General features: G+C 46.4%; 2 protein-coding genes, 1 long non-coding RNA gene and 1 other non-coding gene across 7 annotated transcripts; 2 read left to right on the top strand and 2 right to left on the bottom strand.

The window, feature by feature from the left end:
• The first annotated feature begins 25,498 nt into the window (after window positions 1-25,498).
• On the top strand, window positions 25,499-28,601 carry LOC109768921 (uncharacterized). Its single transcript, XM_020327653.4, has 3 exons — window positions 25,499-25,929; window positions 26,005-26,279; window positions 27,030-28,601. Exons 1-3 carry the CDS (start codon window positions 25,656-25,658, stop codon window positions 27,648-27,650), a joined length of 1,170 nt encoding a protein of 389 aa, XP_020183242.1. The 5' UTR covers window positions 25,499-25,655; the 3' UTR covers window positions 27,651-28,601.
• Window positions 28,602-41,973: 13,372 nt separating this feature from the next.
• LOC120962939 (uncharacterized) lies at window positions 41,974-49,243 on the bottom strand. Of its 4 annotated transcripts, none has more exons than XR_012183362.1 (11): window positions 48,847-49,243; window positions 48,375-48,778; window positions 47,254-47,993; window positions 47,085-47,145; window positions 46,152-46,295; window positions 45,796-45,851; window positions 44,895-44,995; window positions 44,084-44,429; window positions 43,864-43,985; window positions 43,414-43,690; window positions 41,974-42,271 (listed from the first exon to the last, which is right to left on the bottom strand). It is a non-coding gene; the product is annotated as an uncharacterized lncRNA (long non-coding RNA). The 4 variants fall into 4 exon arrangements; XR_006662411.2 differs by having other exon boundaries at window positions 43,440-43,690; XR_006662409.2 differs by lacking the exon at window positions 41,974-42,271 and having other exon boundaries at window positions 43,226-43,690; window positions 48,375-48,451; window positions 48,606-48,778.
• A 5,460-nt stretch (window positions 49,244-54,703) lies between these two features.
• Window positions 54,704-56,198, bottom strand: LOC109783438 (anthocyanin 3'-O-beta-glucosyltransferase-like). Its single transcript, XM_073506132.1, has 2 exons — window positions 55,517-56,198; window positions 54,704-55,411 (listed from the first exon to the last, which is right to left on the bottom strand). The coding sequence occupies exons 1-2, from the start codon at window positions 56,189-56,191 to the stop codon at window positions 54,704-54,706; spliced, it is 1,383 nt and encodes a 460-aa protein (XP_073362233.1). The 5' UTR covers window positions 56,192-56,198.
• A 2,629-nt stretch (window positions 56,199-58,827) lies between these two features.
• On the top strand, window positions 58,828-60,678 carry LOC109783439 (uncharacterized). Its single transcript, XR_012183358.1, has 4 exons — window positions 58,828-59,332; window positions 59,410-59,607; window positions 59,850-59,936; window positions 60,123-60,678. It is a non-coding gene; the product is annotated as an uncharacterized protein (transcript).
• Window positions 60,679-72,089: the final 11,411 nt, after the last annotated feature.

Genomic DNA, 72,089 nt, shown 5'->3' with positions numbered 1-72,089 from the left:
AGGAAGGTCGCCGTCTGGAGTGCTGCCCTGGAGGAAGCCGCCAGCAGGGCGCAGCAGCGGGCGTTGAGCCCGCTCCCGGTCCTGCTGCTGGCTTCTCCAGTAGCAGCAATGACTCCTGGGAGTCCAGCGACTCTCCCAAGCCTAGCGAGTCCCCGCAGTCAAGTGACAACAGCTATGTGCCTCCAAGCTCTCGCCGTGCCCGGAGCGCGGCTGCGGCATCCGCTCGGCGTCGTCGATGACCTAGATGGGGTTGGCGTCGGCCTCTCGCGGCCCACTGTTGATGATGGTGTTGATGGCGATGCCCATAGTCAGGGCTCCTTGACGATTTTCTTCTTTTGTTCCCTGCAAGGAATCGAGACAAGACCCCGTGGGGGTATGTAAAGAACATGTAATGTTGTTGCTTCAATATTTATTATTCCTGTTATAACGTTGCGGCTGCATGTCTTTCTTCGGCATTGTCCCCCTTATCGTCCTCACGGTAGATTAGCGCTCTACACCGGCAGGTCCCAGTCCCCAGGCAAGCTTCGGCCGTCGCTGGTATGCCAGGTCACGATGCCGTGGTCAAGGCCAGGAGGCGAGCGGCCCAAGGTCCGATAAGAGCTTGCTACCTCTTGAGCATGCGTTGGTTTTCCCTTCAAGAGGACAGGGTGATGCAGCAAAGTAGCGTAAGTATTTCCCTCAGTTTTTGAGAACCAAGGTATCAATCCAGTAGGACACTACACGCAAATCGCCTAGTACATGCACAAACAATCAAGAACCTTGCAACCAGCGCGATAAAGGGGTTGTCAATCCCTTCACGGCCACTTGCAAAAGTGAGATCTGATAAAGATAATAAGATAAATATTTTTGGTATTTTTGTTGTATAGATTGGAAAATAAAGATTGCAAAATAAATAGTAAACTAGAATTGTAGATTGGAAACTTATATGATGTAAAGCAGACCCGGAGGCCATAGGTTTCACTAGTGGTTCTCTCATGATAGCAAGTATTACGGTGGGTGAACAAATTACTACCGAGCAATTGATAGAAAAGTGCATAGTTATGATGATATCTAAGGCAATGATCATGAATATAGGCATCACGTCCATGTCAAGTAGACTGAAACGATTCTGCATCTACTTCTATTACTCCACACATCGACCGCTATCCAGCATGCATCTAGATTATTAAGTTCATAAGAACGGAGTAACGCATTAGGCAAGATGACATGATGTAGAGGGATAAACTCAAGCAATATGATATTAACCCCACCTTTTTATCCTCGATGGCAACAATACAATACGTGTCGGTTCCCTTTCTGTCACTGGGATCGAGCACCGCAAGATTGAACCCAAAGCTAAGCACTTCTCCCATTGCAAGAAAGATCAATCTAGTAGGCCAAACTAAACCGATAATTCAAAGAGACTTGCAAAGATATCAAATCATGCATATAAGAATTCAGAGAAGAACCAAATAATATTCATAGATAATCAAGTTCATAAACCCATGATTCATCAGATCTCGGCAAACACACCGCAAAAGAGTATTACATCGGATAGATCTCCAAGAACATCGAGGAGAACTTTGTATTGAGAACCAAAGAGAGAGAAGGAGCCATCTAGCTAATAACTATGGACCCGAAGGTCTGTGGTGAACTACTCACACATCATCGGAGAGGCTATGGTGTTGATGTAGAAGCCCTCCGTGATCGAATCCCCCTCCGGCAGATCGCCGGAAAAGGCCCCAAGATGGGGTCTCACGGGTACAGAAGATTGTGGCGGTGGAAAAGTGGTTTCGTGGCTCCCCTGGATGTTTTCAGGGTATAAGAGTATATATAGGCGAAAGAAGTAGGTTGGTGGCGCTACGAGGGGCCCATGAGGGTGGGGGGCGCGCCTACCCCCTGGGCGTGCCCTCCTGCCTTGTGGCCGCCTCGTTGCATCTCTGACTTCCACTCCAAGTCTCCTGGATTGTGTTTGTTCTAGAAAGATCCTCACGAAGGTTTCGTTCCTTTTGGATTCAATTTGATATTCCTTTTCTGTGAAACACTGAAATAGGCAAAAAAAACAACCATTTGCACTGGGCCTTTGGTTAATAGGTTAGTCCCAAAAAATATATAAAAGAGCATATTAAAGCCCATTAAACATCCAAAACAGATAATATAATAGCATGGAACAATAAAAAATTATAGATACGTTGGAGACGTATCAAGCATCCCCAAGCTTAATTCTTGCTCGTCCTCGAGTAGGTAAATGATAAAACAGAATTTTTGATGTGGAATGCTACCTAACATAATTTTAAATGTAATTCTCTTTATTGTGGCATGAATGTTTAGATCCAAAAGATTCTAGACAAAGGTTTAATATCGACATAAAAATAGTAATACTTCAAGCATGCTAACCAAGCAATTATGTCTTATCAAAATAACATAGCCAAAAAAGCTTATCCCTACAAAATCATATAGTTTGGCCATGCTTCATTTTCGTCACACAAAATGCTCCCATCATGCACAACCCCGATGACAAGCCAAGCAATTGTTTCATACTTAGCCTTTTCAAACCTTTTCAACTTTCACTCAATTTATGAGCGCGAGCCATGGACATAGCACTATGGGTGGAATAGCATATGATGATGGAGGTTGTGTGAGAAGACAAAAAAGGAGAAAGTCTCACATTGACGCGGCTAATCAATGGGCTATGGAGATGCCCATCAATTGATGTCAATGTGAGGAGTAGGGATTGCCATGCAACGGATGCACTAGCGCTATAAATATATGAAAGTTCATCAAAAGAAACTAGGTGGGTGTGCATCCAACTTGCTTGCTCACGAAGACCTAGGGCATTTTGAGGAAGCCCATCATTGGAATATACAAGCTAAGTTCTATAATGAAAAATTCCCAATAGTATATGAAAGTGACAAAATAAGAGACTCTCTATCATGAAGATCATGGTGCTACTTTGAAGCACAAGTGTGGAAAAGGATAGTAACATTGCCCCTTCTCTCTTTTTCTCTCATTTTTTTGTTTGGGCTTCTTTGTCCTCTCTTTTTTATTTGGGCTTCTTTGGCATTTTTTTATTTGGGCTTCTTTGGCCTCTTTTTTTATTTGGGCTTCTTTGGCCTTTTTTTTTATTTGGGCTTCTTTGGCCTCTTTTTTTATTTGGGCTTCTTTGGCCTCTTTTTTTTCGTCCAGAGTCTCATCCCGACTTGTGGGGGAATCATAGTCTCCATCATCCTTTCCTCACATGGGACAATGCTCTAATAATGAAGATCGTCACACTTTTATTTACTTACAACTCAAGAATTACAACTCGATACTTAGAACAAAATATGATTCTATGTGAATGCCTCCGGCGGTGTACCGGGATGTGCAATGAATCAAGAGTGACATGTATGAAAGAATTATGAAGGTGGCTTTGCCACAAATACGATGCCAACTACATGATCATGCAAAGCAATATGACAATGATGGAGCGTGTCATAATAAACGGAACGGTGGAAAGTTGCATGGCAATATATCTCGGGATGGCTATGGAAATGCCATAATAGGTAGGTATGGTGGCTGTTTTGAGGAAGATATAAGGAGGCTTATGTGCGATAGAGTGTATCATATCACGGGGTTTGGATGCACCGGCGAAGTTTGCACCAACTCTCAAGGTGAGAAAGGGCAATGCACGGTACCGAAGAGGCTAGCAGTGATGGAAGGGTGAGAGTGCGTATAATCCATGGACTCAACATTAGTCATAAAGAACTCACATACTTACTGAAAAAATCTACAAGTCATCAAAACCAAGCACTACGTGCATGCTCCTAGAGGGATAGATTGGTAGGAAAAGACCATCGCTCGTCCCCGACCGCCACTCATAAGGAAAGCAATCAAAGAACACCCCATGCTTCAAATTTGTCACACAACATTTACCATACGTGCATGCTACGGGACTTGCAATCATCAACACAAGTATTTCTCAATTCCACAATTACCCAACTAGCATTACTCTAACATTACCACCTTTATATCTGAAAACAACTATCAAGTATCAAACTTATCATAGTATTTAATGCACTCTATATGAAAGTTTTTATTATACCTATCTTGGATGCCTATCATATTAGGACTAATTTTATAGCCAAAGCAAATTACCATGCTGTTCTAAAAGACTCTCAAAATAATATAAGTGAAGCATGAGAGATCAATAATTTCTATAAAATAAAACCACCACCGTGCTCTAAAAAGGTATAAGTGAAGCACTAGAGCAAAATTTATCTAGCTCAAAAGATATAAGTGAAGCACATAGAGTATTCTAATAAATTCCGATTCATGTGTGTCTCTCCCAAAAGGTGTGTACAGCAAGGATGATTGTGGTAAACTAAAGAGCAAAGACCCAAATCATACAAGACGCTCCAAGCAAAACACATATCATGTGGTGAATAAAAATATAGACTCAAGTAAAGTTACTGATAGACGAAGACGAAAGAGGGGATGTCTTCTGGGGCATCCCCAAGCTTAGGCTTTTGGTTGTCCTTGAATTTTACCTTGGGGTGCCTTGGGAATACCCAATCTTAGGCTCTTGCCACTCCTTATTCCAAAATCCATCAAAGTTTACCCAAAAACTTGAAAACTTCACAACACAAAACTTAAACAGAAAATCTCATGACCTCCATTAGTATAAGAAAACAAATCACCACTTTAAGGTACTTAATGAACTCATTATTTATTTATATTGGTGTTAAACCTACTGTATTCCAACTTCTCTATGGTTCATACCCCCCGATACTAGCCATAAATTCATCAAAATAAGCAAACAACACACGAGAAACAGAATCTGTCAAAAGCAGAACAGTCTGTAGAAATCTGTATCAAATGTATACTTCTGCAACTCCAAAAATTCTGAAATAACTTTGTGGACGTGAGTAATTTGTCTATTAATAATCTGCAAAAAGAATCAACCTAAAAGGACTCTTCAGTAAAAAATGGCATCTAATCTCGTGAGCGCAAACGTTTCTGTTTTTTACAGCAAGATCGCAAAGACTTCACCCAAGTCTTCCCAAAGGTTCTACTTGGCACAAACACTAATTAAAACATAAAACCACATCTAAAAAGAAGCTATATGAATTATTTATTACTAAAAAATAACAAAAGCAAAGAACAAAAATAAAATTGGGTTGCCTCCCAACAAGCGCTATCGTTTAACGCCCCTAGCTAGGCATTGACAATTTCGATGATGCTCACATGAAAGACAAGAATTGAAGCACAAAGAGAGCATCATATAGCATGTGAAAAACACATCTAAGTGTAACATACTTCCTATGCATCGGCATATCATAGGCAAAAAAATTATCATATCAAGCAAAAACTAGCATATGCAAGGAAGAGGAAAGAAACAATAGCAATCTCAACATAACGAGAGGTAATTTAGCAACATGAAAATATCTACAACCATATTTCCCTCTCTCATAATAATTACATGTGGGATCATAATCAAATTCAACAATATAGCTATCATATAAAATATTCTCAACATGATCCACAAGCATGCAAAGTTGACACTCTTCCAAAATAGTGGGATTAACATTAACTAAAGTCATGACCTCTCGAGACCCACTTTTATCAAAAACTTCATAAGATTGAACATTCTCCAAATATGTGGGATCTAAAGTTGACACTCTTTCAAATCCACTTTCAATATTATTGCAAACATTATTATCAATCTCATATTCATCATGGGGCTTAAATAAATTTTCAAGATCATAAGAAGAATCACCCCAATCATGATCATTGCAACAAGTAGTGGACATAGCAAAACTAGCATCCCCAAGCTTAGGGTTTTGCATATTATTAGCACAATTGACATTCATAGAATTTATAATAACATCATTGCAATCATGCTTTTTATTCAAAGATCTATCGTGAATCACTTCACAAAGTATTTCATCACAATTTTCAGATTCACGAATTTCAAGCAAAACTTCATAAAGATAATCTAGTGCACAAAACTCACTAGCAATTGGTTCATCATAATTGGATCTCTTAAAAAGATTGGCAAGCGGATGAGGATCCATAAACTTTTAGCAAGCAAAGATGCAAGCAAAAAGAAGGCACATGGTAACACAAGATCGAACAGAAGAAGGGCGAATAAAACGGCAAATCTTGTGAAGTGGGGGAGAGGAAAACGAGAAGCGAATGGAAAATAATGTACTGCGATGGAGAAGAGTTTATGATGGGTACTTGGTATGTCTTGACTTGGCGTAGATCTCCCTGGCAACGGCGCCAGAAATCCTTCTTGCTACCTCTTGAGCATGCGTTGGTTTTCCCTTGAAGAGGAAAGGGTGATGCAGCAAAGTAGCATAAGTATTTCCCTCTGTTTTTGAGAACCAAGGTATCCATCCAGTAGGAGACTACACGCAAATCGCCTAGTACCTGCACAAACAATCAAGAACCTTGTAACCAACGCGATAAAGGGGTTGTCAATCCCTTCACGGCCACTTGCAAAAGTGAGATCTGATAAAGATAATAAGATAAATATTTCTGGTATTTTTGTTGTATAGATTGCAAAATAAATAGTAAACTAGAATTGTAGATTGGAAACTTATATGATGTAAAGTAGACCCGGGGGCCATAGGTTTCACTAGTGGCTTCTCTCATGATAGTAAGTATTACGGTGGGTGACCAAATTACTGCCGAGCAATTGATAGATAAGTGCATAGTTATGATGATATCTAAGGCAATGATCATGAATATAGGCATCACGTCTGTGTCAAGTAGACCGAAACGATTCTGCATCTACTTCTATTACTCCACACATCGACCGCTATCCAGCATGCATCTAGAGTATTAAGTTCATAAGAATGGAGTAACGCATTAGGCAAGATGACATGATGTAGAGGGAGAAACTCAAGCAATATAATATAAACCCCATCTTTTTATCCTCGATGGCAACAATACAATATGTGTTGGTTCCCTTTCTGTCACTGGGATCGAGCACCGTAAGATTGAACCCAAAGCTAAGCACTTCTCCCATTGCAAGAAAGATCAATCTAGTAGGCCAAACTAAACCGATAATTCAAAGAGACTTGCGAAGATATCAAATCATGCATATAAGAATTCAGAGAAGAACCAAATAATATTCATAGATAATCAAGTTCATAAACCCACAATTCATCGGATCTCGACAAACACACCGCAAAAGAGTATTACATCGGATAGATCTCCAAGAACATCGAGGAGAACTTTGTATTGAGAACCAAAGAGAGAGAAGAAGCCATCTAGCTAATAACTATGGACCCGAAGGTCTGTGGTAAACTACTCACACATCATCGGAGAGGCTATGGTGTTGATGTAGAAGCCCTTCGTGATCGAATCCCCCTCCGGCAGATAGCCGGAAAAGGCCCCAAGATGGGATCTCACGGGTACAGAAGGTTGCGGCGGTGGATAAGTGGTTTCATGGCTCCCCTGGATGTTTTCAGGGTATAAGAGTATATATAGGCAAAAGAAGTAGGTCGATGGAGCTACGAGGGGCCCAAGAGGGTGGGGCGCGCCCTCCTGCCTCGTGGCTGCCTTGTTGCGTCTCTGACTTCCACTCCAAGTCTCCTGGATTGCGTTTGTTCCAAGAAAGATCCTCGAGAAGGTTTCATTCCGTTTGGATTCCGTTTGATATTCCTTCTCTGCCAAGCACTGAAATAGGCAAAAAAAACTGCAATTTGCACTAGGCCTTCGGTTAATAGGTTAGTCTCAAAAATAATATAAAAGAGCATATTAAATCCCATTAAACATCCAAAACAAATAATATAATAGCATGGAAGAATAAAAAATTATAGATACGTTGGAGACGTATCAGAGCTCCTGAGGCGCGATGCTCAAGAGGTCCCCTTTGGCATGCAAGCAACTTCCTGAATGCTGGAAAGGAAGGCGTCATTGCCGGAGCAAGGCTGCGGTAGTCGGACTCCAGGCAGTGGCGTCGCGTTAACATGAATAGGTGACTTATCTTAACGAGCGAGAGGCGATTACTTGCGCAGTGCCCGATTTGCGTTTCAGCGGTGGTGCCACAAGGTAGGCTTACGCCAACCTCCCCTTTCCTCGCTCATCTAAGTGCTCTATGTCCTCGAGTCCCGACCCTCGAGCGAAGCTCTGCCGCCGTTGGTATGCCAGGTCGCGATGCCGTGGTCAAGGCCAGGGGCGAGGGCTGGAGAGTCTGTAAGAGTTCCTGAGGCGCGATGCTCGGGAGCCCCCTTTAACGTGCAAGCGAATCGCGTGAAAAAGGGGTAGCTGGAGGGGCCACCCATAGCTAAGCTCTAGAGATTCCCGTGGATTAGTCCGAGGGGAGATCATAACTTAAAATAGCATTTGCTGTCCTGCCTCTGATCTTTCCGCAAGAAGATGAAGGCATTGAGGATCTGGTGAGGTGACATGCGCGGGACGGGCCGCGAGCCAGAGCTCGATCTCTCAGGTTTATCAGCGTTGCAGGGACGGACCCGAGCACAAGCGTCGTGCCAGCATATGTAGCCCCCGTTGCGGGATGAGCATGAGGCCGGCCGCAACGCGGGAGGCCGCGAAGGGCGACAGGCGAGTAGGTGACAACATAAATCAGCTTATGGGAGGAGGTAAAGCTAGTTCAGATTGATGCAAGAACGATACACGCGCGCAGGGATAGGCCCACATGGCCTGGGGATGATGCAACCCCGGGGGGCTCCCCCAGCAGAGCGACTGAAAAATGCAAGGAAGATACATGCCACAGGGACAAGCCCATGCGGTCTGGGGATAATGCAGCCCGACGGGCGCCCCCAACAGAGTAAACCGGAAAATGTCACCTGGCACCATTGCTGAAGAGATGTTGAAGTAGCTGAAGATGCGTGCTGAAGAGGTTGCTCCTCACGAGCCGCCTGGGTCCTGAACCTCGGGAGGCTCGGGAAGCTCGCGAAGAACCGTCTCCATCTCCACCAGGACCGTGTGGTGCCTGGCCTCCTGAGCCGCCATGATGCTTCGCAGGCGGCGCTGGAAGGTAATAGCCGCGCTCGGCAGGCCGAAGGGCATGCGAACGTAGCTGTGAGGTGGACCCTCACACTGACTAACGCGCTGTGACGACCGGGTAATTAAGCTACAGTAATCCCCTCCTAATGTTGCCATGTCATCGCAGTTAATTTGCTAAACCTCACTTTGATCAAAACCCGATTCAAATTCAAGGTTAAAATAAAGTTAAATTATTATTTCTTCAAACGGTAAGACAAAAATGTTCAGTCGGTTGCAAATATTCACTAGGTAATTAACATGTAGGAACCAACATTACATGTATTTTTAAGATTCCCATATAAATAATTAAAGTGGTCAAGCAGCACCTATTATGCCCTTTAAAATATGGACTTACTTTCAAACAATTCCAAATAACCCCAAACTTTTTGGAAAACACCAAAAATATCAGTAGGTAATTATGTCAGGAGTTCCAACATTAACTAAAATCGTTTAGTACCTAAACTAGGTACAAAACAGTAGCTACATAAATAAAACAGTATAGTAAATGGAAAAGTACTAGTAAAAGGAAATAAACCTAATTTACTAGGCCCCTTGGCCCATCTAGCAAAACGGCCCAGGCTAACCCCCACTTGCCTCCCACCTCTCGCTACAGGAGGCGGGGGTGCCGTGGCGGCCATCCACCGGCGATGGCCGTGCGTGGCGACCATCCGTCCCCTGCCCCCGCTTATATAGTCGTCGCCGGATATCTCCCGAACCCTAGATCGCCTCCCTGATCTCGCCCCCTCTCCCACGCTCGTTTCTTCTTTCCCCACGTATGCCCGACACCGTCGTCACCATGGCCCTGCCATAGCCGTGGCCACTGACCTCCCCGGCGCTCGGGAGTTCGCCTAGGAGATGCGTCGTCGTCGTCGTCGTCTGCATCGACTACGGGGACCCATTCGGCCGGAGCCTCGCTCCATAGTCTCCATCGTCACCTCCTCCCTCCTCTGTCGTCATCGCCGTGGCCTTCGATTCACGCCACCTCGTCCACCCGGCCACGTACGAGCTCACCATCGACCATCCCCCGGTGAGCAGCGTCGATTTCCCCCTTTCCCGATCGTTTTAGTCGCCGTAGGCCACCATCAGCCACCTACTGTGGCCGCGCCTGAACTTGCTATGTACGCGCGCTCGCCATGCTCACCGCGGCCGCCGTCTCGCTCGAGGTTGCCTGCCGCTGCTGCTGCGCTATGACGGTTGCTCTCGGCCGCTCCGGGCCACGCCCGGCTCGCCCGTGCACCACCCCGCGCCCCACTTGCTTCCTGCTGTTGTCTGCGCGCTGCTGCTTCCGCTAAAACTGCAGTTGTTGCTTCTGCTGAAACTGCCGCCTGCGCCCGTCGCGCCCCGCCTCGTTCCTGGCCGCAACCGCCACTCGCCGCAGAAAACCCGCGACTCGGGCTCCCCTGCATCGTGGCCATGGCCGCCCGAGTCCCCCTACTTCGCCCGGCCGTCCTTTGTCGCGGGCCGTGTCACGTACGTGCGACCGCGCCCCTGAACCCCCACTCGCGCCTGCTACCGCCTGGGGCCGTACCCTGCTCTCCTCGCTCGCAAGCACCCGCACGCCTCCTCCCTGCTGCTGCCGTAGCTGCGCTGCCGATGCTGCCGTGCATCTGCTCTGTTGATGTTGCGCTACGCTGCTACCAGCGTCGCCGCCCCTGGTCCACCCCTCCCCACAGCTTCGGCCCGCCGCGCCTCGCGCCCCCGAGCCCCGCTGCAGCTCCGCCTGCACCTGCCGCCGAGCCCGCCACCGCTACTGCTGCTCCACCAACGCCCCGCGCGCCCGCGGCTCCGGTCCCCTCCGCCCGCCTTGGCCGCTCGCCTCCGCCCTCCTGCTCCCCGCGCCCCGCCTCGCCTCCTATGCCGCCCGCCGGTGCCACGACACCGCCGGCGACCGCCCTCGCCAGCCACCTCGCCGCGCGGCTCCGGCCCGTAGCCGTGGCCGTCGCCCTCCCGACGGCCTTGGGCGCACATGCGGGCGCCCGTGCCCGTTCGCCCCGTTAACCGCCCCGGTCGGCCTGGGCCACCGACCAGTGGGGCCTGCCCATAAAAAAATGTTAAAAAAAATAAAAACATCAATAATTAACTTAATTAATTTGGTTTAATTTAACCTAAGTAACTTAATTACCTAATTAACTAGATGATTAACTAATGAGTGTATGACAGGCGGGCCCCACCCCTATTGACCAGTCAAACATTGACTGGTCAACTGGGCCCCCCTGGCCCACATCTCATCCTCTATGTACACTTCTGTGTACACAGAGCTGGTTACACATAGCAATTTGTTATTTAATTTCGAATTAAAATAATTTCGAAATATTGCTAAAACTTTTGAAATTCATATAAATTAATCCGTAACTCGGATGAAAAAGTGTTATACATGAAAGTTGCTCAGAACGACGAGACGAATCCGGATACGTAGCCCGTTCATCCGCAACACATCCCTAGCGTAGCGAACACACAACTTTCCCCCTCCGGTTCATCTGTCCGAAAACGCGAAACACCGGGGATACTTTCCCGGATGTTTTCCCCCTTCGCCAGTATCGCCTAGTACTGCGTTAGGTCACACCTAGCACCGCGTATTGCCATGTTATGCTTTGATTGCTCTGTTATTTATTATGTTCCCCCTCCGTTACTTCTTTCCGATAGACCCCGAGACCGCTGCCGGTACCCCTGTGATCGACTACATCGACGACGAACCTTTCTCTTGCCAGAGCAACCAGGCAAGCCCCCCCTTGATCACCAGATATCGCCTATTCCTTCTCTCTACTGCTTGCATTAGAGTATTGTAGCATGTTACTGCTTTCGGTAAATCCTATTCTGCTGCATAGCCTGTCATTGTTGCTACAGTTGTTACCCTTACCTGCTATCCTAATGCTTAGTATAGGATGCTAGTGTTCCATCAGTGGCCCTACACTCTTGTCCGTCTGCCATGCTATACTACTGGGCCGTGATCACTTCGGGAGGTGATCACGGGCATATGCTATATACTTTATACTACTACATTACTTATGATACTGTTCGGAGATGGGGGCTGAAGGGGAGGTGGCTCCATCTCGGCAGAGGTGGGCCTGGGTTCCCGACGGCCCCCGACTGTTACTTTGTGGCGGAGCCACAGGGCAGGTTGAGACCACCTAGGAGAGAGGTGGGTCTGGCCCTGGTCGGCGTTCGCGGATACTTCAATTAACACGCTTAACGAGATCTTGGTATTTGATCTGAGTTGGGTCGTTGACCTTATACACACTAACCGCCACGTGGGACAAGATATGGGCAACCGGCGTCGTGGTATCAGCCGAAGCTCTTTTTGACGTCAGCGACTGAGCGGCGCGCGCCGCATTGGACCGTAAGCCCGCTCTTGTATTAAGGGGGCTAGGTCTGCTTCCGGCCGCGTTCGCAACGTGCAGGTGAGCAACGGGCGATGGTCCCAGACCCTTGCGTGCATAGGATTTAGACCGGCGTGCTGACCTCTCTGTTGAGCCTAGGTAGGGCTGCGATGTGTTGATCTCCCGAGGCCGGACATGACCCAGGAAAGTGTGCTCGGCCAGAGGGATCGAGCGTGTCGGGTAATGTGGTGCACCCCTGCAAGGAAGTTTATCTATTCGAATAGTTGTGATCTTCGGTAACAGGACGACTTGGAGTTGTACCTTGACCTTATGACAACCAGAACTGGATACTTAATAAAACACACCCTTCCAAGTGCTAGATATAACCCGGTGATCGCTCTCTAACAGGGCAATGAGGAGAGGATCGCCGGGTAGGTTTATGCTATGCGATGCTACTTGGTGAACTTACCATCTACTCTCTTCTACATGCTGCAAGATGGAGGCTGCCAGAAGAATAGTCTTCGACAGGACTAGCTATCCCCCTCTTATTCTGGCATTCTGCAGTTCAGTCCATCGATATTGCCCCTTTACACAGATACCCCTGCATATGTAGTGTAGATCCTTGCTTCCGAGTACTTTGGATGAGTACTCACGGTTGCTTTTCTCCCTCTTTTCCCCCTTTCAATTCTACCTGGTTGTCGCAACCAGATGCTGGAGCCCAGGAGCCAGATGCCACCGTCGACGACGACTCCTACTACACCGGAGGTGCCTACTACTACGTGCAGGCCGCTGACGAGAGCCAGGAGTAGTTTAGGAGGATCCCAGGCAGGAGGCCTACGCCTCTTTCGATCTGTATCCCAGTTTGTGCTAGCCTTCTTAAGGCAAACTTGTTTAACTTATGTCTGTTCTCAGATTTTGTTGCTTCCGCTGACTCGTCTATGATCGAGCACTTGTATTCGAGCCCTCGAGGCCCTTGGCTTGTATTATGATGCTTGTATGACTTATTTCTGTTTTTAGAGTTGTGTTGCGATATCTTCCCGTGAGTCCCTGATCTTGATCGTACACGTTTGCGTGCATGATTAGTGTACGATTGAATTGGGGGCGTCACAAGTTGGTATCAGAGCCGACTGCCTGTAGGAATCCCCCTTCCACACTCCTTGGCCGAAGTCTGAGTCTAGACATTACAAAACTTTTACTAACATGGTTGTGTGTCTTACGGGCCCACGTTGCCATTGGGTGGTATTAGAATCTTTTGTTCCTCGACCTATACTCTAGGACTCTGATCTCTCTTCTATTAGGGTTATTTTACTAACACCGACTCTACGTTCACGTAACTACCTCCTGGAGAGCCCCTCACTCCAGATGATTACTCGGTGCACCAGAAGACCCTGAAGATACTCTTCGCTGTTAACCCGAGAACTTGTGTTCATCGCGTTTGCAATTCCCCTCCCACAGTCAACCCTTATGGATAACTACATGCAGTTGTCATTCTTACATTTATCCCCAGTTGGTCTTGTTATTACAAGATACCCCGAAATACTCGTCGTTATTCCGAGAATCCTTTGTGCCTACTGCCTTGCAGTTCCTTGTCGTCTGAATACACCTACAAATTAATCCTCACACTTACTGAGGATTTGTTTCTCCCCAGTTGTTCAGGTGTTTCACAAAATTCTTTGAAATGTTATCCGATCTTTCGAGAATCCTCTGCAGCCTATGGCTCTTGAAATTCTTGTCTGCCTGCATTATGGTTAATTCCAAATGCCTAGCATTATTTATTGACATCCTTTGTCACTATCATTTTGAGATCATCGATTCAATATGATGCGGATGCTCGCAATCATTAGTCGCAATTAGAATTCCTCCTTCCGGCTCAGACATCATTTTTGAACATGAGCTGGTTCTCGACCAATCAACTGCCGTCGGTTGTACCCCTAAGTCTATTCAGCTTATCCATCCTTAATCAGAGCATTTGCTTTTGATCCCTTGATTTGGAAAATCTTAATTCCTTTACATTTGAGCTCTGAATTAGTCAATTGTTTTTATAATCCGATCTCCTTGCATTCTCTCTTCTTTTGGTTGAGTACCGATGCTCACCTCAGATCCCTTGTGGACCATCAGGTCCTTTGTTGGATTTTATCCGACAACGTCCTTCATATTCAATAACTTTGCGAGTCCTTCCCCTGATACATAATGCCTTTGGTAAATTGTATCCTCTGCTTTATCGACCATGGTCTACTTTCGAGCTTGAGTTATTTACCCCTGAAGTTGATGGTATACGTTCCTAAGATGCCTTGATGGGTTGAACCTATGCCTTCCCTAATCAGTGTGAACCCGAAAGTTTCCAAGGTTCATACTCCTCTGGTAATTCACCAGGTAGATCTTCGCACTCAAATCATTTTAGTAGAGCAGTGAATGGAAGGTTATGCATTGAGGAAGTGGGAGTCGACCTTGAACCTTTGTGTTCATGCCCATGGACATGATGTAGATCCTATCATGGAAGCTTCTTGTAATAATAACTATTTCCTTGATATAATAGTGTAGATCCTGCATATGTAGTGTAGATCCTTGCTTGCGAGTACTTTGGATGAGTACTCACGGTTGCTTTTCTCCCTCTTTTCCCCCTTTCCATTCTACCTGGTTGTCGCAACCAGATGCTGGAGCCCAGGAGCCGGACGCCACTGTCGACGACGACTCCTACTACACCGGAGGTGCCTACTACTACGTGCAGGCCGCTGACGACAGCCAGGAGTAGTTTAGGAGGATCCCAGGCAGGAGGCCTACGCCTCTTTCGATCTGTATCCCAGTTTGTGCTAGCCTTCTTAAGGCAAACTTGTTTAACTTATGTCTGTTCTCAGATTTTGTTGCTTCTGCTGACTCGTCTATGATCGAGCACTTGTATTCGAGCCCTCGAGGCCCCTGGCTTGTATTATGATGCTTGTATGACTTATTTCTGTTTTTATAGTTGTGTTGTGATATCTTCCCGTGAGTCCCTGATCTTGATCGTACACGTTTGCGTGCATGATTAGTGTACGATTGAATTGGGGGTGTCACACGCGCGAAGGCCAGAAGCGCTCCTGGGATGCAGCTCTATTGAGCCCTGGAATATTGACGCAGACACGCAGCTAATTGTCCTCGCCAGGACAAGGAGCCGTGCCAGGCGGTGGGCGGCGGTCACCGCGCATGGCTCTCGCCTCTTGAAGCTCCTCGGTCGTCTTGGTGATGAACTCCTGAGCACCTGGCACCCCGTACCTTGTGCCCTCATGAGGGAAGCGTGCGATGAAGCATGCCTCCATGTGGTGCCAGGGTGCCTCCCTCGTGGCGTTGGCTAAGTCAGAGGTCCTCCAGAAGAGAGCCCCCGAGCCCAGCCTGAGGAGGGCGCCGGGCAGGCCTTCCATTGCGAGGGAGGGAGGCGCCCCATCCATGGGCGCAGGTCCTGAGGTGGTGCGGCTGGAGACACCGCTCTCCTGAGGCTCTTGGCAGAGCAGCTTCTTCTCTTCTTGGGGACAACCTCAGGAGGGTAGATGGCGCCTTCGTTGTCTGGGTCTTCGATCGCCGCAGCCTGGTAGGCGCGCTCGAGGGAGCACACCGCGTCCTTCTCCTCGCAGGCGATCGTGGTGATGTAGCGGTTCCCTGGCATCTTGAGGACGTTGTAGCCATGGTGGGTCACCGCCATGAAATTGGCCAGGGCCGGATATCCAAGGATGGCATTGTACGGAAGGCGGATGTGGGCGACGTCAAAGTCGATGAGCTCGGTGCGGTAGTTGTCGCGCTGGCCGAAGGTGACAGGGAGGTGGGTCTGCCCTATCGGAGTGGTGGAGCCGTCGGTCACTCCTGAGAAGGGCTTAGTGGGCTGCAGCTGATCATATGGCACTTGGAGGCGGTCGAACATCTCGATGGAAAGAACATTGTGCCCCGCACCGCCATCGATGAAGGTCTTGGTGACAAGGACATTGCTGATGACGGGCGAGCAAAGCATCGGGAGAGCGCCGACAGTTGCCGCGCACTTAAGCTGGTCAGACGAGTTGAAGGTGATGGTGCACTTGGACCACCTGAGCGGACGTGTGGCTTCGAGCCTGGGGGGGGCGTTCACCTCACGAGTGAACTGCTTGAAGATGTGCTGGGAGACTGGGGCCTAAGCACCACCCAAGATGCAGGCGATGGCGCGAGGCTCCTGGAAGCCCCTAGCCCCTCGTCCTGGTGGTGGTCGTCATTCCTTCTTGATGGTGGCGGCAGCGGAGGGAGGCCGCATTGCCCCGAGGACGGTCCTCACGAGGCTGGTCTCTCCAGGCGCCCTCGCGAGGCTGGCCTTGCCAGCGGTCCTCTCGAGGTTGGTCGCGCCACTCCTGGCGGGGACCGCGGTCGTCCCAACGTCCTCCACTTCTGCCTCCTCCGCGGCCGTAGTCTCGGTCGTTGCGCTCGAGGCGTCGACTGAGGCGCCCATCCCGAATGGCCCTGAGCTCCTGACAGTCATTGGTGTTGCGGCTGTGTACGTTGTGGAAGACGCAGAATGGACGGCTGCCCTTGGACGATTCTGGGTGGTCGTAGCCGTGCTTCATTTCTGGTTCAGCCGTGAGCACGGCAGCCCCCTTGCGCTTCACGTCCTTGGCCTTGGCCTTCTTGTCTTCTGGATCGACCGCTGGGAGTTCGAGGAGGGAGAGGTGCCCCTCCTCAGCTCTCGCGCACTTGGTTGCCATGTTGAACATCTCCAGAGCCATGCACAGGTCCTCATGGATGGCGAGCTCCTCCTTCATCTTGACATCGCAGACGCCATCGGAGAACGCCGAGATGATGGCTTCGTCCGAAACCTTGGGGATCTTGAGGCGAACGTTGTTGAAGCGTTGGATGTACTTCTACAGGGTCTCCCCTGGCTGCTGCTTGATGCGCCGCAGGTCACCCACGGCAGGCGGGCGGTCGCGAGTGCCCTGGAAGTTGGCGACGAAACGCTCGCGCACTCGCCCCAGGAGGATATCGATCCCGCGGGCAGATTCAGGAGCCACAAGCGCGCGCCATCCTTGAGGGCCATGGGAAACTAGTTCGCCTTGACCTTTTTGTCGCCGCTGGCCGCCTCGATGCTTAGCTCGTAGAGCTGCACGAACTCCGCAGGGTCGGGGGTGCCATCGTAGCGTGGAGGCAGGTCGGGCTTGAACTTGCCCGGCTAGACGACGTTGCGTAGCTCAGGGGTGAAGGTGCGGTAGCTAGCTGTGGTCACCGGAGCCCGTCGTGGAGGTGGAGCCTGACCTTGGTGCTCGCGCACCACCACTGCAGGCGGCGCGCGGTCTTTACGTGGTGGTGGAGGGAGCGCTGGAGCACCTTCTTGCGGCCGCTGGACCTCCCGGCAACTTTCCTGTTCGCACGCGGGCATCCTGCGTGGTAGGTCACGCCGTGGGGCCGCGCGTCTTGGACCGAGGGCGACGTCCTGATGGGTAGGTGGCGGAGGCGCTCCATGGGCTACGTCGCCCTTAGCAGGCAGCGGGCGAGGTAATGAGAGGGACGGTGCAGGCGAGCCCCCAGCCGCGCTGACTAGCTCAGCGATGCGGTCTAGCCAGTCTTCGTAGAGGTCGTCGACTGGGCGGTAGCGCAGTAGCTCACGCACCATGAGCAATGCAGCCTGCGCGTTCGCCGGGCCATGATGAGCGTGGGACGACGAGCCGGCGGAGTCAGGACAGGGTGGCGGTGCATTCGTCCCACCGCACGGAGGGGTGCATCGACGAAGCTTGCTGCTCGTGCCCCGCCGGGCCGGTGGTGGCGTTGGCGGCAGGTGATGGAGAATGATGGGGAGGCCCGCCGACGGGCGCCGTCTGGGCAACGCGAGGCGCGAGAGCGGCTCGACGCTCAGCACGGGCTCGACGAGCATCAGCCATGGAGACAGTGGAGCAGCGACGAGTCGATCGACGGAAGAGAGGCTTCGACGCACCCCTACCTGGCGCGCCGAATGTCGGATTCGGGGTTCCGCAGACCCTTGAGAGGTTCGAACTCTGGGGTGCGTGCGAAGGACTCCCTCTTCCCAGCCTGGCGGCTCAACGATTCCACAGCCTATCTCGACGAACCCAAGGGACAAGGGACAAAGCAGTTTATCCTGGTTCGGGCCACCTTGCGGTGTAATACCCTATTCCAGCTTTGTGGTGGATTGCCTCGAGGGGCTGAGGATGAACTAGTACAGTGGATGAACAGCCTCAAGAGGTGAGGTGTTCTTCAGCTCGATGAGCTGGTGAGGTGATTTTGGTGGAATTGATCCGTTCCCCCTTATGGTGGTGGCTAAGTCCTATATATAGTGGCCTTGGTCCTCTTCCCAAATGTAGGTGGGAAGGGATCCCACAACGGCCAAATTCAAAGGGAGACAACTAGTACAAGATATCCTGACAAAAGTAGTCTCCGCCTGCAAAAGGCTCTGGTGGTGATGCTGAGTGGGCTCCACGATGACCTCCGTCCTGTCGTCCTGGCGGTCTTGATCTCGTTGCACCGATATGGAAACCTTTAGTTGATTCCTCGGGACCCTGCACCTGCGCTTGCCTCCTTAGAACCAAAAAGGAAGCTGGTACACTGCGCCCGCTGATGCCCGTCTGGCCTTGGTTGTCATGGCTCACGTCATGTGAACCTCGCGAGGTGCACCTTGCATTGATATCTCCGCTCCTCGGGAGCCAGCCTAGTGAGGCCACCCCTCAGGGAGGTCTTGGTGTCGTCCGCCTCGCGAGGCTTGTCCCCTCGCGAGGGTCTTGGGTCGTTGTTGCTGAAGCTGGGCCGTACAGGGCCGTCGACGGAGCCACACCATGGGCCTCAGGCAGGCAAGTCTGGGCACCCCCGTTCCCAGGACGTCGACATATGGGGCCTTAGCATGACGACTTTCCGACTATCTACTACAACATGTTTTGACCAGCTCCGACGAGGGAGGGGCGATGACGGTGGCGTGCCTTCGGTTCACTTCAGTGCTTGTAGTCGTTGCTAGGTGGTCTATGGATTTGGATGTAATTTTTATTATTTTTTGTGTTCGTTATACTGCCATGATTGAAAATGAATAGATCGGAAGTTTTCTCGCATTTTTTTCTGATCTTTCTGAACATATTGAGCAGGGCTTAGCGCATCTATAGCCGGGTACCTCAAACCCGCCTCATACGCCCGGGCGGGCCGCCCGGTCACTGTCCGGTCACGTTTTTTCGACCCGGACGGACGCCTCAAACGGGCCTCAAATGACCGGGATGACCGGCACCCCTCATATCTAGCCCAAATGGGTGAATATGGGGGTGCCTGGGTGCGTCTGGGCACGGCGGTCACGTCGGTTTGACGGCAGGGTCCCACGCGGAAACGCCCGGAAACCCGGCGGTTCGACGGACGCCGCGTGGCGCCGCTTCGGCTCGTCGCCCAAGACCAAATCCGGCTATTTAAGCGCCGGTGTCCCGCAACCATAACCCATCCACCTCCACCCTCTTAGTGCCGCCAGTCCGAGCCCATCCACCTCCTCCCTCTCCTGCTCCAGCGCTCTGCCCACGGTCCGACGCTCCGCCCACGCTCTCGCACTCCGCCATGGTCTAGAGCAAGATCACCTACTACGCCATGCTGACACGCCGGAGCGCCTCTACGAGATCCAGCAGGATTTTCGGGTGAGGCAAGCCGCACGCGCCGCCCGCATCGCTGTCGGGGTTCCTCCGGACTCGCCGGAGCCGGAGGAGGAGGAGGAGATGGCTCTGATGGAGGTGGAGGAGGCGGAGCAGCGGGAGCCGGAGCTGCCGGAGCATCAGCTGCCTGGCTTCAACATGGAGTAGGCGGAGGCGGATTTCGTCGTCACTCAATCCGACAAGATGGCGGAGCAGCAGGCCATCCTGGAGTCCACTGAAGGCCAACTGGGCGTTTCTCCGGCAGGAGCAGACGGAGTCCGATGCACTCTTCGCCGAACTCGATGCAGAGGAAGCCGGAGCGGAGCAGTCGGAGGAGCCGGAGCCGCAGCTGCCGCCCATGCTGCCGGAGCCGGGCACGTAGATCATTGACATCTCCGACGACGAGTAGGTAAGTGATTGACATAGTACATAAGTTTATTTTAGTTTGCATGTTTTTTATGGATTTGAGAATCCAGCATGAGATGTCTGGATGCAACTATTGAAATTTAAGGAATACCCGGTCATTGGCCGCGCGTCGGCGGGTGTTTGAGAGGCCGGATTTTCCAAGTCCGGCTGTAGATGCTTTTACAGGCTCCTCCCTAGTCCACCAGGGCGCCGCTGTCTTCCTCCTCTGGATCTGGCCGTCCATCGCCCCGTCGACGCAGAAAATTCGGCTGTGAGCCAACAGCCAAAGCGTCCCTCTGACTCCTAGCAAATCCAGAAAGATGGCCCTCTAATTTGTCACCATTGCTTCGCTAATTCGATCGCATCTCTGGACCACCCGCGATGGGTTTCCCACGCGCAATGAGACAGTTCATCAGGGGCCATGAGTAGAAGTCAACCTACCTTCCAGCTAAAATTCGATGGAAACTCTAGCTAGCTACATGATGCACAGCCCATGCACGCACGGGCGCACGACTGCTCTTGGAGCGAAGAGCCGGGCGCATGCATCCATGCATACATACGATGCGTTGACCCGCCTGCAGGAAAACGTACGGGGCAAACGACATCGCATATTCCCTGGTTTCGATCATGTACACTAGACAACACATGCATACTGGAGTAGTATCTCTTCTCAACCCCCCTCCGTAATGGTAACCAATAATTGTATAGTACAAGAACTACAAGAGTGGTAGCATTAGAATAGCTAGCGCATGCACTGTGAAAAACCCTGCCTTCTCTTCGATGGTTCTGTGAAAAAACCTCGAACCAACGTACTACACCATTGACAGTTCTTTTACATAGTTATTAGTACCCATGGAAAAAATTACCATCGACGTCGGGAAAATTGAGCGGCCGGGCCGGCCGACGGGGGATTTCTTCCGCAGTGCCGACGCTCGTACCGTTCGTTTCCACACTGATCACCCTGGACCGTACGTGACATGCTCACAGCCTGGATCGATCACACCACCTACTCCACTACAACCATGAACCTAACGTCTCTCGTGCCGTACGTAAGTACGTATACTATTGTCAGTGTCAGTGGATTCTTTACTTGGTTTGTCCATACATTCTTGACTTGCTTGGTTGTGCATCTATGCATAGTTAGTCAAGCAGCTCTATAGTGTAGGCACTCGAGAGATGAGAGTGGGATGGACATTCTTTTCTTGTCTTCTAGTAACTAGTTACTCCGACCTGTGCATGGCTAGCAGCATTTCCCGCTTTCACGTGGAAATGGACCTCGCGAAGCATGCATGGAAACGGTCCCCGGACCCCGGTCGATCATATATACATACATACAAGCAGGGTACCAGACGTTGTCAGAGACTCGACGACAGTCGAATTTGTTCCTATCGTACCTCTACGTGCTGTACGTGATGGGCTTTCGATTTGTAGAAGGAAAGTCCCATCATTTTTGCATCAATACTGCATATATTGGCGGCATGCATGCATGTTAGTTGCTCGGTTGACTTGTATCCGGTCGCCAAGTTACCTACCCATTCTGTGATTAATTTGGTCCACATATTTGCGAGGCCACCAACCTCTATGATCTTCCATCCATCTTACACCAGCAGTGCAAGTAGCTTCATGCTAATCTTATTTTGTCTAACTAATTTTTGTTTTTTAGTCTTAACCAATACTTTCTACTTATGTGAATAAGTTCAGCAGTAACATAGTTTCAAAACTCCAAACTGACCAAAAAACTAATTAAATATACTCCAATCCCTATGGTATATACTTCCAATCAGTGCCCGGGGCTACCCCTTTTCGAAAAGAAAAAAACCTTCCAATTACTACGTACTGCCCCCTTGTTCAGAGTGCATATGAGTACAAGAACAAGGTAGCTATTATAAATCTTTGATGCATGTGTGAGTTACTCAAGGTCACGGACTTCACTTGACTTGCTACAGTCCATATTGTACGTGCTGACATGCTTGTATGCACATGATCAAAGCAACCCTAGCTACCAGCTACTCTTGAGAATTCTTCTCTGAATTTATGTTTTTCTTTTGCGTTCTCTGCAATTGGGGCTAATGAAATATTCTAAAACACGATACTGATCACTGTGATGAGCAATGATCGAGATGGATGTGACACTAACCCTACCTATTGCTATTACTACCTAGGCGCCTAAATCAAATCGTGTCATATGACTTGACACAAGGAATGTTTATCTCAATCAATATTTCCAAGAGTGAATTAATTAACAAAATTAAAAGATCGTGTATGATTTTAAATTCTGTAACCAACGGCACTAGTACAAATATTAGCTTAATTTCAAGTCGGTAGCTAGAGTCGATTTTCACCAAAAACAAATTCAGCGGACACCACAAAGCTAACTCACTCGTTAGAAAAAATGACAAATTCTGGAAAACGCCTATTTTTTTGCTAGAGATGTTCTTAGTCTAATTGATAGTCAAGATAAATCTCAAAATGCGCACAAGCCTTTTAAACCCGAAAGGAGGTAATGGTTCAGAGTCGATGTTGTCTTAGAATAAAAAGAGAAAGAAAATCCTAAAGTACAATAAATATGATCCCTGGTCGATGAGACATAAGGTCTTGGGCCGCCTGGCAAGCTACTTCATCGATTCACAACACGACTTTGTCTGCTATGGCATTTCTTCCGTCGTGGGCATGTTGATGTCTCCCTCTGTTCAACGAAGCTCCAGCGGCAACGTGTGGCAGTTTTGCCTTTTCCCCCTGAAGGGCTTCATTGCTTTTCTTGCAGGGTCTTTTTGCAAAGTGTTGTATTATGGGTACCTCTGAATTTTGGCTACGTGTGGTTTTGTAACTATGCTCATGAATGAATGCACATGGTTTACCTAAAAAAAGTACCATAAATAAACCAGAAAAGAAAAATCTTTTTTGCCAGAAAACTTTTGACCTATTCATCTTCAATCATAGCAGTATAACAAACACCGGAAATAATAAAAATTACATCCAAATCTGTAGACCACCTAGCGACGACTACAAGCATCGAAGCGAGCCGAAGGTGCGCCATCGTTATCGCCCTTATGGGAGTCTGACAAAACTTTTTGTAGTAAACAGTTGGGAAGTCATCGTGCAAAGCCCCATATATAGGACCAGCGCACCAGAACAACAACAACCACTGATGAAGAGTAGCGTAGATCGGAATGATCGAAACTAAAGACACACGAACGTAGATGAACAAATTTGAGCAAATCCACCAAAGATAATCTGTCGGAGACACGTCTCCACACACCCACCGGCGATGCTAGATGCATCACCGGGACGAGGGCTGGGCGAGGAGAATCTTATTCCATCTTCAGAGAGCTACCGCCATCTTGTCTTTCTGAGCAGAATACAAATCCTAACAAAACTCGAAGAAACACGTAAAAACGGACGCTCCCGCCGGCAAGGGCTGGGATCCACGGGCCACAATGGTCCTCAAAAATCTTTTTTTATGGAAGAAACCATTTTTTTAACACAGCACAATCAGAAAACGAAAATCTTAAAACTACAGGAATAGTTTTTTTTTTTAGGTTTTTACGTAGGTGTAACATTTTTGGTAGTTGGAATGGGGTTAGACCTTGCGCTAGGCCTGGATCCGCGCGACACCATCCCACAGGGAGGCCGATCGACGCCGGGACGACCCGTGCATGGTGCATGCGTCGCTCCGTGCATGGATCAACGCACTGCAAAAGGCAAAGAACGGAATAGAAAAGGCAGAGTAGACCTCTCTACCAGCTAGCTCATGATACGAAGAATTTATTTCACATCCATCGATCACCAATCGCACCGCTAAAGCATAAACCCTGGCCGCGCTCGCACCCCATGCATGCATGGACCACCCAGCTGCAGTGCCCACACATGAGCTGCCTCTCCACACCTGCCTGCATGCATGCTTGCGTGTGGAGGAATCACAGTGCGTTGGAATATAATGTCACCGCCAGCAAGAGAGTGAGAGAGTCACAGTGCTGCCTTAATTTCTCAGAACCACCAAAAACATAATTTCAGGGATTAATCCCCTCAAACTTCATGGCAAAAAGATATTTTCTTAATTTGCAATACGGAAGGAAAACATTTCCCTTTTTCTTGACGAAAAAGCGAAAGATACGTTGCGAAAAAGACCGGATCAAGGAACCCAGGGTGACGAGCCGGCCAGGATGCACAATCCACAAACGAGAGATGCAAGCACCCATCTCAGTCACAGGAGCGGTAGCCGCCCAAAGTTGTTCTCATCCTGGCTGGTCATTTTCGCCTCTTTAACTCCCTTTGTTGGTGACCACTTCTTCCCAAAAGGTCACTGGTGCCGTTTCTCGATCGAGTGCTGCCCAAGTGTCCATCCACGAAAATCGTGTAGCACAGTTTGGTTTTATCCCAACCCGGCCGGCCTATCATATACTCCACTATGAATTTTGCCTTGTTTGGCAAAATTCATCCGAAAATCCTTCAACTCAAAGGACCCGGCTAGTTAATTGGATTAATAAATACTAACATAACAGGTGGTAGGAACCAAGTTGTTTTCTTCAAGTTCAACCGTGATGCGTGACGGCTCTAGCTACTAGTAGTAGTTTATAATCATCAAATGTATTGTCTTGGATCTTGCAAGGAATTCCAGCTCAAGACCAACAAGTCTGTCGACCTAGCTAAAGCACCAAAGGCACACATCACATCAGTAGGAACACTACGTGCACCTAGTCCCTTGTATTCTCCTTTTATTTTATTTTCTACCATGCACCTTCGGTAATTCAATTACCACGTTGATACAATTTTTATACAAGCTATAAAGTAGAACTTTCCACATTCCTTCTAAAAGCTACAGTTAATGTGTGTGCGTTCATAGGGGTAAATGTATGCGCGTGTATATGAGCGCTTGCGTTTGTACTATGTTTAAAAGAAGCTACAGTTAATTTATTTTAGATCATATACTACAGTATGCCATGATATTCCATGTACAAATATACCGGCATGATTTAAGCAATTATACATGCTGTAGGGAATCATATATCACAAAAAGGTTTCATCATGTCAAATCAATACATGTACATAGTTGTACCACTGTATTATTAAGGCTAGCCAGTGCTTAGTAGCCACTACAGTAGCTACTAGCCATTAATTATTACCAAGTTAATCATCGGTTCAATCAAAACTAACCAGGATGATTAAGCAAAGCCTCCACTCCAGTATATATCGATGGTGCAAACTCCACTCTTATCCTCTCTCCCTCCCACCTACTTGCGCACCCCCAAATTGCTTGCCTTTCCTCAGCCATCTGGTTGCCCTAGCTAGCTGGCTCGCCGGCCTGCTGCTACCGTGCGCACACGCGCGCTATGCGGGCAATAGGCACGGCGAGGGAGAGCCGGCAGCCATGAGCAGAGACGTCGACGAAGGAAGCGTTTCGGCGGCGACAGCAGGAGCAGGAGGAGGAGGGGAAGTGGGTGGCGAGGCGGCGGCCGGCGTCAGCGACGAGGCGGCAGTCGACTCGCATGAGAACGACCTGGTGATGCCGGGATTCCGGTTCCACCCGACGGAGGAGGAGCTGATCGAGTTCTACCTCCGGCGCAAGGTGGAGGGCCGGCGCTTCAACGTCGAGCTCATCACCTTCCTCGACCTCTACCGCTTCGACCCATGGGAGCTCCCCGGTACATAGTCATACACACACATACAGCACCGCTTAACTCAAATTGGGGTCTTGATTAATTTCTTGGTGTTGGCAGCAATGGCGGTGATTGGGGAGAAGGAGTGGTTCTTCTACGTGCCCCGGGACCGCAAGTACCGGAACGGCGACCGGCCGAACCGGGTGACGGCGTCGGGGTACTGGAAGGCGACGGGGGCCGACAGGATGATCCGCGGCGAGAACAGCCGGCCCATCGGCCTCAAGAAGACGCTCGTCTTCTACTCCGGCAAGGCCCCCAAGGGCGTCCGCAGCAGCTGGATCATGAACGAGTACCGCCTCCCGCCGCCCACCACCGACGCCGATCTCTTCTACAAGGTAATTGCTCCGATCGAGCGAGCGAAATTCGACTAGGGTTTTGGAATTTGGAGGCCAGACTTAAGACCCCGGAAATTCCTCATCTCTTGATTGGTTTTTGTTTTGCAAATTCTTGGGAAGCTAGCTATATATCAGCCGTTGTTCATGCTGTTAATCATTGATTTGATCTGCTTTTTGTTCACTGCTAGCTTTTTTGTTGGTTGGCATGATTTACATGAACATGTGACATGCCTTTCCTCTCTTTCTTTTCAGATCTAAGAGCTTAGGGTTCGCTTTTTGCTCGTTCTTTTTGGCATACATATGGACATGTACAAATGCTACCATGTTGAATTCAGAATTCCTCTTATAGCCAGCTAGATACCACTTGCATGTCCTCCAGATTCTTCAAATTAACTATTTGCATGTCCAAGCTAAACAGTCGATTCAGTTCCCCTTTGCTCAAATATTCAGATCCGAACTTAATTGAAGCATTTAATTCCATCTCACAGCTAGCACTCACTTCATATGAAAAGCATGCACCCTGTTCCTCAGTCCTCACTCAATTTACTGCAACCTATGCCACCTAGCTAGTATCATGTACGTACTCGTGTAAGATCTTTGGTATTGGCAGTAATTTCTTTAGCTTTGACATGTTGCAGTAAATTTTGAATTCCTAATTTGATCGTTCTTGGTTTTTCGACAAAGGGTGGATTTGATCGTGCTTGCTTATGTAGTTTATCCGAAGTTTCACAAAATGTCTCATGCATGCAGTCCGAGATCTCGCTCTGCCGCGTGTACAAGCGCTCCGGCATCGACGACGGCCACGGGCGGCCCTCCTCCAGCAACGTCCAAGCGTCGTCCTCGGCGAGGCCGGGCACCTCACGCACCATTATTCCGCCGGCTGGCCAGCAGGTGTCATCACCGTTGTCCACGCCGATGTCACCGACGCAGCAGCCCAGCTTCCACGGCATACTCGGCCAGGGCGAGTGCTCGCCGGCGCCGCTGCCAGCCATCATGGACCAGGCCACCGCGCAGCTGCATCAGCCTCCGCCTCCTCCTCCTCCGAGGCCGAGCGCCTTTGCGTCGGCGATGAGCTCAACGATGTCGGTTGCGCCGGCCGCGAGGAGCTGCACGTACTCGCTCATGGCCCTGGCAGACGCACCCATGATGGGCAGCAGTTCCACGCCGGGGGACGAGCTGAGCCGGCTGGTGGGCCACAGCCAGGCCTACCCTAACCACCCGGCCGTCGGCAGCCACTTCCTCCCCTCACCATCGTCGTCGCAAATTCCGCCCCACGGAGAGATGCCGGTGTCGCCGGCCGACAAGCTTTGGGATTGGATCCACCCTGACACCACAGGCAGCAGGGACTACGGCAGTTCTAGTTTTAAATGACTCCAAAACCAAGTAAATGCAGTCTTGTTGACAGGAGGTTGCATTGCATATGCCAGTGGGCAGTGGCACTGGGCATAATTCGTAGGTTTTCACAGCCACGGTTAACTCTGAAAACCATCAACCTAGACTTTACATTATAGCCTTTCACCACTCCACAGCAAGTGGTATATATGATTCAGAACTAAATTAAGATACGTATAGCACTGATGTTGTAAGCACAAGTTGGTGTTCAGTCAGTCTAAATGTTCAGCTTCATGTCTTAGTTAACTCCACAGCAAATGAGGCTAGTTTATTTCGGTGAATGGTGATCACCCAAAATCTAAGCCTCTGGCAGGCAGTTGTTTCTAGCATTTAATCTGCATGGCACATGAAATAATGTGTGCATGATTGGCGGGAGACCGTTGCAGCAGGGGTTGTTTCTTTCTGCATGAGTGGGGGGAAGACTTGCAGGCGCGGTAGGTACGTGTCAGATAAGGCGAGGATTAACCGGCGTGTGCATGGAATAATCCATGTGATTATTGCTCTTGCTCTTTTGCGTAGTGTTTTGCTCATTGCTGTGAGCCACTGGCTGCAAAAGGTAAGGATACATATGCCGCATGCATGTTTTGCATGCATGGTTAGAGTTCGTCTGTGCTGAAGTGCATGTGCCGGCCGGCCGGCCAGGCAAGAATGACTGGGCGAGATGCCTGTCGATTTGTATGTATCTGCTATTTGATTGATGGAGAAGACAATCTACTGGCAAATGGCGTAAAGACTAGTTCGTAATTTTGTTGTTATATACATGCATGCTGGATGCAATAGCTAGGTTTTGGCCGGTTTCGCTCTCTGCACTCTAGGATGTTTGTTACATCAATTTAGGTTGTATGATGATGGCAGCCGACTCTGCTATTCATTAATTGTAATACCCAACTACAATTCTCCAATTTGCCTTGTTGCATATTTAGAGATAAATCTACCGGAGCCATTAGAAAACAATTGGCCGCATGCATCTCTCCGATGCAGAGGCCGGGGGAAATCCTCATTTTCAAAAAAGTAAAATAGAAAACAATTCAGTACACTTATACACATATTATGCATATAAAGTATGAAGCGAAGTTTGTTTTAAAGCATACACTTTCACCTATCCAAAATTAAGTCTTTTTGGACTTTGACATGATAGTCTTGAAGATGGTATTTTGACTATCAATTTTTCTTTTGTGCAAACAGCCTTCCATAAAAATACAAGTAAATTCTAGTTTTTAATTCATCTTTTGACATTTTTCTTAAAGGATTTACCCCCATTTAAGGGATTTCATCTGTTTTGCCCCATTTAACCAAACTCATGCCACATTTATACAAAAAAATGCCGTCGAGAATGTTATGTCAAGTCGGTCCCACCTGTTAAGGCCACGCGTTCACCTGCCAGCTCAGTTCATCCTTCTGTTCAGCTCCACACCCGTCTGGTCCCACGTTACACGCCTCTTCAATGGTACATGGTCGAACCGTGTGCTTGCAGCTTCAACACATGTCCCTGTCACCTACAAAAACCTATCCCTAGACGTGTGCGAGAGTGAGGGGAGGATACAAAAATGGTGTGCCTCGAGTTTGGTCATGGCGTGACTTAGCCAACTGGATGACCGTGAAGTGAGAGGGCGAGCGCGTGAAGAAACCGATTGCGGAGGAAAACCCTTCTATGTGGCATGCATGTATACTCTAAAAGATTAGACCGTGCTCAAAATAAATAAAGGTAAAGTGTGGCATAATTTTCGTTAAATGACGTAAAATGGATGAGAATCCTTTAAAATGGGGGTAATTCCTATCAAAAAAATTCAAAAAAGGAGGTATACACAAGAATTTACTCCAAAAATAATTATGCATTGTAAAAGCACATGTGATTAAATTTTGTAGTACCAGTTTGATAGTTTGAGTATTTCTAATTTGTTTTTAGGTCAAAAAGTGTGTTTTTGTTCTTACAAGTGTGGACTAAATTAGGATTTGAATGTTAAGAAATGTTTCTAAATAGACAAATTTTAGCATGGTCCCTCTTACCGTTTCCTTTGTTCCACATATAAGATTTATTTGAAGTCAAACTATGCAAAGTTTGATTAGATTTACATTTAAAATATCAACATCCATAATACTAAAGTTATATAGTATGAAAATTAATTTCTTGATGCATCTAATGATATTGATTTTATATTGTTAATATTGATATTTTTCCAATAAATTTGATCAAACTTTATAAAGTTTAACTTCAGTCAAATTTTATATGCAAATTGAAAAGAAACAGGGGGAGTACTTAATTCGTTCCGCTAGCTAGCCAGCATGCATTGCAACATTATGAGCATGATTATGACAACCAGGGACGGGACTACATGATATGTGTACTCGTTTCTACATATGTAGGAGAAGCAAATCTCGATGGGAAAAGAACCCTGTATATCGGGTTGGAGGTGTATATAATCACGCGCCTTGATTAACGATTCAGAAAAGCTCTAGTCACACAAGACAGAAGTTTCAGAGAAAGGCATATATTGCTTCGAACAATGATGATCTAGCAATTAAGCTGGTCCAGCTTCGAGCCGGTCTATGGCACGCATTTTGCCAGATGTTAGTGTTACTATGATGACGAGCACCACGCCGCATTTGCATTTCCTTTAGGCCGGCCCACTGCGTCCATGATCACACGCTCCTTCACTTATATGCACACATGCATATACCCCATGGCAAAGATGATAGCCGCAATCAGATGCGCAACATCAGCAAATTAATTTGCGACTTTGGAGGGGGTTCAGGCATACGTGCATATTATGCCGGAAACAGCTGGAGTTGGACGACAAGGACAAAATTGTTCACAAAAAAAAGAGTGAAAATTGTGGGGAGATGAACCACTGTTGGTTAGACTAGCATGTGGGTCCATGGGGGTAGTCGACTATCTGAACTGTAGTCCATGACTTGGATGGTGCCAGAATGATTTCCCCTGGAGACAGGATTTTCAGCACCCGGATGCCCCTACACCCTCTATGAACAGTAAATTCAAAACAAATTTAAAAATTTAAAAAAATCTGAAACTTTGCGACATCAAACATCATCAAACTTTTGATAATCTTGCAAAGTTTTAGCTAAAAAAAATTTGAGGAGCCCTCACCTAAAAAAATGTCATTGTTCAAAGTTTATGTACATTTTTAGCAGTGATTTAGTTTTTTTTGTGAGGGCTCCACGTAGGTTATTTTTTGCTGAAACTTTGCAAGAACATCAAATCTTTGACCTTTCTCTTTCCTTGTGCTGTTTCTGGTTTGTGAGGGGTGACCGTCGACAGGGAAGTGCCAGCAGCCGGAAAGCCATGACGTGCGAGTTGCGGCTTGCGAGAGCTTCAGTTTATAGGAAGAAACAAAGCCGACTCTTCGATTCATCAATTAATCTCAAGTCCTTCAGGGAGAAGCACGCCTTTCAGTGGTGAATGCAATGACAACCATTCAGTTTGCTACAACTATGATAGCCCAAACCATTCAGTGGAGTTTTTCTTTTTCTTTTTTTGAGGGAACCATTCAGTGGAGTAGAGTACATGACAAATGGCATATCTGGGCTGAGAAAAAGGCTGGACCCAGATCAGGCCCAGTTAGGTGATGGCGGGGGAGGTGGGGCATCATTGTATCTCTTACTTCAACAAAGATGCACATACATTCTAAATAAAATATACCCATGCATTCTTAAAAAAAAAGAGTCCATACACTTGAAAGAAATATATGTATATCCCCCCAAAATGTCACCTTACTCAGATAGACATAATGGATTTACTAATGATGATCATTTTTATCATTATTAATAACAATTGTGAGAACAGAAGGTATATCTTCTAGAATATATCTAGTGATGATTAACAGAGCACATAGAAAATAATTTTTTATTATTGAAAACCAAAATACAAGAAGAAAGTAAATAAATAAATAGGTGAAACCAAAAAATAACCTTTCTAAGAACAAAAATTGAAAAAAGAACTAAAATAGAAAAATAAAAGAAGACAAAAGCAGAAAAAAATATCGGCCCAAAGCATTGTTGGACTAGCTAGAGTGCCATGGCCCTCAAACCCTATTCAGCGCCTTAAGCGCCAACGATACTCCCTCCGTCCACGGATAAGTGTACATATAGAAATTTTAGGACAGATTATGAAGTGAAGTAAAAATGCGTTGGAAATGTGCAAGCCACCCTCTCTCTCTCCTATTTACTTACCCCACCATCAATGGATTAAGTGCATGTAGAAAATGAGAAGACCATGTGTTGAATATTATTGTTCATGATTACAGCTTGATGAGAGAAAAACATTTTTTCTACTTTAAAACTAGTAGAATGCCCGTGCGTTGCCACGGGCTTTTGAAGTATTTTGCTGAAGTTATATAAACATAATGCATGTTAAATTTCACATTTAGAGAAAAGATAGCTGGGCATAATTGGGTAATAATTGAAGTCCACTTCACTGGCAATGTAAATTGATTCAAATAGCAATTTGACGATGTATACATATAGAGCAATTATCTAACTAAAAATACGTTACAAATTAAAATTTACTTGATGCACTTAAGAAATTATCTCATAATCAGGAATGTTGTCTATCCAGTTTTTTTAGCTTACTTGCCCAGCCTTATTCTGACCTCAGCAGCTCAGCTACTCTCTCACCACAACCAGCCCTCTCACTCTCTCATCCCATGCACCCCTCACTCTGAAGGAAATATGCCCTAGAGGCAATAATAAAGTATTATATATTTCCTTATGATAAATGTTTATTATTCATGCTAGAATTGTATTAACCGGAAACATAATACATGTGTGAATACATAGACAAACAGAGTGTCACTAGTATGCCTCTGCTTGACTAGCTCGTTAATCAAAGATGGTTATGTTTCCTAGCCATAGACATGAGTTGTCATTTGATTAACGGGATCACCTCATTAGGAGAATGACGTGATTGACATGACCCATTACGTTAGCTTAGCACCCGATCGTTTAGTATGTTGCTATTGCTTTCTTCATGACTTATACATGTTCCTATGACTATGAGATTATGCAACTCCCATTTACCGGAGGAACACTTTGTGTGCTACCAAACGTCACAACGTAACTGGGTGATTATAAAGGTGCTCTACAGGTGTCTCCAAAGGTACTTGTTGGGTTGGCGTATTTCGAGATTAGGATTTGTCACTCCGATTGTCGGAGAGGTATCTCTGGGCCCACTCGGTAATGCACATCACTATAAGCCTTGCAAGCATTGTGACTAATGAGTTAGTTGCGGGATGATGTATTACGGAACGAGTAAAGAGACTTGCCGGTAACGAGATTGAACTAGGTATCGAGATACCGACGATCGAATCTCGGGCAAGTAACATACCGATGACAAAGGGAACAACGTATGTTGTTATGCGGTCTGACCGATAAAAATCTTCGTAGAATATGTGAGAGCCAATATGGGCATCCAGGTCCCGCTATTGGTTATTGACCGGAGAGGTGTCTCGGTCATGTCTACATAGTTCTCGAACCCAAAGGGTCCGCACGCTTAAAGTTACGATGACAGTTATATTATGAGTTTATGTGATTTGATGTACCGAAGGTTGTTCGGAGTCCCGGATGTGATCACGGACATGACGAGGAGTCTCGAAATGGTCGAGACGTAAAGATTGATATATTGGACGACTATATTCGGACACCGGAAGTGTTCCGGAGAAGTTTCAGATTAAAACGGAGTGCCGGAGGGTTACCGGAACCCCTCGGGGAAGTATTGGGCCTTGGTGGGCCTTGAGGGGAGAGAGAGGGCAGCAGCCAGGAGGTGGCGCGCCCCCTCCCAAGGGGAGTCCTAGTTGGACTAGGAGATGGGGGCGCAGCCCCCTTTCCCTCTCCCTCTCCCTCTCTTTCCTTCCCCCTTCTTTCCTAGTAGGACTAGGAAAGGGGAGTCCTACTCCTACTAGGAGGAGGACTCCCCCTCTCTCCTTGGCGCGCCTAGGGCAGCCGGCCTCCCCCTTGCTCCTTTATATACGGGGGCAGGGGGGCACCTAAGAACACACTTGATATATGATATTGTAGCCGTGTGCGGTGCCCCCCTCCACCAGATTACACCTCGATAATACCGTCGCGGAGCTTAGGCGAAGCCCTGCGTCAGTGGAACATCATCATCGTCGCCACGCCGTTGTGCTGACGAAACTCTCCCTCAACACTCGGCTGGATCGGAGTTCGAGGGACGTCATCGAGCTGAACGTGTGTAGAACTTGGAGGTGCCGTACGTTCGGTACTTGATCGGTCGGATCGTGAAGACGTACGACTACATCAACCGCGTTGTGATAACGCTTCCGCTGTCGGTCTACGAGGGTACGTGGACAACACTCTCCCCTCTCGTTGCTTTGCATCACCATGATCTTGCATCTGCGTAGGAATTTTTTTGAAATTACTACGTTCCCCAACTGTGGCATCCGAGCCTGGTTTTATGCGTTGATGCTATGCACGAGTAGAACACAAGTGAGTTGTGGGCGATATAAGTCATACTGCTTACCAGCATGTCATACTTTGGTTCAGCGGTATTGTGAGATGAAGCGGCCCGGACCGACATTACGCGTACGCTTACGCGAGACTGGTTTCACCGTTCGGAGCACTCGTTGCTTAAAGGTGACTGGCGGGTGTCTGTCTCTCTCACTTTAGTTGAACCGAGTGTGGCTACGCCCGGTCCTTGCGAAGGTTAAAACAGCACCAACTTGACAAACTATCGTTGTGGTTTTGATGCGTAGGTAAGAACGGTTCTTGCTAAGCCCGTAGCAGCCACGTAAAACATGCAACAACAAAGTAGAGGACGTCTAATTTGTTTTTGCAGGGCATGTTGTGATGTGATATGGTCAAGACATGATGTGATATAATGTGTTGTATGAGATGATCATGTTTTGTAACCGAGTTATCGGCAACTGGCAGGAGCCATATGGTTGTCGCTTTATTGTATGAGATGCAATCGCCATGTAATAGTTTTACTTTATCACTAAGCGGTAGCGATAGTCGTAAAAGCAATAAGTTGGTGAGACGACAACGTTACTACGATGGAGATCAAGGTGTCGAGCCGGTGACGATGGTGATCATGACGGTGCTTCGAAGATGGAGATCACGAGCACGGTGCTTCGGAGATGGAGATCACAAGCACAAGATGATGATGGCCATATCATATCACTTATATTGATTGCATGTGATGTTAATCCTTTATGCATCTTATCTTGCTTTGATTGACGGTAGCATTATAAGATGATCTCTCACTAAAATTTCAAGACAAAAGTGTTCTCCCTGAGTATGCACCGTTGCGAAAGTTCTTCGTGCTGAGACACCACGTGTTAATCGGGTGTGATAGGCTCTACGTTCAAATACAACGGGTGCAAAACAGTTGCACACGCGGAATACTCAGGTTAAACTTGACGAGCCTAGCATATGTACAGATATGGCCTCGGAACACAGAGACCGAAAGGTCGAGCGTGAATTATATAGTAGATATGATCAACATAGTGATGTTCACCATTGAAACTACTCCATCTCACGTGTTAATCGGACATGGTTTAGTTGCTTTGGATCACGTAATCACTTAGATGATTAGAGAGATGTCTATCTAAGTGGGAGTTCTTAAGTAATATGATTAATTGAACTTAAATTTATCATGAACTTAGTACCTGATAGTATCTTGCTTGTCTATGTTAATTGTAGATAAATGGCCCGTGCTGTTGTTCCGTTGAATTTTAATGCGTTCCTTGAGAAAGCTAAGTTGAAAGATGATGGTAGCAATTACACGGACTGGGTCCGTAACTTGAGGATTATCCTCATTGCTGCACAGAAGAATTACGTCCTGGAAGCACCGCTGGGTGCCAGGAGTTACGCCAGAAGTTATGAACGTCTGGCAAAGCAAAGCTGATGACTACTCAATAGTTCAGTGTGCCATGCTTTACGGCTTAGAACCGGGACTTCAACGACGTTTTGAACGTCATGGAGCATATTAGATGTTCCAGGAGTTGAAGTTAATATTTCAAGCAAATGCCCGGATTGAGAGATTGAAGTCTCCAATAAGTTCTATACCTTCAAGATGGAAGAGAATAGTTCTGTCAGTGAGCATATACTCAGAATGTCTGGGTATAATAATCACTTGATTCAACTGGGAGTTCAACTTCCGGATGATTGCGTCATTGACAGAATTCTTCAATCACTGCCACCAAGCTACAAGAGCTTCGTGATGAACTATAACATGCAAGGGATGGATAAGACGATTCCTGAGCTCTTCGCAATGCTAAAGGCAGCAGAGGTAGAAATCAAAAAGGAGCATCAAGTGTTGATGGTCAGTAAAACCACTAGTTTCAAGAAAATGGGCAAAGGGAAGAAGAAAGGGAACTTCAAGAAGAACAGCAAGCAAGTTGCTGTTCAGGAGAAGAAATCCAAGTCTGGACCTAAGCCTGAAACTGAGTGCTTCTACTGTAAGAAGACTGGCCACTGGAAGCGGAACTGCCCCAAGTATTTGGCGGATAAGAAGGATGGCAAGGTTAACGAAGGTATATGTGATATACATGTTATTGATGTGTACCTTACTAATACTCGCAGTAGCACCTGGGTATTTGATACTGGTTCTGTTGCTAATATTTGCAACTCGAAACAGGGGCTACGGATTAAGCGAAGTTTGGCTAAGGATGAGGTGACGATGCGCGTGGGAAATGGTTCCAAAGTCGATGTGATCGCCGTCGGCACGCTACTTCTACATCTACCTTCGGGATTAGTTTTAGACCTAAATAATTGTTATTTGGTGCCAGTGTTGAGCATGAACATTATATCTGGATCTTGTTTAATGCGAGACAGTTATTCATTTAAATCAGAGAATAATGGTTGTTCTATTTATATGAATAATATCTTTTATGGTCATGCACCCTTGAAGAGTGGTCTATTTTTAATGAATCTCGATAGTAGTGATACACATATTCATAATGTTGAAGACAAAAGATGCAGAGTTAATAATGACATTGCAACTTATTTGTGGCACCGCCGTTTGGGTCATATCGGTGTAAAGCGCATGAAGAAACTCCATACTGATGGAATTTTGGAATCACTTGATTTTGAATGACTTGGTACTTGCGAACCGTGCCTTATGGGCAAGATGACCAAAACACCGTTCTCCGGAACTATGGAGAGAGCAACAGATTTGTTGGAAATCATACATACGGATGTATGTGGTCCGATGAATATTGAGGCTCGTGGCGGATATCGTTATTTTCTCACCTTCACAGATGATTTGAGCAGATACGGGTATATCTACTTAATGAAACATAAGTCTGAAACATTTGAAAAGTTCAAAGAATTTCAGAGTGAAGTTGAAAATCATTGTAACTAGAAAATAAAATTCCTACGATCTGATCGTGGAGGAGAATATTTGAGTTACAAGTTTGGTCTACATTTGAAACAATGCGGAATAGTTTCGCAACTCAGGCCACCCGGAACACCACAGCGTAATGGTGTGACCGAACGTCGTAATCGTACTTTATTAGATATGGTGCGAACTATGATGTCTCTTACTGATTTACCGCTATCGTTTTGGGGTTATGCTTTAGAGACGGCTGCATTCACTCTAAATAGGACACCATCGAAATCCGTTGAGACGACGCCTTTTGAACTATGGTTTGGCAAGAAACCAAAGTTGTCGTATCTTAAAGTTTGGGGTTGCGATGCTTATGTGAAGAAACTTCAACCTGATAAGCTCGAACCTAAATCGAAGAAATGTGTCTTCATAGGATACCCAAAGGAGACCGTTGGGTACACCTTCTATCACAGATCCGAAGGCAAGATATTCGTTGCTAGAAATGGATCCTTTCTAGAGAAGGAGTTTCTCTCGAAAGATGTGAGTGGGAGGAAAGTAGAACTTGATGAGGTAACTGTACCTGCTCCCTTATTGGAAAGTAGATCATCACAGAAATCAGTTTCCGCGACACCTACACCAAGTAGTGAGGAAGTTAATGATAATGATCATGAAACTTCAGATCAAGTTATTACTGAAATTCATAGGTCAACTTGATCAAGATCCGCACCAGAGTGGTACGGTAATCCTGTTCTAGAGGTCATGTTACTAGACCATGGCGAACCTACGAACTATGAAGAAGCAATGGTGAGCCCAGATTCCGCAAAATGGCTTGAAGCCATGAAATCCGAGATGGGATCCATGTATGAGAACAAAGTATGGACTTTGGTTGACTTGCCCGATAGTCGGCAAGCCATTGAAAATAAATGGATCTTCAAGAAGAAGACTGACGCTGATGGTAATGTTACCGTCTATAAAGCTCGACTTGTTGCGAAAGGTTTTCGACAAGTTCAAGGGATTGACTACGATGAGACCTTCTCACCCGTAGCGATGCTTAAGTCTGTCCGAATCATGTTAGCAATTGCCGCATTTTATGATTATGAAATTTGGCAAATGGATGTCAAAACTGCGTTCCTGAATGGATTTCTGGAAGAAGAGTTGTATATGATGCAACCGGAAGGTTTTGTCGATCCAAAGGGAGCTAACAAAGTGTGCAAGCTCCAGCGATCCATTTATGGACTGGTGCAAACCTCTCGGAGTTGGAATAAACGCTTTGATAGTGTGATCAAAGCATTTGGTTTTATACAGACTTTTGGAGAAGCTTGTATTTACAAGAAAGTGAGTGGGAGCTCGATAGCATTTCTGATATTATATGTGGATGACATATTACTGATTGGAAATGATATAGAATTTCTGGATAGCATAAAGGGATACTTGAATAAGAGTTTTTCAATGAAAGACCTCGGTGAAGCTGCATATATATTAGGCATTAAGATCTATAGAGATAGATCAAGACGCTTAATTGGACTTTCACAAAGCACATACCTTGACAAAGTTTTGAAGAAGTTCAAAATGGATCAAGCAAAGAAAGGGTTCTTGCCTGTACTACAAGGTGTGAGATTGAGTAAGACTCAATGCCCGACCACTGCAGAAGATAGAGAGAAGATGAAAGATGTTCCCTATGCTTCAGCCATAGGCTCTATCATGTATGCAATGCTGTGTACCAGACCTGATGTGTCCCTAGCTATAAGTTTAGCAGGGAGGTACCAAAGTAATCCGGGAGTGGATCACTGGACAGCGGTCAAGAACATCCTGAAATACCTGAAAAGGACTAAGGATATGTTTCTCATATATGGAGGTGACAAAGAGCTCATCGTAAGGGGTTACGTTGATGCAAGCTTTGACACTGATCCAGACGATTCGAAATCGCAAACCGGATACGTATTTACATTGAACGGTGGAGCTGTCAGTTGGTGCAGTTCCAAGCAAAGTGTCGTGGCGGGATCTACGTGTGAAGCGGAATACATAGCTGCTTCGGAAGCAGCGAATGAAGGAGTCTGGATGAAGGAGTTCATATCCGATCTAGGTATCATACCTAGTACATCGGGACCAATGAAAATCTTTTGTGATAATACTGGTGCAATTGCCTTAGCAAAGGAATCCAGATTTCACAAGAGAACCAAGCACATCAGAAGACGCTTCAATTCCATCCGGGATTTAGTCCAGGTGGGAGACATAGAAATTTGCAAGATACATACGGATCTGAATGTAGCAGACCCGTTGACTAAGCCTCTTCCACGAGCAAAACATGATCAGCACCAAGACTCCATGGGTGTAAGAATCATTACTATGTAATCTAGATTATTGACTCTAGTGCAAGTGGGAGACTGAAGGAAATATGCCCTAGAGGCAATAATAAAGTATTATATATTTCCTTATGATAAATGTTTATTATTCATGCTAGAATTGTATTAACCGGAAACATAATACATGTGTGAATACATAGACAAACATAGTGTCACTAGTATGCCTCTACTTGACCAGCTCGTTAATCAAAGATGGTTATGTTTCCTAGCCATAGACATGAGTTGTCATTTGATTAACGGGATCATCTCATTAGGAGAATGACGTGATTGACATGACCCATTACGTTAGCTTAGCACCCGATCGTTTAGTATGTTGCTATTGCTTTCTTCATGACTTATACATGTTCCTATGACTATGAGATTATGCAACTCCCGTTTACCGGAGGAACACTTTGTGTGCTACCAAACGTCACAACGTAACTGGGTGATTATAAACGTGCTCTACAGGTGTCTCCAAAGGTACTTGTTGGGTTGGCGTATTTCGAGATTAGGATTTGTCACTCCGATTGTCGGAGAGGTATCTCTGGGCCCACTCGGTAACGCACATCACTATAAGCCTTGCAAGCATTGTGACTAATGAGTTAGTTGCGGGATGATGTATTACGGAACAAGTAAAGAGACTTGCCGGTAACGAGATTGAACTAGGTATCGAGATACCGACGATCAAATCTCGGGCAAGTAACATACCGATGACAAAGGGAACAACGTATGTTGTTATGCGGTCTGACCGATAAAGATCTTCGTAGAATATGTGGGAGCCAATATGGGCATCCAGGTCCCGCTATTGGTTATTGACCGGAGAGGTGTCTCGGTCATGTCTACATAGTTCTCGAACCCAAAGGGTCCGCACGCTTAAAGTTACGATGACAGTTATATTATGAGTTTATGTGATTTGATGTACCGAAGGTTGTTCGGAGTCCCGGATGTGATCACGGACATGACGAGGAGTCTCGAAATGGTCGAGACGTAAAGATTGATATATTGGACGACTATATTCGGACACCGGAAGTGTTCCGGAGAAGTTTCGGATTAAACCGGAGTGCCGGAGGGTTACCGGAACCCCTCGGGGAAGTATTGGGCCTTGGTGGGCCTTGAGGGGAGAGAGAGGGCAGCAGCCAGGAGGTGGCGCGCCCCCTCCCAAGGGGCGTCCTAGTTGGACTAGGAGAGGGGGGCGCAGCCCCTTTACCCTCTCCCTCTCCCTCTCTTTCCTTCCCCCCTTCTTTCCTAGTAGGACTAGGAAAGGGGAGTCCTACTCCTACTAGGAGGAGGACTCCCCCTCTCTCCTTGGCGCGCCTAGGGCAGCCGGCCTCCCCCTTGCTCCTTTATATACGGGGGCGGGGGGCACCTAAGAACACACTTGATATACGATATTTTAGCCGTGTGCGGTGCCCCCCTCCACCAGATTACACCTCGATAATACCGTCGCGGAGCTTAGGCGAAGCCCTGCGTCGGTGGAACATCATCGTCGTCGCCACGCCGTCGTGCTGACGAAACTCTCCCTCAACACTCGGCTGGATCGGAGTTCGAGGGACGTCATCGAGCTGAACGTGTGTAGAACTTGGAGGTGCCGTACGTTCGGTACTTGATCGGTCGGATCGTGAAGACGTACGACTACATCAACCGTGTTGTGATAACGCTTCCGCTGTCGGTCTACGAGGGTACGTGGACAACACTCTCCCCTCTCGTTGCTATGCATCACCATGATCTTGCGTGTGCGTAGGATTTTTTTTGAAATTACTACGTTCCCCACACACTCTATGTGTTCCTATGCCGACAAGGCTGACAATACGTAGACGATGAAAGTGACCGTCATGAACTACATTATTCCTCATCTCTTCACCCAAATAGATCTTTCTAACATAGTTCCACCAATTTCTTCTAATTTTCGTGATTGCTCCGGATGGATGGTGCAAACGAAATGCTGTAACATGATGTGTCGGCATCCCTCTAAACACTACCACCATCTCCGCCACCTGAGATATCTTGTACCCTACCTTCAAATCTGTTAATCCCCTGCCCCTTCTCATCCAACGATGACCCGCCTTTAGTTCTTCGTCTTCGTCCCGTAGTCGCAGATTTTTTTATTAGACACTCTGTCGACCCGCCCGCCTCTCCATGCCTAAGCACATGCCACAGCCACCCTACAGCCGGCAAGTGTTGCCACACGTCGCCACTTGCTCAAGTCACCACCTCTATCAATGCTGATGCCAGTCGTCCCCCTAAAATCTACCACCATCTTTAGTGCCCACGACATCCCGCACCCTGCACTCGAGACCGCTAACCCCTTGTCTCTCCTCCGCCGCCAACACCCGCTGCTTCTAGTACTCTTCTTCCTCCCTCTTCATACTTTTTTCTCCGTCGACTCTATTGACCCGCCCACCTCTACCTACGAAACCACTTGCCACCGCCATCAACAGTCAGCAAATGTTGTCACACACTACTACCTCCCTCTACCCGAGTTGCCGCCTCTACCGCCGCCCAACCCTCTAAATAGTGCCACAATCTCTAGCGCTCGTGACCTTCCGCACCACAATATATCAATGCTTGGCCATATATGAAGATAAAAGAAGGATCAAGATGGTTCTCTGAAGAAGTCATACCATCTCTTGTCACACATCATGTTCATAGATCGTAGGCATACTCTCTTCTCTCAACTTCATTATCATCATTTTGGACTACAAAATCTAACACTCATGTTCTGAATAATCAGTAGAATAAATTAATTTCAAGAACATGTCATGGGTGAATTATTTGGGTCCATACTTAAAAATAATAATCAGTTATGCCTAAGAGATATTTGGCAGGTTACACCGAATGCCATGTAGAAGCGTTACCCAATTTGAATGGATGCATCATCTTTCGAGTCCGATAAATATCATTGGTATGCAAACTTGAGATACTTTGCCATCACCTGCGTTAAGTATGGCGCCTCTCCCCTGCAAGAAAGAGGTGGGCTTCAGAATCAGATCAATAAAATAAGTGAGATCCGAGATTTCTAGAATCGATGTATGGGCGCAAGAAATTTTTGTCGGAAGATATTGATTAGGTGGGATATAGCCTCCTACCGTATGGCAAGAAAAATCGGTAATAAAAACCAGATCCGAAAGGTGTGCTTTCTTTGGATACAAATCGGTGTGGTTGATGCTTGACATACTTTTTTTGAAAGTTGGCAAGAAATCGATGTGAGCGAGAGGTCGTGCGAGAGGGTCGAGCGAACGAACTATGTATGGGCTCCCATATTTTTTGTAAATAAAGAGATAAAAACCAATGAGAGGTGAGACAAAAAAACAGACGAAAAAAACATGGAGGCGAGGCTACCAAGTCATACATTAGGAGTAGAGAATCAGGAATGGATCCGGAAGGAGATCGAGGTGGATCGGAAAAGAATCATTTCCTGCCCGTTTGTAATGTGTTTGGTCGGAGAACGGACTAAAATGATCCCTTAAAGATCAATCTAGCAGGACCTAACAAGGAATCGAGTGCTTACTCAGAGTACCAAACTTCTCCACTTAATAAAATATCCATATACTGACCAGACTGCATATATAGACATAAAACTAACAGGACAAAATAATTCAGTCATACACACAAGATAAAATTGGCAGCCAACTGCATTTTCATTTCAAATAGCACTTGGTATCTACATGGACCAGATGACTGGAAAAAGGTTTGCTAATTCTCCTGAAAATGCACACCCGTCAGACCATTGGACATATGAAAACTACCAAGTGGAAATATATATTTGAATAATTTTCGAGTGCACAGATTAATGGGAAAGAATGTCACTTTTAGCGATGAAGACATGATGGTGTTCATGTTTCAAAATTAAGCTGAAGAACACCAATAATGTTTCTACCTAGAAATAAGATGAGAAAGTAACAGCTTAATGATCGAAAAGCTTAACTGAAAGCTATACACGTTCTCTCCTAGCAAGTATATACATGTAATTAATGGTCAAATCTGCCATTGTTCAGATATAACATATATGCAGCTATATATACATGTTCTCTCAAGGCATTTATACATGTATTGGTCAAATAAATAATATGTTATTCAGAGAGTAAATATTAAGTGTAACCTTGTAGCCATCTTTGAGTTGCTCACCATTAGCAAGGAAAGTGGAAGGTCTTTTTGCTTAGAGTTTGGCCAGTAGCAGTGGAGGAACTTCTTCTGTTGAATATCTGCTATGTCTGAATGGGGGCTGATATGCCTGTCCTATAAGATAATATCCTTGTACGGGACATAACCCTTATAGATAATCTCCATGTACTGTCCTATAGATGGAACAAATTCGGCAGAATATAAGTGAAAGCAGTTTGATGTAGACGGGAACTTCATGTTGCTTTTTCTTCCGCCTGCAACAAAAAAGATTAACAGAATCAAAACGAATTTAATGCACACACGTGAAGATGCATATCTATATTTTCTTCTCTTGTTCTTTAAAATCAGATAGCCATATATTTCTTTAGAATCAGACTAAACTCTATGTACTATTACACGCAAGTCCAGGGCAATGGAAAACATAGACCTGATGCGCTGCAGAAACACTTTGACATCCTCCTTCATGATTTTGAACACATAGACCTGGGCTTTGTTTTCAGAAAAGAGCTGCTAGACAGGTGACCAATCTCTAGTTGTCTATAGCCCAACCTGATGAAAAACGAGAAAACAAATTAGATGATCTCAAACGAATGGATCCATTGCAACATCTAACTGCACTACCTTGCCATGGAGGCCGGCGCATGTACCTGTTTCTAGCAGGTCGGCACAAAAGAAGATCATGGATGGCCGCCGTTGCTGCTACGCAAACAACATGTGGTCATCGTGGTAGATGTTGGAGGGGGCCAATGGATAGAGAGGACCAGGACGTCGTGCTTGAGTGATTCGACGGGAGGAAGGCGTGGTAATTGTCGTGCCGGTTGTCCTCCATGCCCTCACCCTCCGACGAGTAGTGAATGCCCGTCTCCCTCCACCGCCACTTCCACCTCCATCTCCTTATATGTATGCCGACGACTTCCCCGACCTACGGCTCGCCATCGGATCCTCGGGTATTGCAGGGAATCTCCAGCACCCACCAACGCATGCATATTCCTCCTACAATGTGCCCGTGTATTGCAACGGGAAAAACAATCGTAAAACAATTCATGGATGGGCAGTGGACATGATGAACTTGTACTACTTGCGCTGCATCATCAATCAATTTGCACTATCATTAAAAAAGTGTCACAACCTTTGGCATCAGCAGCGGCGTAGCATTAATCATTCTAGCCGAAATCATGGAATTTGAAATGGATTTGATTTCCACAACATGAATTTAAAATTCAACTGAAGAGAGTTATGTTTTCTTGGTGTATACATTTCAGCTGTGTCCCCATAATCAAAATATACTATAGATTTTCAGTCAAATAACATTGTTTCATTGTTTAAATAAAACCATTTCAAAGTTGTGCCTCTCTGTGGGTTTTGAGCCATGCTCTTACGTATTTTTGTGCAACTACGCGATGATAGTAGAAAATGAAAAACATGCCAAATCTGGGTCAGAAGAGTGCAAGAAGGCACCTGCCGATAGCAGTGGACCATTTACTGTCGATGAAATCTGGAGCGGGTACACTTAACACAGTCTGCATTGCAGACTTCCCTCATCAAATCCATTTCAACTCCTGCAGTGATAACCAGAATATTAATATAAATAATTAAAATGCGGACAGAGGACATATTATGCGTCAATCATGAACAGTTTGTTTCCAGAAGATCATGTATTGTTGTACTCAAGGCATGCTAGGTCTCCCATTGAAGAATGTAGCTATCAATTGCCACTGAGAACTACAAGTATCCTGTAGTTGTGCATGGTAAGCTTCTTGAAAAGAATAACTCAATGCAAGCTTGTTACTGAGATGGATTATGCAAAACTCACCTCTATCCATGTTATGTGAGAGAAATTCTAGCAGAACTTGTGTTACTTCCGCTGCATCATCAATGAATTTGCACTATCCTAAGAAATTATATGTATCACCGTCTTTGGCATGAACCACGCTGAACTACAATGCTCTTATCCTCTCTACTCTTTGTTCAATACTTATCTCTTTTTTCTTATCTAAATTGAAAAATAAATGTCACCGTGGTGATAAACATTTATGCTAGAGCCGCAAAATTTAATTCCTATATCTTTTTGCCTATCTAGAATGCAATATTACGAAAGGCATAACTTCAAAAATTAAACAACGCTAATTCAGTAAACACATCATTTATCTAAATATAATGATGTTCAAAGTTAAAATATAGGGACGAAAGTCCTGCCTGAAGAACCGTCATCACAAGTTCAGCAAACATACCACACACTATAACTTTCTGAAAATATACAGTCTCTAGCCCATTAAGCATATTTTAACAGAAAGTAATGGAAGCACTAACAAAACTAATTAAAAAAAGGTAAGATTGGGATCGAAAGGGTGTAGCTTACGAAGATCATTCCTTTTTCTTGACTACAGTGTGGTCCTAAACTTCTGATCATCACGGCTGCAGTACAGACAACAGAGAAGATTAGACTTGATTAGATTTTGAACTGATTTTCAGTAATCTTCCTGTGTCGTAGGGTACCATGTTCCCTTGAAACTAATATCAACAAAATAATTTTCTTACTCAGTCTTGAGGAACATAATATAGACATAGGGAATTAATATAGAGTAATCCAAAAGAAGAACTAATCAATTGAAAGGTATCCAGATCGTATGAGGAATGAAACAACACCTTCATTAACATGTCATACCAGGATGAACCAATCTAACAATAGTCAAATAAATAGAGGAGCAGGCATACCCGAACTCCACTGCGGAAAGAGTGGTTGATTACTTTTCATGCTTATTCCCCAATAGGTATTTTTATCAGATGGATCAAATGAACTCTATCCATAACCCGCCATTCTTGGTATGGTTTGTGGCACAGGATGGTGGCGTCGCACTCCTGCAATTGACATGTGGTTAAAGTATGACCAACAGCTACATTCACCTCAACATAACTCAGAAGAAAAATCACCACAAAATAAAATTCAAAAGGCAGGTAATAATTGATAGAAACCTAGATCAAACAGAGTAAGAAATACCTTAGATTAAGCATTCATAATTTGATTTTGCAGTAAAAATCATAATTTGGTCAGAAAATAAAATACCTAAGACTCTGTTGTATGGGATTTAATAATATGGCATGCACTGTATCCTAAATTCAGCACCAAAGGATATGTTCTTAGATTTTAAATCACCACAATCATGTGAAAAGAAATAATCATTGCTATCTATTTTCATTAGGCATTACCCCAAACACAAGGTGAGCAAGTCCAACAGATAGATGGAGGGATGGCTGGAATGGGGCAGAGGAGAAAAGGGCATGTTGCAAAAGTTTGTTCTGTCGGGCGGGGAGGAGCAATGCTTGCAGCTAGCTATCTATTTTATACTCGATATGTCATTGACAACCAAGTGAAGCTGCTGCAACTTGTAAGGTGCACGCATGGTGGGTGTCTTGCCATGGTTGCAGCAATGCTAATCTTTCCCTATGTCGCGGTCCATACTGGGGAAACAAATAACCTGCATACTAATCGTGAACATACTCAGAAAATGCATGCAAGGACTGAATATATGGAAGTAAAAAATTGTCGACCTTGCGCCACTGCTACTGCATCATTGCAACAATAAGAATTTACACCCACATCTTGTAGAAAGAAATCTGCACACAACATTAGCTACCAAAATTAAGTACCTTTAGCGGTCATCTCTCACATAGAATTTTATCCCGTTTTTCAGCTTTTCTGCACAATCATCTGCAGAGAAACAACCATAGAGTAGATCTTTTCTTTAAGCATTACCAAATCTCCTCATTCATCTGAAAAGAAATAAAAATTTGCATAGCTATTTTATTCAAGCATTACCTCAAACACATGAGTAGGTCCAAGTGTCCAACAGGTAGACCCAAGGGGGATGACTGAATATTTCATAATCGTCATGTCATCCAAGGTGAAGTGAGGCTGATGCTGCCTGTATGGTACGCGCATGGTGGGTGTCCTGCCGTGGTTGCAGCAACGCTGATCTTTCCCTCGCGTGGGGCCGCAATTCTGGCTCTCGGATGGCCGGCGAGCCACCGGTGAGCAGCAGCCTCACTACACCTTATTATCCTCACACTACAAAACACTATTATGCTCACTAAGTTTAAAATACTTTATTCAGGTTAATTTTATTTGCAAACCTAAAAAATGATATTCTGATTTGCACAATATTAACACATGTCACGATTAAGAAAAAACAAAACCTTTGATGACCATGCCACTTGAATTGCATAATTGCTCCACTCAATGTTTTCTCCTTCCAAAATACAAGAATTTTGTTATATGACATGTACCAATAGAATAACATGTCTAACAGGAATTATCCTGTTATTGTAGATTTGACAAATCTGGAAGGCTATGAAACTTTGTTCTAGTTGATCATTAAGCACCAAGTTTAGCACCAGGTGACTGATACCTGCCAAAACAAAGGCTTAAATTGTAGGGAAAGGCAGACCTGGTATATCCATGTGAGTTTAGATGATGTATAGCTCATTGTGGAAACTTGAACCGCTTTTGATTAATACTCTCTGTCTCAATAAATGTGAGAAGCACGCGTGGTCCTGAACCTGGAAATAAAACATGGAAACCTATCATCATACATTTCTAAAAATAAAATTGACTGTAACAGTATTGTCGTACACGCCAAATACCATGCCCCACCATTATTTACGAATCATTTTATCTACTGGAAATTGTATCTGATGCAAACATGAATATTTTGGGGTGGGCTCAACCAATTTTGCTACAATGAAATTATCCAAACTTACAATGCATTTTCCCTACATGATTTAATGGAATAAAACATAGCGTGATACATGTTCACTCGCACCGGGCATTGCAAATGGTAAAAAAGTTGAACTGGACAAATGTGTGTAAAATAGTGGTTGACAAACCACACCTACTATTGGAGAAGCAACAAAATCGTGGCTCACATTACAAAAGATTACCTCAGAGTTCAAAAGCTCTTCGTGCTCAAGGGCATAACCCATTGGGTAAAAATCACCATGTCTTCAGATTTCAATTCCTTCATCAACAAAATAGGACAACTCAGGTTTCGAGCAATTTGCATAATCACAATAAAAAGCAGACCTGGGTGATTTTTACGAAGCAGTTTTTGGCAATCTTAGGATCAGCACAACCTATACATGAAATTCAGTGCTATAGGTAAAAAGACCAACATCAAACCATAAGCCCTCTATGCCGCCGCCACTTGCCAGATTTCCACCGGCGACATCCTCCGGTTACCTGCTCCTCGCACGGTCCTGCGGCCTCCTGCCATCCGTTGCCACCAGCCGATCTCCCGCTGTCCGTTGCGCCACCAGTTGGTGTCCCAGCCATGGGAGAGGAGAACCTGGGGGCGCGTGAGTACAGGCTACGGGGAGAAGATGGGTTGGGGCGAGGGCAGGGAGATAGCGTTACCTGGGTCGTCGTTCATCGCTGTCGCGGACGCGGCGCTCCTGCTCGTCTACGTCCCACTTTGATCTCCTCCTGGAATCGTGAAGAAAAGAAGAGATGGCAAGGGCGCAGATCCACCGCTCCAATCAGATCCCTTCCATTCCCTTCCCTCCCTTGGGAGAGGGAGAGAAGGTGAGGGGGAGGAGGAGGCCGCCGGTGGTGTCGCCATGGCCGGGCAGGGCTCCTCCCGCCTGCCCGTGACGGGAGGTGGCGGGGGCGGCCGCGACGGGAGGTGGCGGGGGCGGCAGCAACGGGCGGCGGCGTTTGAGGGAGGGGATCGGCGGTGGCTGCGAGGGCGAAGGAGCCGCGACGGGAGGTGGCGGGGGCGGCAGCGACGGGCGGCGGCATTTGAGGGAGGGGATCGGCGGCGGCTGCGAGGGCGAAGGATCTGGTGTGGCGTCGCTCGAGGGCAAAGGCTTCGCTCGCTCGTTCGCAACGCACGTGGCAACGGCTTCGCTCGCTCGTTCGCAACGCACGTGCAACGTCTTGCTAATTTTCGTAGGTTACCCGTCGTAGGTTTTTTAAGGACGATTTTCTGTCGATGAACCGTAGTGTTTCACAACTGGCATTGTGGTAGCATACCGATTTTTTTTCGGTCTCGAGGGCGAAGGGGGGAATCGCTGGGTTGCGGGAGGTGGGATTGAGGACGAAAATTAACCGTCTCTGGTGGGACGAAAATTGACCGGCGAAGACTACCAACTGCTCCATTAGGATTAGAGATGCATTGAAAAGATAGAAGTACACTCTTTTATGAACAATTTTTAAATGGCAGACATACACTTATTCATGGACGGAGGGAGTAGGTGTTTGGGACTGCTACAAAAAGTTATAGGTGTTTGGCAAACCGGCGCACACCCTTCCCACTACCTTGGGCTCGGGCCATTTAACACTTTTCTTTCTCGCCGAAGGTATGTCGCTCACGTCAGAATCTTGTTCAACTGTTTTTTTAGAGTATGATTTTTCTTTTCTATTATATATTTTAGATTTATTTCATTTTTTTATAAATTCACGATTTTTTCAAATTCGTGATTTTCTTAAATTCACAAAAGTTTTTCAAAGCTTAAACATTCTTAAAAAATGAACTTCATTTATGTTTTTTTCATTTCCCTTTTCCCTTTTTAGATGCATGATCTATTTTGAATTTCGTGATTTTTTTTCAAATTTGTGAACTTTTCCATATTTCATGAACTTTCGAAAATTTACGAACTTATTTTCATTTTTTGTGAAATTTTTATAAATTTGTGAACTTTTCTCTATTTAGGTACTATTTTAAAATGTAATATTTTTTTGAAATCCATATTCTTTTTCAAACCCTTGAACATTTTTCATATGCATTAACATTTTCAAATCCAAGATTTTGTTCAAATTGTGCCAACTTTTTTTGAAATATTGAACCTTTTCATATACGTGAACTTTTTTCAATTTATGAGTGGTTTTTAAACCCATGATTTTTTCTTTAATTTTTTAATTTCTTTTTGTACCAGTTTTCAGAAGTCAACGGTTAACAAGTCAATGGTCAACCGGTCCACCTATCAAGCGGTCAACCAGGCGTAGCTGGGCCAGCCCAACTCTGGTGCGTGCATGGCCGTCGTTCGCCTAACGGGCCCTGGTTAGGAGAACCCTACGTGGTCGTCCCTCATTGTGGTTGTCCTTTTTTTTGGAGCAACTAGTTAACGAGCGCTCCTTCGGGAGCCTCGCAACGATCAGCGCCACTTCGCGCGCTCTCAGCCATTCGTCACGTATCGCGCTCTGGACGCTCCCTCCAGATTTTATTTTTTTTATTTTTCCGCACGCGTTTTTGGCTTTTTAAACGGTTTTTTTCCTGGTTTTTTTCGACATTTTGGGTTTTCCCCGGTCTTCCTTAGCGTTTCGACCAAAAAAATTTTTGCGCGAAAAAACGCGTTTACTTTTTTCTTCTTTCGTGAAAAGTCACTTTTTTTTCACGAGAGGCACGGTTGTGCTTTAGCGAGAGTCACGGCCGTGCCTTTGGGAAACGAAAAAAAAACGCGTTTTTTGTTTTTTTTCTTTTGCGAGAGTCACGGTTTTACTTCCGCGAGAGGTTGTGCTTTCGTGAGAGTCATGGCCGTGCCTCTCGGAAAGGGAAAAAATACGCGTTTTCTGTTTTTTTTTCTTTCGCGAGAGTCACGGTTTTGCTTTTGCCAGAGGCACGGTTGTGCTTTCGCGAGAGTCACGGACGTGCCTCTTTCGGAAAGGAAAAAAACGTGTTTTCTGTTTTTTTTCTTTCCACGAGAGTCACGGTTTTGCTTCCACGAGAGGCATGGTTGTGATTTCGCGAGAGGCACGGGCGTGCCTCTTTCGGAAAGGGAAAAAATCATGCTCCCGGCTTGGTTTTTTCGTGAAAAAAAGTTCGTCAAAACCTATCAACATGGGATCTAGTTCTGAAGATCTCGACGCGAGGAATCCAATGGTGAAAACGGTTTGAGATTTGAACGTACGGTTTAAGAGATAAAACGTTTTGAATAAACGAATCTACGAAAAAAGGGAAAAACTCCCAGGTTGCGACAAGTGGCGCGCTGCATGTGCGCTACTTGTCGTGACCTGAGAAAATGGAGTGTTCTTTGCAACGAGTACTCCTTAATTAGTGATTTCGTCTTTTTTTTGCGAGGGTCATTGTGGTTGTCCTGGCCGTGCGTCATACGTTTTTGTTGACTAGGCCTAGCAACACATTTTTTTGCGGGAAAAACTTCCAATCTATTCATCTTTAATCATGGTAGTACAACGAACACTAGAAATATTAAAAATTACATCCAGATCCGTAGACCACCTAGCGACGACTACAAGCACTGAAGCGAGCCGAAGGCGCGCCGCTGTCATCGCCCCTCCCTCGCTGGAGCCGGGCAATCCTTGTTGTAGTAGACATTCGGGAAGTCATCGTGCTAAGGCCCCGTAGAACCAACGCACCAGAACAGCAACCGCCACGGATGAAGAGTGTAGATCAAAAGGATCCAACCTGAAAACACAAGAACGAAGACGAACGACGAACAAATCCGAGCAAATCCACCAAAGACAGATCCGCCGGAGACACAACTCCACACACCCACCAACGATGCAAAACGCATCACTGAAATGGGGGCTAGGCGGGGAGACCTTTATTCCATCTTCAGGGAGCCGCCACCGTCTCGCCTTCCTGAGCAGGACACAAACCCTAACAAAGCTTGAAAAAAGATCTAAAAGCGGAGCCCTCCCACCGGCAAGGGCCGAGATCCACTCCGCCTCCATGGCCATAGGGCCACTGGAGACGGGATGGACCGGCACCGGCGCCGGTGGGAGGCAGAAAGCTAGGGTTTTTGGAGGCGGCGGCTAGGTGTGCGTCCTACTTTGGTTTGTTGTATATATAACGTAAGTTATAGCTCAGCAGAGTCGTTGGCAACCAACTCGCAACAACACATTAACAGCCGTGTACTCCCTTCGTCCGGTGAAAATTATACATATAGAAGTTTTAGGACAAATTACGGAGTTGAGTAAAAACTGCATTGGAAATATGCAAGCCATCATCTCTCTCCTTTCTCCTTTTTAATTACCAACCCCCAATGATCTAAGTGCCTATAGAAATTTAAAAGACCATGTGTAAAATGTTATTGATCCTGATTACCGTGTGATGAGATTTTTTTCTATTTTAAAGTGCATTGAAAAGATAGAAGTACACTTTTTATGAACAAATTTTAAAACCAAACATACACTCTTTACCGGATGGAGGGAGTAGGCCTCATCATTCGACTAATGTTATGGCAACTCCACTGACATGCACAGTAGGGTAGCCAGCCCAATAAGCTAGAGTGGTCCAGCAGGAGAACTTCCATTTGAATTTGATTTTTTTTGAAATTTGATTTTTTAATTGCAATATATAAACAAAAGGGAAACAGAGTGGTCCCGTCCCTCGGACACCTAGCTACGCCACTGGACATGTATCAAAATAGAGACATCAAATGTCCGCAGACATGTTTGGACGTGTCCGCAGATTGCAATTGAGAAACTGGTCATTCAACTGTGGACATCAAATCCAGACATCATAGTGGGCCATGTGAACCTAGAGGAAAAAACACATGGTGTGTAGGGAGATATAGTTCAACTAACAAGTGGGAAAGGTGAACGTCCGATTTCCCCCAAACCTCCTCCGGTTCTCTACTGCATTATGTGATGTAGTTGGATTAGAAACATCCGCCGCATGGAGCGTCGTTGGATTAGCGCCCCGACAGCCGTCTGATCTAACCATCACACGCGCATAACCACCTCCCTACTTTCTGCAACAGGCGCTCAGTTTCTAAAACAGAATTCCCGGTACGCGTCGGCCGGTGGATCTTTTAAAAATATCCGCCGCCCCGCGAGCCGTTTGATTACGTCACGTGGGCCGTTCAGTCCTCATCTCTAATTTCCTGCAATGATGCTCTTGTTGCAAGATCTGGTCTTCTCTGATTTCCTGCAACAAGACATTTGTTGTGGAACCTCATCTTCTACAAATTTCTGCAACAGGACCCATGTTGCAAAACTTCTTCTTTAATTTTCTGCAACAAGACTCTTACAAAAATTGCAACAACATCTCCCGCCGCGTCTACTTTTCTGCAACATCTTTCACGCATCTAATTTTCTGCAACAAGATCATTGTTGAAAAAATTGCAACAACATCTTCCGTTGCGTCTAATTTTCTACAACAAGACCCTTGTTGCAAAAATTACAACAGGATCTCCTGCAGCGTCTAATTTTCTGCAACATGACCCTTGTTGCAAAAATTGCAACAAATCTATTGTTGCGTCTGAGCTCGAGGAGGCGAGAGCCAAGGACGCAGACGCTCCTCCAGGACGGCGGCAACAGTGAATGACGAGAAACGGCAGATACGGCTCCAGCCGTAACAAATGCTACAGGACGACGTTGATGATGGTTGGGGATGGCTCGTTGACACAGATCCAACAAACCAGCCGTCTCCCTTCTAGTCTCGCCGTTGTCGTCATCTCGGTGGATATGCCACCCCCTACGGATCTAGCCGCACCGGGGAGAACCTCCATGAACGCCTACAGAATCGCCAGAATGCGGGGGGAAAGGGATGGGGGATCTTAGATCCATACCTGCTGGAGTCGACGTCGGCCACGGACAAGCCCGTCGCCGTCGCCACCGCACTGGATATGCCCGGTTGCCCAACGCCCTGCACCGCTGGCCCGCCGGCCTCCCAAATCCAGAAGCGTCGCCCTCCCAGAGACACGAGACGATGGAGCTGCCAGTTGCAGAAATGCTTTCCTGAAACAAGGGCTCTGTTTCAGAAAAAATGGACGCGCGTGACGCGGAAGCGGGGATGCCCTCATCCGTCCGATCAACAAACGATCCAACAGGTGCGGAGCCGGCGGACGTGGCGCGCGTGATCGGTCGGGTGAAGGTAAGCTTTTTCCGTAAGATAATGACTTCAGACTTCAGAGTTCCAATTTTTTCATATTTCAGAAGATTTGAGAAACACATGCTCCATATATATGCATGAATATGGCAGGTTAGCAAGTTTGTGAGTAGATTCACATGATCAGAAGTACAAAATTGTAAAATAAAAGGAAACAAAAGTGTAGAGTTTCATTACTTTCACAAAAACAAACAAAGTGTTTCCCAATTTATAAAAAGAAGAAGAAGAGTTTCAGTGTCACAAGTCTGTGAGATGCCGAAACAGAAAACTCCATCTCCATGTAACGAAACATGGCGGCAGGCCAAGCCGGCAAGACTTGGACGTCCTCCATGGTATGTATCATGTTTGGAGCCATGCTATAGCTTGACTTGGCATGACATGAGTTGTGCCTCCCGAGAAGCAGAGAGCAAGAGTTTCTCTTTACGGAACTCCAACCTTCACGGAACTCCGGCGGGCCGTCAACTCGTCTATCAGCCGGCCAACAGCATTGTAGGAAGATCCACCACCCTCCACCGCGCTCCTCGCCTTACAACCGAGGGCCTTGGCCTTCTTTCGCATGGCGTCGCCCTCCTCGCCGTTGCCCATCAATCTCCCGATGGATTCGGCGATCACCTCGCCGCCGATCACCTCGTGGGCCTCGACGCATGACGCGTAGTCCTTGGCGCCGATGCTGACGCCCACCTTGAGCAACTCCACGATAACCTTCTCGTTGTTGAACTGATCTGCGTACCGCGGCCACGTGACCATCGGCACGCCGGCGCTCACGGCCTCCAGCGTCGAGTTCCAGCCGCAGTGCGTCAGGAACCCGCCGACGGCAGGGTGGTTCAGGATGAGCATCTGCGGCGCCCAGCCTCGGATGATGAACCCGCGGCCGCCGTGTGCCGTCAGCTCGGCGAAGCCTTCGGGCATCCACTCCGAAGAGTCTGGGCATGCGGCGCCGATCACCCACACGAAATTCATGCCTGAGAGCTCGAGGCCGCGTGCGAGCTCGTGCAGCTCCGCCGGCGAGAAACTGGTTAGCGTGCCGAAGGAGATGTACACCACCGAGCCGGCCGGCTTCATATCCAGCCAGCCAATGCAGCTGTCCGCGTCCGGCGAGAGCGCGTCGGTGCCTCTCCCAGCCATGTCCTTGGTGGCGAGTGCCACCGGCCCGACGAGCCACGCGCGCCGGCCAAGCGTCGTGCGGTAGTGCTCGACGTAGTCCGGCTCCAGCTCGTCAAAGCTATTGAACACCTCGCCGAAGCTCCTCTGGTCCGCGGCATTCAGGCCCTGGAAGAATGCCCAGCCCCAGTGTTCCGCCTCGTTCGCGGGGTCCATCAACTGGCTGCGCCTCAGCTCGACACGGTGCGGCAGGCCCGGCAGGGAAACGAGGGCGTCGGGGTCGTCTGGGACAGTCGCCAACGGGTCGTGCCGCAGCATGCTGTCGATGCAGGACAGCGCGAACATGCTGCTACCGAGGAACGCGAGGCGCGGGACGCCGTGCTCCGCGGCGGCGTCGACGGACCACGGGAAGAAGCTGTCGGACACGACCGCGTCGGGGCGGTTGTCAACCAAGAACCGGTCGAAGGGCTCCCGGAGCAGCTGCGCCGCCTCAAAGAACTTGCCGCGGTCGCCCTGGGACTTAATGGCCGTGCCGTTCTCGACGCCCGGCGGGAGCCCGACGTCAGGGAAAGGCGCGACGGAGATATCGATCGCCGGGGAGTCGGTGCCGGCGAAAGCGTCATTGGCGTGGTCGACGGACGAGCGCATGATGGCGGCGTTGACGGGCGTGGTGAGGATGCTGCACCTGACGCCGCGGGCGGCGAAGAGCGCGGCCATGTCGGCGATTGGAATGAGGTGGCCGTGGGCTGGGAACGGGAAGAAGAGGATGTGCAGCGGCGCCTGCTGCTGTTCGTCTTTGACTGCCATGGCTAGCTGCTTCCTGTGACGACAGAAGTATATACTGCGGCGCGGAGGAGAGTACGGATATGAGTTTGAGAGATGGACCTAGGCTATAGGAGTGATACGTACGTACATAGTTTCGGAGCAATTAAGAAGAGAGCCGTGTAGAGAGGAAGGAGAACTAGCTTCTGGCTTGGTGATCTCCGTCTACTAGAATCCAAGTTGCTTGGAAGCGCCGTTCGAGATTTTGATACCTTCACGTACATGCAAGAGTTCGAACAAAAATTGTTTCACTTGTTTGTACCATCGGTACTGAGTCATAAGCGTATCTATTCAGTGTGCAATCGTTCAGATAATATCATGATGACAAAAGTCATTATCTGTCTCGTTGAAAGAAAAAGTCACTCAACAAAGATACAACAACCAAGATTCCCTTACGCCCGCGCCTAGGGTTTTACACCTCTCTGACGATACCCCGCCAGCGAGTTTTACCCCCATCCCCAATCCATCCCCTCTCGACCGTGTCTCATGCCCAATCGAAGACCAGCGGCGGCGTGATCGCCGTCAAGACCGATCTGGTCGATTTCTTCGAGCAGTTAGAACTCAATGACGAAGACTTTGATGATCTGGAGATAGATGAGGATGATCATTATATCAATGAGAGCGTCTAAGGCTAACCCTAGCTAGGGTTCACACTTAGAAAACTTTTAGCCAGGCTGCGTTCACTGCGACATGCGTGCCGCTTGAACCTAGCGCGGGAGGTTCGCTTCCGCCCAATTGGTCCAAATCTTTTCGTTGTCCCAAGCATTGTGCTTGGGCGATTGGAAGAGAATATGTATCGGGGCCCTTGGTTGTTAAGAAATTGGGTGGTACTGATGTACCCATACGACATCTTAGCAAAGCTGAGGATGTGAGCATTATGTTCATGTCGATATGGTTGCAAATACACAAGTTGCCGAATGGATTCTACAAGAAAGGAATAGTGGAAAGCTCATGAAAGACGCTAGGGCGATCCTGGATATGCGACTATGGAATACCCGTGGTGACTATGTACGTGTTCGGGTACGGTATGAGGTGTGAATGCCTCTCACAAAGTACATGAGTATTCTTAGAGGAAAAGCATGCCAAGCTTATCTTGTGCGCCATGAGAAGCTCGGACGATTCTGTAGCTTCTGTTGTCTTGTTGGGCATGGGTTCAAGAAGTGTGGCTCCGGTATCCATGATGGGAAGAGTAAAAAAATATGGATTATGGTTGTATGCTGATGCGTCGAACCACCCGCGTGCTGATGAGCAATTTGCAAAAGGCATAACAGTAGTCCGACCATTTTTATGAAGTCTGCAGCAGAGTATGATTCTTTGGGTATATGGCTTCTGTCGAGCCCCTCTGCAGCTTCTTTGCTACTTCTCATCGTCTTGACACTCTCAACCGGATTAGGTTTTGCCTTTTCAGCGAACTTAGCATCACTATTTGGCTCTCTGCAATTTTAGTGACTTGTGCCTCCATGCTACGAGTTCTTTCCTCTAAAGCATGCATATCGTTAGTGAGTCAGTCAATTTTACCGGTCATTTGGCTGAGCATATTATCATGATTCTTCAAGATATCGATAAAGATTTTATCTTGCTCACTTTGAGCAGTGATAAAAGTTTTGAGAGTTTCTTCCAAGTATTACCGTTGCTCGTTCCACTAAAAATATTGGGTGCTCCGTTATTAGTTGGATACAATGTCCTAGGAGCATAACCATTATTTTTCCAATTGAAATTACAATTGTTGCAAGCAATGAAGTAAACATCATTAATATCACCTTCGGTAATTGCATAAATATTTACCTCTTATGGTGTTGATGAGTTCATCTATCTTTGTGGTTAGTCCCTCATCTTTCTCTTCGAAGATAGCACTGATCTTTCTTGTGGTAGACCTTTCTACATTCCATTGGACATGTATTTCTTGCATATACAAGTAGCTTCTTGGCCTCTTCAATTGTTCTTCCCATTATAGTTCCTCCTGCACTTGTATCAAGCATAGTCTTTGACATGGGATTAAGAGCATTATAAAACAAATGAAGAATTAACCATTCTTCCATCCCATGTTTGAGGCAGTTTCTTATAGCCTCCTTCATGCGATCCCACATAAGCGCTAGTGGCTCACGTTCTTTTGGCTTAAAACCAGATATATGTGAACGAAGTTGCATAATTTTTTCAGAGGGATAAAAACAAGATAAAAATTGCTACAACAAGCAGTCCATGAAGTTATAGTTACTCTAGGCAAAGCTAGAATGTCATTCTTTTGCCTTTCCTCTAAAGGAGAAAGGAAATAGATGCAACTTCAAGGCATCATGTTCATTGTCTATAATATGTGTCATGTCACACACCTCAGTAAAATTATGTGAGTGCATGCCGACATCCTCTGATGCAGTGCCTCTAAATTGGTCTTGTTGAACCATTGTGACTAAGCGGGGCTTAATTTTATATTGCTCGGCAACAATATCAGATTGTACAATTGGTGCACGCATCCAAAACAGTAAGCTACGCATCAAGGGGGGTTGCTCGCGTGTGCCATGTGGGCGGAGGCGCACTGTGCGGCGTGGCCAATGACGAGAGAGGGCAACTCTCCATCCTTTCCTCCTTGTTGGCGTACAACCCTATTGGATCCTTTCCTTCCCAACGAAGGCAGCCCCGCAATGGGTCGCTCGTCTTCCTCTCCGCCTTTCTCCCCCACACGCTGTCAGCCACAACCGCCTCCTCCTCTTCCTCTTCTCCGCACTTGTCACCCCCTCTCCCTCAAGAATATCCACGGGACACCGCTCAGCCTCTTCTCCGTCTTGGTGCTGAGCAAGAAGATGGGGCGGATCTGGGCGTCGGCTCCCGTGCCACTTCCCTGGAACGAGGGATCTCGCCAGTGTGATCTCCCTACATGGCGAGGAGGAGGGGAGGACCGCAACATCGGTCAGAGAAGGTGGGGAGGAATGGATGCCAACAAGGGAGGCGGCTCAGCGTTGCCCACTCCCCACCGGCCTCCTTTGTCTCCCAAACACATATGGCTGCAATCCTTCCTCTGCTCTGGTGTCGTGGGAGCAAGAACAAGGGCAGAAATGATTTGTATCTACATCCAGTGTTCACACGGCCAGATCGATGGATCTGCCTCATCCAGATCTTCCACAAGGGCACGAGGTACGTAACGCTCCCCCATGGATCCACCCCCTCCCGTCCCCTGTGCTAAATTCATCTGGTTTTCTGGTGGTTTCCAGGTGGTGCTGAAGTCGGCTAGGAGGGGTAGCGCCGTGATGATGCGGAAGCGACCGGGGATCATTATCTAACACTGCAGAAACAGAACATTTGGTTGTTCTGATCACTTAAAATTGCTCCAGTTTTAAAGCACATTAGGAATGACCAATCGAACGAATAGCATGGTGGATGGTGACTTGTTCACTCACTGTCTAACTAGCGTATGTTACTCTAAATCTTTTTTCGATCAAGATGAAATAGGTTCAGAAAAGATCTAGATTAAACAGTTAGCCTATCATGCCTCTGACTAGTATAAATATTGTTTGTGTTCTTCAGTCATTTGATCTCAGGGCAGTAGATCACCTGTTGGTTACTTGGTTCCCCCTGCTTGCTCAATGCTACTTGCAACTTATCTCGTTGGTAGTAATTTCTGATAGTTTTGCCTCTGTCCCTTTTACTGCAGAAACTCAGTTTGGTGAATGGTGTGTTGTTTACTGGTGGATCTGTGAAGCAGGCTCCGTATTTTGAGACAATTAAGAAAGTGTTTCGGGTATCTATCTATTTGGTAGCTTCTGTGTGTTTCAGACATGTTATTCACTTCTACTCTTTAGTTGCGTCCATTATTAAGAACATACTACATCTCAGTATCGTAACATCACACTATTGTTCCTAACTCACATAGAATGGGTCAACCATTACTAGATAATTCTCACTTTCCTCGTTTATTCTTCTGCAGTATGTCTTGGACAAGAATGGTGCAGGAGTTGCATTTCCATTGTTCGCACGGTGTCTTGGCTTTAAGCTTGTAAGCATGACTGTGAGCAAAGCCAACTCAAGTAAGCTGCTGCTGGCCACCTTTCAGAAAATCGAGGTTAGATATATACACTACTAGGGAAAAGCCTACCAGTAGCGCGGGTCTTAGGTGTATCTGTAGCACGGGCTCCCGCGCTACTGATACGACGCTATAGCTAACTTATAGTATTAGCGGGGGTCAACACGCGCTACTGTTATACATGGTTAGCAGTAGCGTGCTTTACAGGAAAGCGCTACTGCTAGCTAATAGCTGCAGCGCTTTGAAGTAAGCCGCACTACTGCTAAGAGCACGCTGCTGCTAACTTTATTCCCCTCGCTACTGCTAGTTTTATTAGTTTCTGATTTTTTTTCTGTATATTTTTTTGTATTTGAACAGGCTTTATACAATAATCTTTAGCACATCATACACATACAAATGTAATCATAGCATGTACATACAAATAGTCTCATCAAATCATGTCATCATCATCCAACACAAAGTGGTCTCTCGTCATCATCTCAAAAATAGCGATACAAGTCTCGAATACTTGCAACTCTACATCGTCTTCCATCTAAACAATGATATACGCGAGAAGAGCTATCACTATGAGTGAGAGCAGAACTATGCAGTACATGAGGCGGTTATGAGTCCTCTCTCGCGCTAGCGTGAACCTCAAGTAACTAGATTCTGCTTCTTGTCTGCTTTTGAAGCCTTTATGGCTGGCGCCCGAGACCCCCTCCACTTGCGCCTGACACTCAGGCCACTTGTCGTACACTCTCGGAACCTTCCTTTTGTACACGACATAGCACTGCTTTTTCGCCATCAAGAATCTAGGTACCTGTTCGAGATGCATCTTCATCAAGAGAATGTACAATCATATGCAACACAATATAGTTGAGCAACATGAAAAAGAAAGGGTTAGCAACTAGATGCAACATATAGCAAACACATAAATAATCAACATAGTTTCATAGTACGCAAACTAATTAACAAGAGGTATGCAGGTCATCGTACCCAAACTAACAAAGTAGCGTTACGCAAGTTCGGCAGGGACCGTGGACATCACAAAGTTTCATCGCTACAGAAAGTATACAAGTTCAACCAACACATATAATCATCATCGGCATCGTAAATCACTAGAAGTTCCATCCTCCATATCATCGAGGATGCACCCTAGCTTCTTGAACGGTGCGAGGTCCTGACGTTGCATGCCTATGCGAGTTCGGACGTCAGCTCACGATATAGGGCCGTGGTGGAGCATCCCCTTCTCTTCGACGACTTCTTTCATGATGATCGTCGCAATGTCCCTCTGGATGCGAAAAAAGTCATCTCTAAGTTTATAATCCGCTTCCCCATGATATTCTACCCACTTGCGGATATGATCATCATTTCTGCTTGTCATGTGAAGCTTTTGGTGATCCCTTCTGAACTCCATCATGAGATGGAGGAGGTATAATCCATCATTCTTGCTTGGTCTTGGGACATGAATGCAGCAGAAGTTACTTTTATGCGAGAAACCCATCTTCTTGTTCCTTTGTTTCCTGATCTGTAGGTGGCCACTGAAGGAAATATGCCCTAGAGGCAATAATAAAGTTGTTATTCTATATTTTCTTATTCATGATAAAGGTTTATTATTCATGCTAGAATTGTATTAATCGGAAACCTTGATACATGTGTGAATACATAAACAAACAACGTGTCCCTAGTGAGTCTCTACTAGACTAGCTCGTTGATCAAAGACGGTTAAGGTTTCCTAACCATGGACATGAGTTGTCATTTGATAACAAGATCACATCATTAGGAGAATGTTGTGATGGACAAGACCCATCCGTTAGCTTAGCATAATGATCGCTCAGTTTTATTGCTATTGCTTTCTTCATGTCAAATACATATTCCTTCGACTATGAGATTATGCAACTCCCGAATACCGGAGGAATGCCTTGTGTGCTATCAAACGGCACAACGTAACTAGGTGATTATAAATATGCTCTACAGGTAGCTCCGAAGGTGTTTGTTGAGTTGGCATAGATCGAGATTAGGATTTGTCACTCTGAGTATCGAAGAGGTATCTCTGGGCCCTCTCGGTAATACACATCATAAGCTTGCAAGCAAACAACTAAGGAGTTAGTCACGAGGTGATGTATTACGGAACAAGTAAAGAGACTTGCTGGTAACAAGATTGAACTAGGTATGAAGATACCGACGATCGAATCTCGGGCAAGTAAGATACCGATGGAAAAGGGAATTATGTATGTTGTCATAACGGTTCGACCAATAAAGATCTTCGTAGAATATCTAGGAGCCAATATGAGCATCCAGGTTCCGCTATTGGTTATTGACTAGAGAGGTGTCTCGGTCATGTCTACATAGTTCTCGAACCCGTAGGGTCCGCACGCTTAACGATCGTTGACGATATAATATTATATGAGTTATGTGATTTGGTGACCGAATGTTGTTCGGAGTCCCGGATGAGATCACAAATATGACAAGGAGTCTCGAAATGGTCGAGAGGTAAAGATTGATATATAGGACGATGGTATTCGGGCAGCGGAAGTGTTTCGAGGGGTACCGGGTACTTATCGGGTCACCGGAAGGGGTTTCGGGCACCCCGACAAAAGATATGGGCCTGATGGGCCAAAAGGGGAACACACCAGCCACAACCACAAGGGGCTGGTGCGCCCCACATATGGGTCGGCCAGGGATGGAGAAGGAAAGGGGAAGGGAGAAAGGCAAGTGTGGATTAGGATTCCCACTTCCTTCTATCTCGCCCCCTCTTTCCTTCCCCATCCGTCAAATATGGCAGGGGGCGCAGGGCAAGGAAGCCCCAAGGGGGCCGGCGGCCAGCACTTGAGCGCCTCCTGGCCTCCCCCCTCCCACCTATATATATCTGGGGAAGGGGGCGCCTAGAACACACAACATCAACTGTTGGCCGTGTGCGGCGCCCCCTCCACCGTTTACTCCCACGGTCATATCCGCACTTCACCATCACCGTCACCACGTTGTCGTGCTGACAGAACTCATCTACTACCTCGACAACTTGCTGGATCAAGAAGGCGAGGGACGTCACCGAGCTGAACGTGTGCAGAACACGGAGCTGCCGTGCGTTTGGTACTTGATCGGTTGAAGTGTGAAGAAGTTCGACTACATCAACCGCGTTGAGAAATGCTTCCACTTACAGTCTATGAGGGTACGTAGACACACTCTCCCACTCTCCTTGCTATGCATCTCCTAGATAGATCTTGCGTGAGCGTAGGAATTTTTTTGAAATTGCATGCTATGTTTCCCAACAGTGGTATCAGAGTCAGGTCTATGCGTAGATGATATGCATGAATAGAACACAAAGAGTTGTGGGCGGTGATAGTCATACTGCTTACCACCAACGTCTTATTTTGATTCGGCGATATTGTTGGATGAAGCGGCCCAGATCAAGCTTACATGGCCACCGATTCCACTGACAGACATGCAACTAGTTTTGCATAAAGGTGGCTGGGGGGTGTCTGTTTCTCCTACTTTAGTTGAATCGAATTTGACTGCGGCCGGTCCTTGAAGAAGGTTAAAACATCAAACTTGACGAAACACTGTTGTGGTTTTGATGCGTAGGTAAGAACGGTTCTTGCTAGAAGACCGTAGCAGCCACTTAAAACTTGCAACAATAAAGTAGAGGACGTCTAACTTGTTTTTGGAGGGCATGTTGTGATGTGATATATGTTATTATGAGATGATCATGTTTTGTAAAAGTTATCGGCAAACGGCAGGAGCCTTATGGTTGTCTCTTTATTGTATAAAATGCAAACGCCATGTAATTGCTTTACTTTATCACTATGCGTTAGCGATAGTTGTAAAAGCAATAGTTGGCGAGACGACCACGACGCAACAATGGAGATCACGGTGTCGAGCCCGTGACGACGGATAAGAGGATGCTTTGGAGATGGAGATCAAAAGCACAAGATGATGATGGCCATATCATGTCACATATTTTGATTGCATGTGATGTTTATCTTTTATGCATCTTATTTTGCTTAGTACGGCGGTAGCATTATAAGATGACCCCTTAACTAAAATTTCAAGTTATAAGTGTTCTCCCTGAGTATGCACCATTGCGATAGTTTGTCGTGTTGAGACACCACATGATGATCAGGTGTGATAGACTCTACGTTCACATACAAAGGGTGTAAGACAGTTTTGCACATGCAGAATACTTGGGTTAAACTTGACGAGCCTAGCATGTACAGACATGTCCTCAGAACACTGGAGATCGAAATATCGAACGTGAATCATATAGTTGTAGCGATCCGACCTCAGACGGTCAAATCTCTATGCATAAGTGTCATCCCTGGATCGGTAATGCTGACACACACAATACTCGAAGAATTTATAACAGAGTAGCAATCACACACTTATTACATCGATAGTCTCAAAAGAGAACTTAATACAATAAATATGGCTTAAGGCCATCTAAATAAGATAATAACGGAAGGCTTGGAAGATAAAGTGAGTCCATCAACTCCAACGGCATAGCTGAGTGCACGACAACGACCTAGCGCACCTTACTCTTCGTCTGAAAAGTCTACAACATGATATATTACAGCCCGAAACGGGTCAGCACATGGAATATGCTGGCAATGTAACACAGTAGAGCAATGAACAGAATAAAAGCTATCACTACATGCATATATGGCTGGTGGAGGCTCTATGGTTACAATGTTTTGCGAAAAGCCAATTTTTCCCTACAATAAAGGAATATAATTTGTTTAACTATCATGGTAGTTGTTAAACATTGAGAAGGTTCCCCCAACTCAATCCCAATTAAGCAGTATTAATAACCCAACAAATTAATTTAGAGTGATGAGATCAACATGATAATCCAAGAACCAGATACTCAAGATGTCCATAACCGGGGACACGGCTAACCATGATTAGTTTGTACACTCTGCAGAGGTTTGCGCACTTTTCCCCACAAGACTCGATCTCCTCCGTTGGATTTCTCGCACTACGTGATGTTTGAGAAACGGATGACCGATACAGTCTTTCAGAAACATTAACTCTTTACTCTGGACGGACAGTTACACCTACTTTCCCCTACATCTGCTAGCCCACCACTGAAAGAGGTCATGCAACATACTCAACTATGCTAGAGCCCATAATAGCTTGTGGCTGCACACGGAAGTTTCTAGCATGAATAATCTTATGATCCCTTTGAGCCTGGGTGGCATTCCATAGGGTGATCACACGGGTACTCCGGAATCCCCTTGGGCAAGCACTGGGTTCTCCAGGTGCCCTGGCAAACCACTGGGTGGTCCAGGGTGCCCCGGCGGTAAGCAAGGTAGAGACCAGGGAGCAGGACCGCGAAGGGTCTTCCCATCTCTTCTTGTTATTGTCTTTGTCCGAGATGCCCCATCAAAGAAAGGAAAAAGACTGAATTCGATCCATCTCCTCCCTTTTCTTTAAACCAAGAGCTACTCCTCCCTTTTCTTTTTTTTTATGTAATTTCAATACGATTTCGTTTGTGTTCATGTTTTCAATTTAGAACCCCACGGAAGAACCAATCCACCCAGATGTGTATTAAAGTAGCCACCTTAAGTTTCCCTTAGTTACATAGTAACTCTCACATCTTTCATGAATTCTCTCAAACCAATCCACGTCTACGAGCATAGCATAGCAGTAAGCATAACGTAGTAACACCCATGGTTTGAATGCAAGACAATAGGTACCTACCCCATCAACTACTTCCCAATACCCACATGTTATCAATCCTACTCATGCAATGTTTGAGGGCTGAAACTAATGCATAAAAACTGGGTATAAAAGAGAATGATCAAAGTGTGAACTTGCCTTGCGGACGATTTGCAAACCCTAGAGACTCGTAGTAGCACGCTTCGCACTCCGGGAATTCTATCGCAAACAAACAATAGCATACATAAGCAATCAAGCAAAGATGCACAGGTAAAACTCAAATAAGAGGGTCAAATCTGAAAGTTCAACTGAAGAGATTCGACCTGCAAAAAGAATCAACCGAATTCGGAGCTACGGAACTGAAACTACGGTCAAAAGAACCTCAAATTCAAATCTGCTTGAAACCAAATTTTAAATTGTCAAAACCTTGTTCAAGTTAATTAAACAGAAAGAGGGGCTCGAGACGAAGATTTTGGCGTTGGTTTCACTAGATTTGGACAAACGGTTTAGAAACCGCGAGGGTTTGAAGTTCAGGGGCTAATCTGCGATAAAAAATAATCACGGATAGGTCCCTGGCCGAAAATAAAATAAAAAGAAAAGACTAACGAACGTTCGCTGTCTGAACCTAACCGGCGAACAACGTTCGTTAAAACAAACGAACGGACGAACGTCCGCTAAATAAAATAAACCGACGAAAACCGATCTAAGAAATCGAACCGAAAAACTAAAAAAACGGGGTTTAACCGAGAAAAACCGACCGGTCAAACGGGTCAACGGCGGTGGCTCCGGCGAGATCCGGCGTCGGCAACGGCGGCGATGGCGCGGGCGGCGCGGGGCTGCGGGGTGGGGTGGCGTCGACAACGGTGGCGTGGGCGGCGGCGGCGGCTGAGCAGCGGCGGGAGGCGAAGCGGGCGGCGGCGGCTTCGGCTTGGAGTCCCGGGGGGGCCCGAGCTCGGCTTTTAAGGGGGAGGGGAGGCGGCGGCTTGCGGGAGGGGCACACCCTCGGGAGGCGTGTCCGAGGCGGACACGGCCGGCGGCGGCGGCGGGGCGGACTCCCGCTGTGGGGAAAGGCGGCAGCGCGCGCGGTTGGGCCGGCTCGGCTGGGCCTTTGGCCTAGTCGGGCGAAGAAACTTTTTTTAAGATTCCGCCGAAAAAAATCCTAAATAAATATAAATAAAGATCTAAAAATACCAAAACAAATTTTCACCGTCTAAATAAAATATTTAGAACTTAGTGAACATTTTCTTGGCCTAAAATGCAATTTTTGAAAAATGCATATTTTTCTCTAATTCAAATAAAATAACAATAAAATCCAGATAAAATTATTTATTTGATTTTAACATTTTTCCTCTAATATTTCATTTATTTTGAGAAGTCATATTATCTCCTCTCATATATTTTTAATATGAAATATTTTTGGAGAGAAAAATAATTAAAACCCAAAATGATCCTTATTTTGATATTTGAGAAAATTCAAATATGAAAACGGTGAAATCCCCAACTCTCTCCGTGGGTCCTTGAGTTGCTTAGAATTTCGAGGATCGCAAAGCAAAATGCAAATAAAATATGATATGCATATGATGACCTATGTATAACATTCCAAATTGGAAATTGGGATGCTGCAAACCTACCCCCCTTAAGATGAATCTCGCCCTCGAGATTCGGGTTGGCTAGAAAATAGGTGTGGGTGGTCTTTGCGTAGATCTTCCTCTCGTTCCCAGGTGGCTTCATCCTCGGTATGGTGGCTCCACTGAACTTTGCAAAACTTGATAACCTTGCTGCGTGTGACTCGGCTGGCAAACTCGAGAATCTTGACTGGTTTATCCTCATAGGTCAGATCACTATCCAACTGAATTGCTTCCAGGGGCACTGTAACTCTTAGAGGAATATCGGCCATCTCAGCATGACACTTCTTCAACTGGGAAACGTGAAACACATCATGAACTCCAGACAGTCCTTCGGGTAACTCCAACTTGTAGGCCACCTCTCCCATACGCTCCAAGACTCAGTATGGTCCTACAAATCTCGGGCTAACTTTCCCTTAACTCCAAATCGTTTAACTCCTCGCAGAGGTTCCACACGAAGATATGCTCTGTCTCCGATTTCATAGACTACCTCCTTGCGTTTTGAGTCTGCATAACTCTTCTGCCTAGACTGAGCTACCTTCAGTCTATCTCGAATCAACTTAACCTTCTCTTCGGACTCTTTAATCAAATCCGGTCCAAACAACTGACGGTGTCCAACTTCATCCCACATTAACGGTGTCCTGCACCTCCTTCCATACAAGGCTTCGAAGGGTGCCATCTTCAAACTGGCTTGGTAGATGTTGTTGTATGAGAACTCTGCATAAGGCAAATTATCATCCCAATTAGATCCATAATCTAGCGCACAAGCTCTCAACATGTCCTCCAGAATCTGATTGACTCTCTCGGTCTGTCCATCGGTCTACGGATGAAAGGCTGTATTGAACTCTAGTCTGGTTCCCAAAGTCTGGTGCAGCTAGTGCCAAAACTTTGAAGTAAACTGGGTTCCTCTATCTGATACGATGGTCCTCGGAACTCCATGCAGACATACGATCCTGGTCATATATATCTTGGCCAACTTTGCACTCGTATAAGTGGTTTTCACTGGGATAAAGTGAGCTACTTTGGTCAGACGATCCACTACTACCCAAATAGAATCATATCCCGATCGGGTCCTTGGTAATCCGGTGATAAAATTCATGCCAAGCTTGTCCCACTTCCATTCGGGTATCGGGATAGGCTGCAGTAATCCTGCTGGTTTCTCATCTTCTGCCTTCACTCTCTGACATACATCACATACGGCTACATACTCGGCAATATCCTTCTTCATACCAGTCCACCAGAAACGCTCCTTCAAATCCAAATACATCTTGGTGTTTCCAGGGTGTATGGAATATGGCTAGTCATGAGCTTCCTGAAGTATCAATTTCCTGATCTCTGCATTATTGGGCACATAAACACGGTCCTCAAACCACAAGGTGTCGTGCTCATCCTCATGAAAACCTTTGGCTTTTCCTTTACTCATCCTCTCCTTTATCTCGGCAATCTCTTTGTCATCCTTCTGAGCTTCTCGAATTCTTTCCTAATAATGTTGACTGTACTTCCAATGCTGCAACAAAACCTCTAGGGACTATCTCCAAACGAAGCTGCTTGAGATCTTCGGCTAACTCCTTTGCTAATCCTCCGCTTACGAGGGTATTGGCGTAACTCTTCCGGCTCAAAGCGTCTGCTATGACATTGGCCTTGCCTGGATGATAGTGCAGCTTCATATCATAATACTTTATAAGCTCCAACCATCTCCTTTGCCTGAGATTTAGCTCCTTTTATGTGAAAATGTACTTCAAACTCTTATGATCCGTGTATACATCACAACGATTTTCAATAAGAAAATGTCTCCAGGTCTTGAGTGCATGCACTACGGCTGCTAACTCCTAATCATGCGTGGCATAATTCAACTCATGTGGTCGAAGCTGTCGTGAGGCATATGAAACAACTCTTCCATCTTGCATAAGTACACTTCCAAGTCCTAAGCGAGAAGCGTCGCAATACACTTGGAAATCCTTGCGTATATCCAGCAGAATCAGCATTGGGGCTGTAACCAAACGTTTCTTCAACTCCTGGAAACTTGCCTCACATTCATCTGTCCATTTGAACTTGGTGTCCTTCTTCAACAACTCTGTCATGGGCTTCGCAATCTTAGAGAAATTCTCAATGAATCTCCAGTAGTATCCCGCGAGTCCAAGAAAACTGCGGATCTCTCCTACTGAGGTGGGTGCTAGCCAATCAGTGACAGACTGAACCTTGGTAGGGTCTACTGTTATACCTTCTCCTGATATAACATGTCCAAGAAATCCAACTTCCTTCAACCAAAACTCGCATTTGCTGAACTTGGCACATAACTGATGTTCCCTGAGCTTCTCGAGAACTAAACGCAAATGCTCCTTGTGTTCCTCTCCATTCTTCGAGTATACCAAGATATCATCAATGAACACCACAACAAACTTATCCAAGAACTCCATGAACACCTTATTCATCATATCATGAAATAGGCAGGGGCATTAGTCAGTCCAAATGACATAACTGTATACTCGTATAGCCCGTACCTTGTGGTGAAAGCTGTCTTAGGTATATCCTGTTATCGAATCTTCAGCTGGTGGTATCCTGATCGCAGGTCAATCTTGCAGAATACTTTAGCTCCTTGCGGCTGGTCAAACAAATCATTGATCATCGGTAGTGGGTACTTGTTCTTGATTGTCACTTCATTCAAGGCACGATAAGCAACAACCATTCTCAAAGATCCATCCTTCTTCTCAACCAGGAGTACTGGGGCTCCTCATGGTAACGAACTTCGTCGAATGTAACCTTTCTCCAATAACTCAATCAGCTTCTTGATCTCCTCCAGATCATTTGCAGGCATCCGATATGGTCTCTTCGATATTGGTCCGGTGCCTGGCAACGGCTCTATCAAAAACTCAATGTCTCGATCCGGCGTCATGCCTGGTAGTTCCTCTGGAAATACATCCGGATAATCCTTTACTACGGGTACTTCCTCCTGAACAACTCCTAAGAGGGAATTTACTTGGGTTCTCCTTGGCACATGCCTGGACACATACTTGATCCTTTTTCCCTCCGGTGTAGTGAGTAAAATTGACTTACTTGCGCAATCGATGTTTCCCCCATACATCGATAGCCAATCCATGCCTAGTTTCACATCCAATCCTTGCGGCCCCAGAATTATTAAGTCTGATGGGAAATCATGCCTACCTATGGTCAATGGCATCTGAAAACATCCTTGGCTTGCCATATACTCCGCTCCTGGCGAGCTTACTAACATAGGTGTCCTAAGAACTTTGGTGGGAAACTTATACTTATCCACAAATCCCCTTGAAATGTATGAATGCGATGCACCAGTATCAAAAAGAACGAGAGCGGTAAATGACTTAACCAAAAACTTACCGATAACTGCATCTAGCTGCTCTTCAACCTCCTCCACGTTCACGTGGTTCACTTGTCCCCTATTGAAAGGGTTGGGCTTCTTCCTAGAGCTTCCATTGCCATTTTCATTCTTTGCTTCAGAACACTCGGTGGCGTAGTGTCCAGTCTTCCCGCACTTGAAACAAGTAATGTGACTTAAATCCTTCTTGGCGGGCGTGGCTGGGTTAGAGCGGTTCTGGTTGCTGCCTGCTCCATTCCCGTTTCCATTCTTGGGTCCACTGTGGTTATGCAAACTTCCTCCATTGTGGGTATGGCCTCCATGGTTATGGGTATATCCTCCCGAGTTTGGGGTAAAACGAGGCTTCTGCTGAGCTCCTGGATTGTACTTCCCTTGTCCATACTTCCTTTTGCGGCTCTCAATCTGCTGCTGCTTCCCTTCAATCATAAGAGCCTTATCTACCAACTCCTGGTAGTTGTTAAATGTTGCCACCATGAACTGCATACTCATCTCATCATTCAGCCCTTCCATAAACTTCTCCTGCTTAGCGGCATCTGTGGCCACATCATCTGGGGCATAGCGGGCTAACTTACTGAACTCATCCACGTACTGCCCCACAGTACGATTTCCTTGGCGAAAGTTGCGAAACTCACGCTTCTTCATGCTCATAACTCCAGTTGAGACATGAGCAGTGTGGAATGCTTGCTGAAACTACTCCCAAGTGACATTGGCTATAGGGAAAGTGGTTGTGTAATTCTCCCACCATGAGGCTGCAGGTCCATCCAATTGATGTGCGGCAAAACGCACCTTCTCAACATCTGTGCAACCTACGGTGGTCAACTCCCTTCCAATCCTGCGTAGCCAGTCATCATCAACTATTGGCTCGGTGCTACTGGAAAACACCGGCGGCTGCAACCTTAGAAAACGGGCTAAGTTGTCAACTAGGGGTGGTGGCAGTGGGTTGTTGTTGTTGTTGCCTTGGTTATGGACTAGTAGCTGCATCAAGGCATTCTGTTGTTGGATCAACTGAGTGAGCTCCGGTGGGAAGACAAATCCGGGGTCACGTCTCGGAGGCATCTGATGGGTTTAGAGGGGAGAGATTAGAATAGAATGAGGTCTAGTGAGAAAGCACTACCCATATGCACATGAGACAAACACATTCATATCACACCAAAATCAATTCAAGCAAGGGCATACAATCTTAACTACCGTTACAGTTCTCGGACTACTAATATATACATGGGGGGATACTACTGATAATGTGGTGGTCTACTAGAAATT

Source organism: Aegilops tauschii, chromosome 1 (genome assembly GCF_002575655.3).
Source record: "Aegilops tauschii subsp. strangulata cultivar AL8/78 chromosome 1, Aet v6.0, whole genome shotgun sequence".
Lineage (NCBI taxonomy): Eukaryota > Viridiplantae > Streptophyta > Magnoliopsida > Poales > Poaceae > Aegilops > Aegilops tauschii.
The sequence above is the reverse complement of the archived record's forward strand: the minus strand, read 5'-3'. Positions and strand labels throughout refer to the sequence as shown.

Bases quoted from the DNA above. Each gene is read 5' to 3' on its own strand.
- LOC109768921 (XM_020327653.4), top strand. From the start codon at position 25,656: ATGAGCAGAGACGTCGACGAAGGAAGCGTTTCGGCGGCGACAGCAGGA. The intron at 25,930-26,004 runs GTACATAGTCAT...TGGTGTTGGCAG, and splicing joins CGACCCATGGGAGCTCCCCG to CAATGGCGGTGATTGGGGAG. The intron at 26,280-27,029 runs GTAATTGCTCCG...TCATGCATGCAG, and splicing joins ACGCCGATCTCTTCTACAAG to TCCGAGATCTCGCTCTGCCG.
- LOC109783438 (XM_073506132.1), bottom strand. From the start codon at position 56,191: ATGGCAGTCAAAGACGAACAGCAGCAGGCGCCGCTGCACATCCTCTTC. The intron at 55,412-55,516 runs GTGTTCAATAGC...CTCGCCACCAAG, and splicing joins ACCAGAGGAGCTTCGGCGAG to GACATGGCTGGGAGAGGCAC.